The sequence below is a fragment of the Bemisia tabaci genome, chromosome 10 (assembly GCF_918797505.1).
Source record: "Bemisia tabaci chromosome 10, PGI_BMITA_v3".
Classification (NCBI taxonomy): Eukaryota; Metazoa; Arthropoda; class Insecta; order Hemiptera; family Aleyrodidae; genus Bemisia; species Bemisia tabaci.
Genome location: NC_092802.1, coordinates 9,256,868 through 9,328,956, shown reverse-complemented (window position 1 = coordinate 9,328,956; position 72,089 = coordinate 9,256,868). Strand labels below are relative to the sequence as shown.

The window sequence follows — 72,089 nt, the reverse complement described above, 5'->3', positions numbered from 1 at the left end:
CTCAATTCATTACTAGTCTGACTGGACCGGACGTCCGAGGTGACTGAAATAGGACCACGTGATCGGAAATGGTCAACAAAATTCGGGTCTTCCTCTTCCTTTTTCTTCCTTTTTCTTCGAAGTCTTGATTCTTCATTCTCCGATGTATGCTTCCTTTTAATAGTTTGTGCCCTTCTGAGGAGGTGCAGCTCTATTTAGGTATGAAGTCTGCAGAAGGTAAGAACAAATTCAATCAGTATTTATAAAATGTATCGAAATGACAAAAAAACTGATTCATTTAGTGAAACAAGTAAAATATCTATTTATACTTATGAATTTTTCACAAACAAAAAAACATTTCTAGCAGCGGATTTAAATCAAATATTTATATCTTGAAACTTATGCAGAAAACACCCTGGTTGTTCCTGATTATGAAAATGTCCTCCGTAATACTTGAAACGAACACATTATTCATTCGAAGTTATGTTGTTGGTTGTTACTCCCGCCAAGGCCCAATGTTATCCTCTCACTTTATCCTTTACTAGATAAAACAAAGGTCGCACTCTGAGGATGGCTATAATTTGTTTTAATTACGTGTAAAATATTCCATCAGATCCATTCTTGTCATTCAGTCACAGAATAATGATTCGGTTCCTTAAAAAAAATTGAAAGGTAAATTTCCTTGGGAAGCATTAGTAATTATGCTCTCATTGGTGGAGGAGAAGGAATTTTACAAGAGGTGGTGAAACTGGTTCATCACGCGGCACGCGGCTCTTATTGGCTAAAACAGGTACGTTTTGGCGGGTATTTTAAAAACACGCACTAAATGTTGAATAGCGCGATAATGTATCGGAGCGGAGCCGCCTCATCTGAAACTCAGTTTCATTTACAGGTTGTCCTAAAAATCCGTAACCCCCTCGGTATCTTTTGAACGGTTGAAGATAGAAAAACATGCAAACAGGTCAAAATCGGATTCCACGATGAAAATACCTTAAGTTTCTAGCATTTTGACGTAAAATTCCAAGAAGGGCAAGAGATAAAGCTAACGGAAGTTGAGGAGGAAGTCCATGACCGGGTAAACCTACGTTTCGTCCCAGTGTGCGGCGCGGCGTGCTGCCAGCTCGAAACGCGCACTGACGCCTACAAACCTAAGGGGATACTTCAAGCATTGCGCAATGCTTGAAGTATCCCCTTAGGTTTATAGGGTTCAGTGCGCGTACTGACGCCTACAAACCTAAGTGGCTACCTCACGCACTGCGCAATGTTTGGGCAAACCTTGAGATCCTACCCCATGAGGCCGTCATGCATAACAAGGAATAATTACCGCATGATTTCCAAATTACACGCCTCTGATGCATGTCACAATAGCTGTACGGACTTTAAGTTACTTTAATGTGGAGAAAATGGTTGTGAAAATTTTGCAAAGTTGCAATACTCTTAGCCCCTACATGTAAAATGTAATCCATATTCTTATCAATTGGATTTCAGAGGTAAAATAAGAGGGGTGGGAGCAATTTGCGAGAATTTCAGGTAGAATAACAGCTTGCGGAGCGAAGTTTATTAAAAATAATGGGGGGAAAAAGAAGAAAAAAAACATATAAAGCAGCAATACTTCTTGGATGCGGGAGAAGTTTACTTAGTACCCTTCTAATGTTACTGAGAAAAACTTAGGATTTACAACAAATCTAGGAGCGTATTATTCACCAAAAATCTAGGTATAGGTACATTGCTCCTTCAGTGGGAAGAATTATACTACGTACTTTTATAAATCATAAAGCAACGTAGCAAAAAAATTAGCATCCAATACAGACACAGCATTCAAAGGGTGAAAATAACATATCGACGGTGAAACTACCAAACCACGTATCTCGGTTTGCGACGTCGCAGACTTCCTGTCACACTTTATTTTTTAAATGAAAAACTACTTAACATCCAGTCTTGAAAATTTCTGTGATTTTTCCTCTTTGTGCGGAGAAAATTCCGTGAAAATTTCAGGAAATGATATTGATTTGATCTACTTCAAAAAATAAAATGTGAGCGTAGATTTTTAAACACCGCAAACGAGATACGTGGTTTGGTAGTTTCACCGTCGATATGTTTTCATGACTTAAAACAGAATATGAATTTGCCAACTCCAGTTCAAAGTAGTACAAATGCTCATTGAGAGATATTGTTCTGAAATTTCTGAGAAGGAAGTAAACAACTCCACCACTGCTTACAAAAATGTTTTTTATAAAACCAAATATTGGAAGACTGGTAACTTCATCTACATCTACGTATAGAGTCTCTCCTTCACAATAACGGGTGCCCTTAAATTCAACCCACGGTGTTCTGATTGTAGTCTTATCTTTCAAGATTCCAGGGATAGGTGTGGTAAAGATAAAATCTTCAATTTCAGCCAAAAATTGTTCATTATTATTAAACGCTTTGTCCGGCCCGGTACGTAATTTATTTTCTGTGAATTCTTTTAAAAGAAAATCATGGCCTAGTTTTAATTGACATTTACGACCCATAGTTAAACAGATATTTCTTCCGCTTGCGACAGCATTGCTGACACTTTTTATTATTTGATGTTTATGTTCAAACCTAATGCAAGAAAAATGCACCAGAGGTCCATGTTTTCGCATAATGCCTGGATAATGAGTGATACTATGGAATTTAAAAGGGAGACATTTCTTTGTTAAACATTTGTACAAATAATGATGTTCAGATATATAGGAGGTTAAGAGGTTGCAAACTGTAAGATCTACAGTTGGGCTCATGACAATATCAACAATTTTGCGGAGAGCTGTGTACAGTATCCAAACTGGGTCATTCTCAGGTATTGGCCGGCCCAGATTAGCGAAGAGGAGCCCAAAGTACTTAAGAAGGCAAGCACATTCAGAGGCAGACATCTTCAATGTTCGCCTTTTTTTCGAAGTTTCAGGCAAAGGGGGAGGTTTACTGCCAATATCTGCAGAACCATAGTTGAATTTGCTTATTCTGTCATTTGCCATTGAAAGGGTAAAACATTTTTCCGTACATATAAAATGTTTCAAAATGAAACATAGATCATATTGAACGGCTCCTTCAAAAAGATCATGAGCCACATCTACTGCACCATTTGTTACAATATGGTAATTATCAAGATCATGGAAAACACATTTTTCATGGATGCCGGTTTTTTGAAAATGTTTCTTGTTTACGTCTCTGTCGTAGCTTGGGACTGTGCGAAGGAGATCCTCTACTTCTTTAGTCAAAGTTTGTCGTTGTCTCTTGTTAGCTGAACAGATTCTACAACAATAATGACTGGCTGAAAAATTCTGCGTAAAACCTGCAATACTGTTTAGGTCTAAATTATCGCCAATCAATATACAAAGTTGGAAAAACACTTTGACAATCTGGCCGTCTAATGTCACAATGATTCCCTCCTTAGAGAGAAATTTTAATTCTTTAATTATTGGTTTGAAAATTTGACTGTTCCCAAAGCGTTTGAAGTTCGATGACTTAGTCAAAAGAGCCAAAAATATATGATTTAGGGAGGATCTCATCTCTGGTGGTAGACAAGGTAATGAGCAATAAGTGGCATTTATTTTATTGACGCCAGCGTGTCCTCCCAACACATTCCCTACTTCAATAGCATCGTTATCAAGGAAAAGTGGAAGAATAATGCCGTCTTTACCTTTTGTAGCATTTCCTAGCATTGACCCTGAATGACATTTTCAATGATGACGTGTTCGGTCTTAAGTTTTTCCATGTAATCCAGCGTAGTCCGCAAGACACCTTCTTGCTCCAAAAATAAACGGAAAACATGCCGAAGTGGAATAAAGAAACTTGTCTCTTTGGTGCGCACAACACCAAATTTTTTCTTAAATTTTCTTCTTTTAAATGAGTAACCTTAAGTTAAAGCTTTTGGGGGCACGTAGAACCCTTTCTCCTTTAAAATTTTTATCGTACGATAGTTTGTCTTATAAGAATTAAAAGTCTCCTCAACGAAAGTAAATAATTCTTCCACGTTTGGAATGATATATTCTAAATTTGCATTGACTGTATCAGTGGAATGGTGCAAAAACTTATGTTTATAGGCACTGTTGATGCTCTGAACCAGATCAATCACTGATTTTACAGTCATTTCAGCATGAGTCATTGGAATGCTTGGGGAACTGTACATAAGGCTGCAAAAATTAAAAACTTTAGACTCTATTGCCTCCTTGATAATTTTATTAGTTAGCTCATGGTTCACTTGACTAATGACAGAGTTCTCAAGAGGTGCAACATGTTCAACCAGTTCAGGAAAGGAGCTTGAAATATTTCAGATATTTCAGTGCCAGAAGCTCCAGAGGTTGAAACATTCTCTAAGGATTGGTTGTCAACAATTTCAAAATTTGAGGATCCAAGTTGATCTTCAATAGTGCTCAAAAGAGCAGGCTCCTGCGAGCCATTTAAAACAATGCTTTGACCTAATGAGCATTTTTTGCTTTTTGCAACTAGATATTTATGTACTTGCAAAAAATGTTTTTTGAAAGCTCTAAAATTCAGGGTTCGGTGGCACAATTTACATTCGACTGGATCTAATTGCGTCACTCCATGAAAACACAGTAGGTGACTGAAAAGAGCATCAACAGAGACAAAGCAGCGATTGCACCTGGATTTTACACAAGGGATCATTTTTTAATCTGAACTACAAAAATTATATACCAATTCGGAGGAAAGACGTATCATTACACTTAAATTAAGGATTTTATAGGATGAATTTATGAGAATTTTAAAGGAGAAATGATTTTACTTATTCCTCAACCTACAACAAGAGTTATCTTATCTAAATTTGCGAGCGGAAATGAAATTAGGAAAAGATTCAGCAAAGAGCTTGAAATTAATGATGCATGAGCTCATGTTTCAACGTAGTCAAACATGGATACTGGAGTGCATCTCAAGGTCTCGTCAAAGTGCGTCGTTGAAGAGTTGGATCGTATGAATTCTCTTGTTGTGCTACTTGCCTATTTTGAAATCTCTGTAAATGAAAACTAAAGGGGTTGATAAAAACATATACTTACTTTGTACACTTCGGTGTACGCGCCACTCCCAATATTCATGATAATTTGGTACTCATTTTCCATGACTATGGGGTGTGAGTTAATGACGCGCCTTATCAACACATTGTGTTGGAGTTCACTGCTTGTTTTTTGAGTGTGTGTATATTCTTATTCTTCATATGATTCCTGCGTTCTCCTTAATAACATGATATTTTGTCATTTACTTGACCGGACCTTCCGCGTCGAACAAGTTGGGTCTTTCAATCGTCGGGTTGTAATATACGTCGGCGCATCTCATGTTCCAACAACCTTGGGTAATGGACCTCTCGCTGGGCCTAACGTTATAGAAGATGTGGTTTTTTGAATGGAGGTCCCCTCGGATGAAGCACAGTCTACTATCTGTTGTTACTCGGAAGGTTCGCGCTTCCGTCCCGAGTGGTTGTCGTTAACAGGTTCCCATCGCAAAGCTTTCTCTATTTTTGCTTCAGTGAATGTTGTTCCAAGCATGTTGCACAGATTTCTCCTCTACAAACTTATTAACTTTAGTTCGTTGGAGTGTACCTACTAATCGAGCAAGACAACAAATGAGGCACGATATTTGGAAGAATTTGAATCTTTAGAACAATTATGGATATATATAAAGATGGGAAGGAGAAGGGGAGCACGACTGAAGGGGAATAAAAACCTTTAAACTTCTGATTCTCTGACTACAAATAAATTACCCTGCAACATGCAGGCGTCTTTTATGCTTAAGTTTGCTGTGTCCATGCTTACTTCAAACACACCCGGGTTGGGGTAGTCTGCGTAATTGTTGAACAGGTGGGTCAAATCCGGCGTCATTTGATTCAGATTCGCCATTTTTTCTTAAAAAAAAATAAGAAATATATGCGGAAGGGGGGGGGAGAGAAAAAACAGCATTTTTAATTTCACAGAATGAGTATAGACACCACTACCTCGGCATTGGACATTGTATGGTACCTTTGTTTGACATTTCATAGCTTTGGACTTCCATTTTTAAACTTTTTTGTATGCGGACAACTTAGTTCTTCGGACATCAGTTGGTTGGACGTGTCAACAATTGGACATAAGAAATGTCTGGACATAAAATTTTTGGACTTAAATGTTTTGGACATGTCATCTGGGAGCTTTGGTAGTCCTGCTCCACGATGGAGTCCTCCAAGCGATGAACTCCCAGATCCTCCTCGGCAGTTTGGATTGCTTGCGTTTCTGTCTCTGCTGCTTTTTTTGCTGCAGCTCTTTCCTGACGCTCCGTTCTCTTTTGCAGCATTGCTGCCTCCTCGTGGCTCGATCCGATGGGCATGGATCGGCATAGCCGAGGATCAACAATCTCAGGTGCCACATGGTTATGGAAGAATGGGTCCAGTTTTGCAACCATTGCTTCCCAGAATGTTGGCTCAGATGACCTCAATATGCACGTCTACCAATGTCCAGACGACAAAATAGCACTGTGCTGCTTCGGTAATTGCCAATTGCCCCTGAACCTGGTAAAAGAAGTCACAGGTACGTTTGTTTGAGGGCAACAGTCCCGGTAGCTGGATCTCGCTGCAAGCAAAAATCTCACTTCTTCTGCCGTGATCACTGAATCTTTGGGGTCCAACCATGGGGGATCTTCGGAAAGATTTGGTTTGCATCGTATGTACCTGTAAATCAACAGTTATCATTTTCCCCCTCAGAAATTCATCTGAAGACGATAAAAAGTAATTACAAACACGTGCTTACCCAATTTAACCTTTTCATATCGCGTAACCAACATCACTCAAAGACAAATTATAACTTCACTTATTACACATCACACCACGAGAGCTGATAGGAATTAGATTCAATCCCGCGGCCAAAGTTTGTTTACGTCATCCGAGCGCCCTAACTCGTGTGCAATCCGCAGTCGCGCGCCACTTCCGTCGTTTTGCAATCTGCACCCGGAATCTAATGCTGACAGCTCCCGTGTCCGGCACCGCGAATCGATTAACTTTTATCTGTTTCAATATCGGATCGTCTCTGATAGCTGAAATAAATGAATCGGAATTTTATTCGGCGGATTTGTTGCTCCATAAGCGGCAGGAGGATGCTCCTACAGAGGAGAGAGCGTGGATTCGAATTACGCGGGGTCGAGATGGTAGCCGCAGCGCCAATCGGCTCTGAACGCTGGACGACTGCCGCTGCAGGCAGCGAGCGAAGACGAGAAAGAGAATCCGAAGTGGATTCGGGTTTCGTGCGATACGAGCCGGGCGAGCTGTCAGACCGTTTGACCTTTCGAAAATTTTTCGAAATTAATTTCGGTCATGTCTATATGGTAGAATTTTTCTACAATACTATGAGCAAAGTCTCAGAGGAATTTACAAATTTTGATTAAAAATTACTCGTATTTTCTTGGTATCGTATTCCATGTGAGAAGTTTATCTTAATTGATTGTGATATATATGTATAAAGTTGCTTTATAACGCACTCTGGCGTTCTACGACACCCAAACGCCACATATACCTGTCTTCCCAGAGGTTATCGGGCAACTTACACCGCAACATCTCTTCGTCAACGCCCTGCCGCCAACCCTTTACGGGATGTCCCCGTCGCCTCTTCCCAGGTGGTACCCAATCCAAAACTTGTTTGGGCAACCTCTCCTCCGACATTCTTTGCACATGTCCATACCAGCATAACTGCCTGGACATGACGTCTTGCACGATATCTTTCTCAACCTTCATCACCTGGAGAATTCTCTCATTACGGACACGGTCCCGTCTCGAAATGCCGGCAGATCGCCGCCAAAAATCCATTCAGTTGCCCTCAACATGTCTTGCGTTCTTTTCGTCAAAGGCCACACTTCACTACCATAGAGCACGATACTTTTAACGATGGCGTCATATATCCGGTGCTTGTTTGCCTTTGAGATGCTCTGATCCCAGAGCACCCCGTTCAGCATCGCGATGGCTCTCCTGCCCTGGATGATCCTGTCCTTAATTGCTTCTGAGGCAACGCCCATCCGATGAGTCCCTGCAGGGAGGCCTGTATAGCGGAGCAGAGCACCAGGGGCTAAATAAAAACCAGTGGCATTTGCATACTCATACGGTTCAACCGGCCGAACTCCGGGTATCTGAGCGACATTGAGGCAATGCAATGTGCTTGCCCAATGCCCTAACGTATGAGCTGCAGTGGTTAGGGCTGTCATATCTGCGCCAGGAAATTTAAGAGTCAACACCTTTAGCACATAGCCGCTAGGAGCACCTTGTCCGGTATGGTGATTGGTCAACCACCAGTTCGCTTTTGTCGCTACAATAACTGTCAACGCTGTTCTCAGCGCCTCAACAGTGTATGTGTTCGCTGGGACAGGATCCCATCCTTCAGCCTCCTCAGGTGGCGTTGGGATTGGCATCCAGTCTCCATCTGGTTGACCGTTGACTTTTCGCAACAAACCAAACATCACACAGGTCATGGCGCCACTAGTCATCAAGTCTAGAGCAGCAGGCGGCAAATTTGCAAATTTTGATCTAGCCCATGCACCGGCTAGAGACACAGCCCTTTGCAGGTTGCTGCCAACCAGCAACGGGAGCTTGATGTCATCCGGGAGGTTCGGATCAACCCCCACGGCGATACCTGCCTCTAAGCTACAATTTAAACCAACGGCTGAGTTTCGGTTCCGGGACTGTGACCCGGTCCGTTCATAAACATAAATATCTCTCCTTACATAGGAAATAATTAGGCACATACAGAATTACACAAATGAGTTACGATACAAGATCGACAAGAAAAATTACATACACAATTGAACAAGTACGGTACATTTCAACACTTACAAGAAAAATAAAGAGTTTGGAGCAGTATAAACTGACTCGAAAGGCTTGTTGTCAATTGCTCTTTCAATGCAAAAATGGGCCTCCGGCCATTTTATCAGAGTAGTATTGCAATGATAGTATGCATATGATCTATTGCAATACGATATTATGCATATTGCAATGACAAGTACACACATTCCGGTCAATACTTACTGTTCAGTGGTCCTTTAGAGAACCGGTTGGATACTTCGAGCACAGTTTGGAAAGTTGAGGACCAAAAAAAAGGGGGGGGAAGACTTTAGGTTGTGAAACGCTGAGCCGCTTCCAGGAGGAGATGATGAAGGATGCGCAGACCCTCTCGATTCAAGTGAAGCGAGTCTACTCGGCGATTCTGATGACCTCTTTTAGGAAAATAAAACTTTTCGTAAAATCGGCGATCAGGTTCCCAAGAGTCTTGACGCATGAAGGAGAGAAGCTGTCAACCACAAGAACACGATCACGCAATGATTCTCTGGAGCAAAAGCTCGACAACCATTGATTGACCACATCAATCTTGCGATTGACATGCGCAGGAAAGAGAGGAATAGGAGGGATTCTGCCGACGACGATGACGCGAAAGTGTCTTTCGGCATAAAGAAGGAGGGCCTTCAAGCCCTTTTTAACGGATGGGACATCAACTTTCGCCTTGATGTCGTTAGTCCCTGCTAGAATGATAAGAATATCCCTGTCTTTGTCGAAGGATTCATTTCTTGAAAGGCGCTTAAGAATCTGGGTTTTTAGGATCGATCTGAGCCACAGATCATGGTTCGCCGGAGGAAGGCAACAAGCAGAAGCACCACTAACTGCCAAGGATACAGAATCTTCGACAGGAAAATTATTAAGCATACGAACCAATTGACTGGCTCCACGGAAAACGTACATGATGACAGATGAAGTAACTAGGTTAGGTGTGAAGAATAGAAAGTAAAGACAAATCAAGAGAAAAGATTAGCTCAGAAGAGGAACAAGAGTTCGGACCAGAGATAAGAGATCAGTTCGAGAGCGGATAAGATACGAACGTTACGCTACCTGATTAATTCTTCCAGAGAACCAGAAGTAATTGTCGTGTCTGCTGGACCAAAGCTTAAAATTTTATGCAATTTCAATACAAAAATTTACAATGTATCGCCAAGATCTAGTGATTGGAGGCAACAAATATCTGAGTATCATCAATAAACTACTTGATTAGTAAAATTAATAACTGAATTGCCACCTAGTGATGCTTCTCACCGGAATCTCTGAATGATCACAGAAATGAAATGTACAAGAATTCAGTTAATCTCTTACTTGTGCCACAACTCTGCTCAAATTTTGTACAAATTTACAAAAGCAAGACTAAAACAAGGAGGATACAAGGAATCATCGATTGCACAGCCTTATGCTCACGTACATTCTGTGATTTAGAGTGGAAGCAAACATGAGAATTTCTACTCACAGGTTACCTACAGAAAAGTAATGTACAAATAAGAATACTCTATATTCGAGCCAATGGAGGACTTGGTCTCGATAGCTGTTGCTGTCATCGCTCATCATCACTGTACAATCTGAAATCTCACTCGGCCACAAAGTAATCATTGCTGAGTACTAGCTTTCACTACTTAACATGCACCTGAAACATAATGAAAGTATAATCAAGTCATATTTTCTCAGCTCTTTTAAACTCATGGATTTTAATCATGAGATTTCATTTCTCTCAAATGGATTTAAGCATCTGTTACTATTAATTTCTTTTCCTTCTTGAATTACTTTCCTGCAAGTGCTCAGAATCGTATCTCGGAATGGATAAAATTGATTTACTGTGAATGGTGTCGCATCTGAATGTGTGTGGTAAGAAAGTTTCCTTTATTAATCATTTTCCCACACGTTCACACGCAGCCAGGCCTGGTTGATTTTTTACGATTAAAGTAAAGAAGCAAGGATACAAGAAAAGCAATTTTTCATTTCTTTATTTACTCTTTTAGCCTTCAAAGTTGTTTTGGGGTGCCCTCGAGAACTCATTTAAAGTCCTAGATTTTAACAATTAAAAGTCCCTTAAAGTCCTTAATTTTGCATTCAAAAATTTGTCATAAGCCATGAAATGGTACCTGAATGGAAAAAAGACTGTCTTAATGTAGAGACTTCTGTTAAGGAAAAAGCATGACCTACCTTTTTCGGTGAGATTTAATGATGACACACTTGTTACTGGATGGTATACATAATCAAGTGTGGTTCAATATCTTGGTCAAGAGATGGGTTAGTCTTGATGAAGGCTTTCGTGTCATCATGTAGTTCCCACTGACCATTTTGCCGTCTCGCATAGGCAACGAAATGCGATCTGATCGGCACATACTCGATCACACCACTCAAAACGTACCTGAAACATAATACAAGTATACTCAGTTTGCTTCAAAATCATTTATAGAACTGTTCCTTACTATCATTTCAATTGTCTCTCAACGTGCCACTTTTGACTTTGGAATGAAGCTTCATCTCAAACTTACCTTTCGCCGAAATAAACAGAAAATTTGAAAGCCTCATGGAATAATCGTAATATTTTCTCATTATCATCATAGATCATTAGCAGCAGATAGATACCTCTCTAATGGTTAGATTTTCTTTTTGCTTCTTCTCTAGGTTTAACATCAGTGGACTACGCCGTACAAATTCCTTAACTTGAATCATTTACAAGAATTTTGTTGAATAGACAAAACAGTTACACACACTTGTACAATGGACTACAATGGACATGACGTGGGGACAAACATGTTCTCACTTGAAATCAAGATGCAAATCAAGGGGGCAGATAAAAACACAATAGGCAGGAATGGAAAGGATGTATTGGAAATAATCCATGCATATCGGATCGTCTTTGATTGCTAAAATAAATGCATCGGAATTTTATGCGGCGGATTGCAGGGATTTTCTGTTTTTTTTTTTTTTTTTTTTATGAAAATAAGAAAATTCATTGTTGCTCCATAAGCGGCAGGAGGATGCTCCTACAGAGGAGAGAGCGTGGATTCGAATTACGCGGGGTCGAGATGGTAGCCGCAGCGCCAATCGGCTCTGAACGCTGGACGACTGCCGCTGCAGGCAGCGAGCGAAGACGAGAAAGAATCCGAAGTGGATTCGGGTTTCGTGCGATGCGAGCCGGGCGAGCTGTCAGACCGTTTGACCTTTCGAAAATTTTTCGAAATTAATTTCGGTCATGTCTATATGGTAGTATTTTTCTACAATACTATGAGCAAAGTCTCAGAGGAATTTACAAATTTTCGGTCAAAACTTGTATTTTTGTGGAATTGAATTCCACGTAAATAGTTTATCTAATTAATTATGATATACTTTTTAAATTTGTATGCATGTCTTTTCTTTTGCTGTGTGGACAATGAACTCTCAACAATCATAAAACCGTTGCAAGTTTTTGCGCACTTCAGGGAACATGGCTTTCCCAGTTGGCATGACTGGAAAAAATGCAACGAGACTAGTCCATTTGATTCAAATGAGACGTTCCTTCACATCAAGTACCCCATCCATTTGGATCAACGATATTTCGGTATTAATAAACGTAGAAAAGTTCCAAGTAGACACTTTCGTTATATTAACTGTCCTTTTTTCCTGGCTTCATCTTCCCTTTCTTGGCTCAATTCATTACTAGTCTGACTGGACTGGACGTTTGAGGTGACTGAAATAGGATACTTGATTTGAAATGGTAAACGAAGTTCGGGTCTTCCTCTTCCTTTTTCTTTCTTTTTCTTCGAAGTCTTGATTCTTCATTCTCCGATGTATGCTTCCTTTTAATAGTTTGTGCCCTTCTGAGGAGGTGCAGCTCTATTTAGGTATGAAGTCTGCAGAAGAGAAGAACAAATTCAATAAGTATTTATAAAATGTATCGAAATGACAAAAAAACTGATTCATATAGTGAAACAAGTAAAATATCTATTTATACTTATGAATTTGCACAAACAAAAAAACATTTCTAGCAGCGGATTTAAATCAAATATTTATCATCTTGAAACTTATGCAGAAAACACCTTGGTTGTTCCTGATTATGAAAATGTCCTCCGTAATACTTGAAACGAACACATTATTCATTCGAAGTTATGTTGTTGGTTGTTACTCCCGCCAAGGCCCAATGTTATCCTCTCCCTTTATCCTTTACTAGATAAAACAAAGGTCGCACTCTGAGGATGGCTATAATTTGTTTTAATTGTGTGTAAAATATTCCATCAGATCCATTCGTGTCATTCAGTCACAGAATAATGATTCGGTTCCTTAAAAAAAAAATTGAAAGGAAAATTTCCTTGGGAAGCATTAGTAATTATGCTCTCATTGGTGGAGGAGAAGGAATTTTACAACAGGTGGTGAAACTGGTTCATCACGCGGCACGCGGCTCTTATTGGCTAAACCAGGTACGTTTCGGCGGGTGTTTTAAAAACACGTATTAAATGTTGAATAGCGCGATAATGTATCGGAGCGGAGCCGCCTCATCTGAAACTCAGTTTCACATACAGGGTGACCCAAAAGTCTGTAGCCCCCTCGGTAACGTTTGAAAGGTTGAAGATAGAAAAACATGCAAGGTCAAAATCGGATTCTATGATGAAAATACCTTGAGTTTCTAGCATTTTGACGTAAAATTCCAAGAAGGGCAAGAGATAAAGCTAACGGAAGTTGCGGAGAAAGTCCATGACCGGGCAAACCTACGTTTCGTCCCAGTGTGCGGCGCGGCGTTCTGCCAGCTCGAAACGCGCGCACTGACGCCTTCAAACCTAAGGGGAAACTTCAAGCGTTGCGCAATGCGTGAAGTAGCCCCTTAGGTTTGTAGGAGTGAGTGCGCGTTTCGAGCTGGCAGCATGCTGCGGCGGGGCTCGCCCTGCGGTTAGATGGTGACCGATTTCTGTGGTGAGAGCTCCCTGGTCGTCCTCATTTAGGGCTACTTTAATTGATATTGGGATTATGAGCTTTTGGTATTTTTTACAATTATGTAATGAATTTTTTATCGTTCGTATTATTTTTGTTGACGATATGAGATATCCAAACGTATCCTTTGACGATCTGAGAATTTCTTGTCGTGGATCTAAGTCGGCGAAAAAAATTTGTTGTTTATGTGGAACGTCAAGAGTTCCAAAATTCTCGTTATATGGGTTCAACAAAATTGCCCCGTTCTTTCCGTGGTAATAAACGACTCAATAAAGAATCCTACCTCCATTGTTCATGACTAGAACTATCTATGTTCTGTACACAGTTAGTAAAATAAGTTGATTTCAGTTTGGGAGAAGTGAGATTCCACTGAAAACTGGCCTACAAGGGATTCAACAAGACCTGTCATGGCCATTAAGACATTGATCAATTCTTCCAGAATAAAGGTCTGGTGAATTATTTTGCTTTGATAAAATAAACATTTTTATGGTTTCAAAAAGCTATGACCTTTTTGCGACCAAAAAAAAAAAAAAAACAAAAAAAATTGAAGGTTTCTGCAACTCATTAGAAAGATAAGGAACAGAAAAACAGAGACCATGTCCAACTCTCTTGATAACTTCATGATACTTAGGTAGGTACCTATCTAACTTCCCAGGAAGTTACTAAAGGTGATGTATAGACCAATCCAAAATGTAATAAAAATACTTTAAGATAAACCTTACCATTCTTGCGCAATCTTTTACGTCTTGTTGTTTTGAAGATTTGTGGGGCCTCGAAATCTTCGGGAGAAAAATGCACCTGGCAAATCCTTCCATTCGAGACATTCGTGTTCTGTTTGCATGCCGACAGCCATACTTGGCAAAGAGAGTGGTCCTTGGGAAAACGGAAGAATGACAATGCACCACCAGTGTCATAATTTTTGCAATTTGCAAACGAGCATTGTTTCGGCATCTGCAAATAAAGTAGATGGAAAATGTGAGATGATTCGGAAGAGTAAGTACCTAAACCAATCGGAGGATTTGCAGAGGAGACAGCATGTGTTTACTTAAGGCTTATTAAACTGGTTGTTCAAACTGATCTCTGCACTCAGAGTACGCATGCTTAGATGGAAGGATCAATTTAATAATTGTGCTTAGAAATATTTAGAACAAACTGATATTCCTTTCAATAATTTTGGGTGAATATCTAGTATACATAAGATTTGCCGATCAAGTACCTGCAAGCAAAGTTTTGATAGCAAGAATTACAGATAAATAATCTTTTGGTGAAATAACTAGATTCCAGATGCTTTCATCGAAATATGCCATGCACGATTCTCTCTATTTCTTTGTGTGACTTTCTGATGCAATGCACACTTAAGTAGAGATGTACGATGTACCTACGATAACACTCAGGCAAGGAGTAATGCTCAAAAAATACACTGTGTTTATACTTCTAAACACATGATAAACTTTCAGTGGCAAATTTGGGCACGGATATGCATCAACAAGTATGCTCCAAAGATTTATGAATCCTGTTGTGAGTTATAATTGATGCAGGAGTATTTATGGTAAAAGTTGGCCGTCTGTAAGAGCAGTTATTGGTCGGCAAATCGAGAACTGTACCACAGGCAAATACTAATGATGAAAATGTTTGCGAGGGTGTCATTATGACACCAATATCCATATCTATTCGGCAAGTTTAGAGACTCTTCTTAGCATACTCTCGAATTAATGATATCCAATCTTTGGTAGTAATGCTGCATTTTTCAATTATTCCCGTTGAAGAAATACTTTGCAAATGACAACAAAGTGAAGACAATTCTTGTCCTTTAAGCACGTCAAAGCTGCGCAGCAGTAAATTCTCATAATCAATTGCAATAGTCTACACAACTTACCTTCTACAGCTTTTGTCCGATCAGCAAAAAACTCAAACCAAACTCGAACACACGGGAAATCATTCAGTCAAATCACATTTTCACAAGTTCACAAGGCACATTATTATTATTTCAATCTACAAGACGAGAAAAAAGAACAGAGAAATTTCCTTGGCAGAACTCTCAGAAGCCGGAATTGATTACACGCGGAAAGCGGAAACACGAGAATGACGCGGCCGCCATGTTTGTTTTCGGCCAGGATGCAAAAATGTTGACATTCAAATCGCGCGCCACAGCTCTGCCGGCGAGAGCCGAAACCCGAGTTTTGGCCGAAAGGGTCGGGACGAGCATACCTTCGTTTCACTTACCTTGGTAAGTTATGATTTCAGTAAAGTTGCAGTTTAGCTAGAGTTCGCCAAGTCTCTATTCATCCAAGGGTTGCATTATTAAAATATACCCAAAGAGGAACTTCTGGCTGTGATTTGACACAGAAACCGAAAGGTGCATCATGATTGGAATCGAGGGCCCCGTAGGTGGAGCGAGGCCAGCATTCTCCCCGGGCCGGAGGTGCGACGCTGCGGGTCTGGCCAAGCTTCGTTGTATGTTCCTTGCCTGGATCTATATTGTCTTAGAAGTTGTCCTCCCCGGTTGCGACGATGTAGTTTGTCATTGATGCCAGGGATTCCGCCACGGGAAGAAAGGTTTTCACCTTCCAAGATTTGTCTCCATTGGATAGATAGTAGAGTGCAGGGGCGTTGAGGAAATAACACTTCATGATGAAGAGCCCCAGTGGATTGAGATGGATCAAATCCACTCGACCATCATGATAGGATTGTTCGAAAAAAGTCAAATCAGGTGCTCGAGTATCTTTATCAAAAAATGCCTCATATGTATCGAACAGTAAGACATCCTTCGGTTTCTTGTTGAGGCGGAGAGCCAATGATTAAATTGCTGGATTTGCTCATTGGCTTGCACAGATAATAAAGGCACTGGTGGGACGTCAGCGTCAATAACCTTTCCAAAAGATCTTTTTTTTTTAATATTCATTCAATGTAAACTACTGAAACAGCATTGTATACAATTCCTTCAAGATTATTAAATTAAATACACAAAATACAACAGATCAGTATCTTATTTACATACTAATAATGATTAAATTGCTGGATTTGCTCATTGGCTTGCACAGATAATAAAGGTACCATGCGACAATAACCTTTCCAAAAGATCTCATGCACAATCTCAACAAGCGCCTGTATTCTCACTGCAAGTCAGGTAAAGCTACGCCTCGCAAAAAATCATTGGTACCTCCTAACAGGAAAAGAGTGTCGTTACCGTGGGAAACATTTGAGATCAGGCTCTCCAAGTATGAAGTCAATATTTGCTCAATACATGAGATTTACCTGAGACCTGAGATTTTAGTAACAGAGGCTCCACCTACGGCAAGGGAAGTGCTGCTCTCGAAAGGAAAGTTCTCGACCACTCGGCGAATCTGACTAGCTCCAAGAATGACAATCATGCTTGAAAACACAACGTACACACAAGGCATCTGTGAGACAGGACACAGCCCGAAGGCCTAATATACTTACTAAATTCTTTGAAAATCTTAATGTGTTACATTAAATTTCGGTTAGTTTCCCCAGTATTTCCCATAATAGAGTTTCTCATACACTATATACATTGTTCTTTGAAGTTCCTTAACTATATTACCCTGTTCTCCTCGGAATTACCTGTGGGGGGTTTGACTTCGAGGGAAAGCCTCTGTGTTGGGAAACATTTGAGGGCAGGCTCTCCAAGTATGAAGTCAATATTTGCTCAATGCATGGTTTACCTGAGATTTTAGTAACAGAGGCTCCACCTCACGGCAAGGGAAGTGCTGCTCTCGAAAGGAAAGTTCTCGACCATTCGGCGCATCCGACTAGCTCCAAGAATGACAATCATGCTTGAAAACAACAACGTACACACAAGGCAAAATACTACAAAGATAACTGGCACGATATACTCACTGCCGGCGATAAGAGATATCAAACTGATAAAAAGCCAAAGGGTTGAGACAGGTGTACGAGCAGAGGCCTCAGGTAGATGCGCGGGAAAGGGAATGAACGGGAGAGCTGAGATGCTTCAATCCGAAAAAGAAAAAAATCTTTTAAAAACTCAAATTAATAATTCTTTCAAAAAATGTTTAGTGTGTTACAGGACACTAATAAAAAAAATCTGATAATAAAATGTACCAAAATAATTATAGGTACCACTTACTAATTGTCATAATTATTTTAAGAGACAACCAGCTACTAGCGAAAGTTAAAAATACAATATGGTATTTCTAACTACATGTAGATGCGAAAAATATACAACCTACACAAAACAAAGCAGACGTTTCGTTCGTTTTTACGTTCCTAATTATAATTAAGAGAGAGGACATGGTAGTGACACTAGCTGATAACTGTAATGCTCTGTGCTCTTCAATGATCGGGATAAAAATGAACATGTCGTTATCAGCTGGTGCTCTGAAATTAAGCGAATCAGAAAGCGAAATCTGTGAATCAGCGGTCTTCCTGAAGTTAAAGGGACGAATAAGTAAAAATGCCATTGCGTAATGTGGGTCGGCAATCAATCAGAAGTTTCCCCTTCCCAGGAAACTTTACATCAAAATCAATTAAAATCTGAAAAATGAAGGCGAGAAAATTACTATGATTGACGTATACTGAAGAAATAAATAGGAAATGAAGAGCGAGAAAAGAATATCAATATTTTGTAAATTGAAGAATCCTGTAATTATCTTAATCCCTGAAGTTGGGAGATAACTTTTACCGGGCATTCATAATAAGAGTCATCAGATTCAACTTCTTTAATTGCTTCTGGTCGAAGTAAATTCTCTATACCCCTTTAAAATTGGCTTTCTTGCTGAAGCATTCGTCAATTCATAACGCGAATGTATCTGAGCTTCTCCACTTGTTTCTTAATTGAAATAGGTTTTTTCTCCGTGTGGTGTGTATATTCTTATTCTTCCTATGATTCCATAGAGATGAATATGTGGTAAACTGTTTGTCGTGTATATGCTGCACATGAAGTCCCATAGTGTGCTGCCCATTCAATTTGAAATGCATTCTGTTTACCTTTATAAAATTCTTTCTCTTTAAATAAATTGCCCATAACGTGCAATAACAAAATTTATTATCTATTCGTACAGAAAAAAAGTACATCCTTCTTGCAAGTCTCACTGTTTTAACATAACATCTAAACAAAACACAATAAATTAACAATAATGTACTTATAGTCCAGCAAGTAGGTATACCATAGCGTAGCCAAACTTTTAATAATTCAACAATGTCTCTATAAAGCAGAAACCATTCCCAAAGATCATTATTTGGTGCCACATTACTACCCGAAATTAGTGGAACATACTTCATTAAAGTTATCATTTCTGATGCTGATAGTTTTATGGTCTCCCTGTTGAAATTTTTAGTTATACTGAAAGGTTTATTTCGTGAGTCAATTGGCCCAAAGTTAAAGTCTGATATTCGTAGGCACAGCATTTCATATGAGATGCACCCAACGTCTATTGAGGAATTAAAGAAGATGAACAAATTTGAAGCAGCGCGCAAATGGAAAATTTCTCGCAGTATGTCTCCACTGACTTTATCTGAGATGAAAAAAATGAGGTACTCGGTTCCAAACACATTCCTCATGAATACCTGTTTCAGTTACATTGTTCAGAGCAACGTCCTCTGCACAATTAGTACGATTTCTAAGACTTTGAATATTTTCTTCAATCTGACCATTAATTTCATTGATATGAATTTTGCAAGTTCGGCAAGGATAGTGAGCCATAGAATAGTTCTGAAAAACCCACTTTCATTTAAACCGTGATTATCAGTACTCAGGTGGGCTAGGACAAAGCAAGTGGTTACAGTACGAGTTGGAGTGGTGATAACAACCATCCCCTCATCAGCCAGGTATTTTAACTCTTCAATTAGGAGTTGTGGACAGCCCTTCGCGACCAGCCACATAAACCTCTCCATCACCTTCCCTACCTTAATTTTCCTCCCTTCTAAATAATCCCTTATTAATTTATATATGTTCCCCGGGCACTCAAATTCCTTCAGGACACTTAGCACCAGAGGCGGCTACGCATTATCAAATGCTCCCTTTACATCCACAAATATCCCCGCAACGTGTGTTTTAACCGAACCCTTTACTATTTTCTTTAGTTTATGTAACGCGTCTGTAGTTCCCTTCCCTGGCATAAACCCGTACTGTTTCTCACTTACGGCGCCCTTTTCCCCCATCCATTTTCGTATCTTCCTTACAATTATTTTCTCAGCCAATTTGCCGAGGACGGAGAGGAGAGTGATCGGCCTGTATGAGCCGACCTCGTCCGGAGGCTTCCCCCCTTTCAGCAAAATTACCAGCTTTCCCACCTTCCATTCACTTGGATATTTACCCGTTTTTAGCATCTCCTTCACAATCCAGAGCAGCTCTTCTCCAACTATCTTCCAGGATTCCTTAACTACTTTCACTTCAATTTCATCCACCCCGGGAGCCTTTCCATTTTTCATTTCCATAAGTCCCTCGTATAGCTCCTCTTCTTCGACTCCGAAATTTCCTTCAATTTCATTGTCTATCTCAGCATTCTCCCTTATTACCCTCTGTTCTTCGCTCTCCCCTTCCTTTCGATCTTCCGGAAACACTTTGGAAGTTCATTTGTGGAGTATTTTTTTGTCAGAAGCTTTGAACATTAAACACAGGAAAATTGAATTTAATGACGATTGACATTTTGGAGGGAGACAGGGAACAGTGGCATATACATACATAAAGTCGCGATTATAGCGCCGCCTCGCGCTCTGCGACGCCCAATCGCCATTGCCCCCTATCCTCCCAGAGATCATCAGGCAATTGGCACCTTCTGATCTCCTCCTCCACCCCTTGTCGCCAACCTTTCACAGGACGTCCACGCCGTCGCCTTCCGGGAGGAACCCAATCGAAGACCTGCTTGGGCAACCGATCATCTGCCATCCTTCGCACATGTCCATACCAGACCAACTGCTTGGACCTGATATCGTGCACGATGTCCTTTTCCACACCCATTATCTCGCGTACCCTTTCATTGCGGATACGCTCTCTTCTCGATATCCCAGCAGACCTTCGCCAAAAGTCCATCTCGGTTGCCCTAAGCATGTCTTCAGTTCTTTTCTTAAGTTGCCAGACCTCACTCCCGTAAGTTACGATACTCTTCACGATGACGTTGTAAATTTTCCTTTTGGTCTCCTTGGAGATACTCTGGTCCCAGAGAACCCCATTTAGCATCGCGATAGCTTTCCTGCCTTGCACATTCCGATCTTTAATGGCCCGATCCAAATTTCCGTCCTTAGTTAACCAAACTCCGAGATATTTATACTCTTCACAGTCCAGGATCTTCCGGCCATCCTCCAGTTCAATGCTTTGCTGATCACCACCGATAACCAACTTCTCCGTCTTAACCACATTTACTTCCATTCCCCACTTTCGGTATACTTCCACTAGCTTCCGCGTCATGTAATTCGCATCTTCTTCGTCCTGAGCTATTACCACCTGATCATCAGCAAAGCACAGAGTATAAAGGGTGCCATCTTCACGTAGCGGGACGCCCATTCCCGAACAGCATCTTTTCCATTCCTTTAAAACTTCTTCCAGGTACACTTTAAATAAGGTTGGCGACAAACAACACCCTTGTTTCAGTCCTTTAGTAATTAAAAACCCCAACGATAACTCCCCATGCGATTTAACCCTAGAGAAAGCCCCACCATAAAATTCCTTAATAGCACTAATTAGTCCCCCACTAAAACCCCTTTTGTTCAAGGCTTCCCAAAGTTTCATCAATGGCACACTATCGTAAGCTTTCTGGAGATCCACAAACACTAGATGTAATTCCTGGCCAACTCCCTTCTTTTTCTCTATGACGTGGATGATGGTAAATAAGTGATCAATCGTTGACCGACCGGCTCTGAAACCTGCTTGCTCTTCCGCTTCATGTTCTTTCCACTCCTCTTCAATTTTTGCTTTCAAGATTTTGGCATATACTCCAGTTAATTTAGTTAAACCTGCATGGGAAGATAACGGATTTCCAGCACCAAAATCATCTTCATAAATTATTAGAGGGAGGCCTAATCTATCTGGATGTACGGCTTGTAAATTCACGGCATGTACGGCTTGGTGATAACAACTATCCCCTTATCAGCCAGGTATTTTAACTCTTCAATTAGGAGTTGAAATGGAAGTTCATTTGTGGATTATTTTTTTGTCAGAGGCTCTGAACATTACACATGGGAAAATTTAATTTATGGGGGGTGCTATGTGGTGGCCCTGAAAAGAGCCGTTTTCGAAGACGTGGAGCGAAACCCCTCCCGCTACCAACAGACCGATGTTCCACAAAATGAATCGAATTGAATGCCCCAGTGTGTACTCAAATTCCGGAACATTTTTACCAAGGTAACCCAATAAGGAATTTCTGTGTCCGCAAAGGAGTTTTGCTGAGCATTGAGTGCAGCGACCGGTATTCACTTATTGAATCAATGTTAATGACAGAATATTTTATGTTGTAACGCGACTCTAAAACTGTTAACGAAGTGTCTATTTTTATTTTGATTTTTTTATTTTGAAGGCAGCTTCAATGAACATCAAATCTAATTTACTTAGCGTTGCCGAAAGAAGTTTAATCCGAGGAGACGGAATATTGGATAAATAAGATACAAGCAATGGACGCCTACTCAGCGCCCGAGTGCAACTATTCGGGCTCAATGGATGTCCGTGTTGCATACGCAAGGAAAGGAAGGCGTTTTGAGTTTACGGGCACTGACTGCTTTGGCAGCATTCAAAGGGCGGCAGCAGCTGTTGTTTTATTGGCACATTACTGAATCCGTTACTTATTAAGTAAATGAAGAAATAAGCGGTCCATTCTTGAGAGAGGTTCTGGTTCTCATCTTGAGGAAATCTAAACAAGCTGCTGGTTCCAACACTACTGTGTTGGAGAGCTCGCCTTCGTGAAACTATTAACATGACAAATTTTTCACACCGCAATAAATAAACTGAATCATGATGTGTCATGTTGATTGTCAACCTGATTTGTAGAGCGCCTCTTCATTTTCTTACAATTATCACAATTTAACCAATTTTACCAAATTTCTATTTGCATGAATAGAAGGATTTTCCACTACACTATGTAACCGAGGAAACTGGGAGATTCTCCAATAAGATAACATAGAGTCAGCAGTCAGCTGATAATTTTATCGCAACGGAACAGCAAAAAAATAAGACTTCAGTTTTTGAAAATGTGAAAGGATTAGAAACTCAAAAATACAGATAAAACATAATACATATAATAATTAAGCATAAAGGTGAACACATACACAAACAAATTCGTGTTGGTGTGAGTCAAGTCTGCTCGGCCACCGGAAAGTGCAGCTCTCTAGTGTAGCAAACGAGGAACAATTGGATTGCATTTTGCAAAAAGGAACCACTAGCATTGCAATGTTGCTAAGATTGTGCAACTTCTTTTGTCTTGGAGGAAAAACCCGATTATCCATTAATAGTTTCTATTTTACTCGCTAAAAACTGTAAATTTAAGACAAAAATTACCATCTAAATTTCATAGTTTTTCACGATTTCCGCAATTTTATTGCAAAAGATGAAGTTGCACAATCTTAGCATCCCCTCTCTTTTTGTTGGCAACCCCCACCAGCACCCCAATCTCTATCCCTCTTCCCCCCCATCACTTTGGATTTCACGGTTTGCACGATTTGCTAGTGTTCCTTTTTGCAAAATGCAATCCAATTAATCCTCAGTTGAATGAGGGAACGGAAATGTTCGACGGAGGAAAACTGTAACCCGCGAAAATTCAACTTTTAGACGTTGAAATCAATGGGATTTTGGCCGTTCCTCCGACGGCAACGAGAACCATCCATTTGTCGCCACGGACACTACCAATGCTACAAGAAATCGATCGCAAAGAGCTCTCCCGAGTGGGCGAGCTCGAAAACTTGATGTTGAGGCCGGGGACTTTTCTGGCATTTCGAGTAATTGTGGAACAAGAGGACATTAATTCTGTTGTTAAATCCACGATGTTCTGACACATATTACGAGGCATTGATGGATGAGAATTTAATTTAGATACAAATAATGCGCACTGCTCAAGCAAAAAATGTTGAATATTAATATCTTGCACTATTTCAAAAGTTTCATTGAAATTTGGAGGAGAGTCTGGGTTTTGTAAAATTTCGTCATGTTCCTCATCAATATGATCATTTTCATGAGCAAAAACAGGAGGGACATTTTGATGCTCCATATGATGCTTCCCATAATGAGCCCTGAAAGCTTTAATATTTGTACACTTGCGTTGACAATTTTCTTCTCGGCACTCGACCCCACTTCCTGCTCCCGTGTTCGAGTCGCAGCCTGCCACGCTGCAGCCGCCCATTTTCGATCTTCAACTTAAAATATTCAACTTTAAAAATATTCGCTATTCCACTACACTCCAGGCACGGCGAAAACAAATCTCTCTCTCTCAGCAGCAAGTCTCAGCAGGTTATCAACGACTCATGCCGGGAATCGGAGTGGGCTCCTGCTGACGTCACGGCAAAACTCCGATGGGCGAGGGGCGGGGGGGCGGCTAGCTGTGCAGCCGCGCGGGCGGGGGGATTTTCGCAAGGACTAACATAGTCTCATCAGGCCATGGGAGAGAATGGTGATCAGAGCTAGAGCGCTGTAAAGCGCATTGACTTCGCGCGTCGACAAACTCCTCCTTCGACATTTCAGCTGAAAACAGTCAAAATCTATAATGAAATTTGCATCCTACAGAAGGCATCTCACCAATATTTTCATTCCCGAACCTTGACAGCAAAGTATATTAGAGGGTATGATATAAAGATGATCCTAACAAACTTACAAATCGTCACGTTCCAGGCAAAGTATCACAAGCGCCATGCGACGTTTAAAAATTTTCCGGCCGCCATTTTATTTTTTTACTGAGAAATTGTTGGTTGAATCTGTTTCGAAAATTTCACTAAATTTTAACGGCAGCACAAAGAAAATTCCGTGTAATTTTCGGACAGGTTCGTTGAACAATCTCTCTGTAAGAAAATATAATGGCGGCGGAAATTTTTAAACGTCGCATGGCGCTTGTGATACTTTGTCTGGAAGGTGACGAATATCGGTTGTGCTTTTTCATCCTCGGAGTGGGTGTTAGTTGGATTTTAACAGCGCAAGTCGGGGCTGTTGTTAAGGAAGAGGTGACCACTGAGAGACCCTCTTCCATAACCGAGAGAACAAGAGCCTCTGCTTCCTCGTCGACTTCGGGGTCGAAGTCACCCTCCACATCGCTGGCGGAGTGAAGAACGAGTGGCCCCTCTGTCGGACCCTCGTCGTGGTCGGTTTCAAAGGTAGGCGATGGCGGACGGTCTGTCTCGCGGCCATCAGCGTCGTTGGCATCGACGTCGTGCTCGGTTTTCAGGGGTAGGCGATCGGTGGTAGGCGATGACGAACAACAGCCTCTCCTTCTCGTCGACTTCGGGGTCGAAGGACCCTCGTCGTGGTCGGTTTCAAAGGTAGGCGATGGCGGACGGTCTGACTCACAGCCATCAACGGCGTTGTCATCAACGTCCTGCCTCCAGGCCTGCATCTCGATCAATGATTCGACACTGACTGATTCCGTCGACAGGTGGCAGCCAGCGGACTGATCATTGAAATTGATCGACAAAGCTATAGACACATGAGACAAATGAGGTATGGAGAGATCCTATTGGTGAAAATCGGGTAGTTGCAATGGACAAAGGAGGTAGGTAATAGACTAACTAACGGCAATTCACGAGAAACCCTACAGCTAGTCTATCATCTTCTTCCTTTGTCGATCGCTCCGCACTCACCAATGTCTTATAGCCTTGTCCATCAATTTCAATAATCAGTCCGCAGGCCTCCTTATCGGGGTCATAAGAAGGGGGCTGTTTCACGGGCTCTGACGTGGAGGGTGTTGGAGCGGGGGGGGGGGGGGTCATCGCCATCCCGTTTACGCTTCCTCAATTCCTTTGGGGGTGGTGGAACATCTGCCTTGAAGGTAGGGTGTGATTGGTGGGGGGCACGCACGCGGTCTGGCGATGACCCTCCTCTCCACCTCCCCCCTCAACTGCCCATAAACCATGAGATAAAATTTTCGACACATTAGGGAGTATGGAGCGATCCTATTGGTTGAAATGGGTGGTTCCGATAGACTAAGGGAGAAAATGATGGACTAACTATCGGCTCCCCGTGGGTTGCCGTTAGTTAGTCTATTACCTACCTCCTTTGTCCATTGCAACCACCCGCCTCCACCAATTAGGATCCTTCCATATCTCTTTTGTCTTCTTTGTCTATAGCTTTGTCTATCAATTTCAATAATCGGCCCGCAGGATTGAATTTCGGCACGGTCGCCGTCCCCCGATCGTCGAACGGAACGGATCCGGATCGTCGTCGGTTCCGTAAATTTCGAACACAACGGCAGCCGGAAATTCTGACGAGATTTGTACACCGAGATATCCATGATGCATTTTTCCACCTGGGAAAAATTCCTCCGTACTTGTACCCGGATCGGCACCGACTCTTCGAAATTCCAAACGAGCGAAAAGTTGCGTCACGCATTTCCTGATTGCCGGCACACTCACAAAATATACTTTCAACAAGGAAATGACGGGAAAAGAAATATTTTTAACCTCGTTGAGATAACGCAAGAGTCGGGGTGCAAAATATGAAGCTAAGCAAGAATTAAAAAAAGGCTTTAAGAATACAAGTTACGAGTACAAAAATTACAAAGACAAAAGGGTTTAAGGCCCCAGGCGCAGGTGCAGGCGGGCGGCGGTCTTTGCAGCGGCTGATGGAGATGACGTCGCTGAACCGCTTCCCTGTGCTGCTGGGCACGTCCCCTGGACCGCTGGACGTGGTGGGCCATGTTCCTCTGGGCCCAGTCGGGAGCAGGGACTAGCCACGGCTGCGGAGCGGCGTACGGTTGAGACGCCGGTGCTGCTGGAGCAGGGACGACTACTTCCGCTTGGACGCCGATTGAAGATGATCGACGAGGGCGACGTCTGAGTCGACGCATCTTGGGAGGTCCGCACTTCGATGCTAGAAGCATCCGAGGGTGTGGGGCTGAGAAGCCTCTCTTCCTCTGAGAGGGAGATGAACCAGGAGGAGTGACTGGGGGCCTGAGCAGGTGGAGGTAGTGGCGTGGGTTCCCTACGGCTGGTTATCAGTCCGCGGACGAGTGGGGATTCTTTGCACCGCAGCAGGGACAACAGCTTGCCAAAATTCCATGTCCTTCAATCCGTGTACAAGACGAAGACATTTGTCCCCGATGAATTCATTACAGCAATGCACCAACTCCAGAACCAAAGCAAAAGAGTCGACTTTGAATGAAATCTCCGTCGCGAACCATTCCTTTTTTTTTTTTTTTTTTTTTTATTCTACAAAAGAGTTTACAAAGAGTATACAAAATGAAAATTACATGCGAAAATGACAATAAATTGGCAGGGATATTAAGACAAATTTAAGATTCTACAGCAGAAAAACATGAGGACATTAAGACAGCAGATCAGGCCCAAAAGAGTGTGATAAAATAGAAGACTTTAAATGAAGACAGCCAATGATTAGAGAGCATGTAGGAAGACTGGAGGTAGTGTAGGTTAAGGCATTAAACAAAGCGTAGAGAGACATTTAGAGCCAGAAAGTAAAGTCTGAGAGAGCTAAGTAAGGACCTTAATTTGATGTAGAAGACTGCCCGGCTGCACCTTTCGGTATATCAACGGGTGGCGAACCATTCTACGTCAAAGTACGATTATACTGCTTTGACATCAGTCGTAATGCATTCGTAGTAGGAGTGGACCACGTTCCTCGGATACCGTTAACGATGCCCGTGAAAAACGTGTCCTCCCTCTCTACTACACGGGAAACTCGCTTCCTTGCACTAATTTCCACAGCGATGAACATGCATGCCCACCGACGACGCAGGGGGCGTCGACCTCCGTAATTCCGCTTCCACGATGGCCCATTTTTTCGTAAGAATGATTAAAGGTGGGCCGCGATAGCGTGGAGGATTTCCTCAAATCCCTTATGGCGAGGGGTTCGTCAGGTTCGACGATGGAGGGGCTGAACAAATGCGCCGAGGAGAGTCCCTGAAATAGTATAATTGAGTAAAGTTAATATGACGATCTTAAAAACATCTAATGAACGTGTCCCCTCCCCCCCCCCCCCAAAAAAAAAAAAAAAAAAATTCTGTAAAGGTCCGCCTCTGGTGGCTTGGCCCTCCAACCGTGACAGCAGAAGTTAGGTGCTTTTGAGGCGTCACATGCTAATCTGCGGGGGGGCTCATTTCAAAGGGCATACCTGCTTTCCGAAAAAAAATTTCTCCCCCCTTAATTTTTTAACATCGATAGAAATTTTGAGCCTCCGCTATAGCACGAAAACACGCTATTAGTATAAGGCTACATCAAAATGAAGATATAAGAAGAGAGCTGAGATGCCAACAGTGAAAGAAACTATTAAAGATACGACCATTAATATATGAAGAACGACTTCATTATCACTCTAAATAATGAAGGTCTGGGAATATTTAGATACCTCCAATCATAACAGGCTAGGCGACTGAAAAGAAGAAAGTGTTTTCGATCTACCAGCACGCTTTTAATAAAAACTGTTCACTGTGTCCTCATATGTGTCGCTTTGTTAGGACCGCTCGCCTTCGCCTACGAACTGACCTAGGAAGCAGAGTTCACTCGCACCTGGGACAGCTCGGGGGTTGGGTTGGGTGACGAGCCGGACAGGGGAAAGATACGAAAACCAATTAAAAAAAAGACACCAAATATCTCATTGTATATAACGTTTATTAATAAGATATTTAAAAGTTAACTCCAATTAAATCAACAATCATAACTCTACCCGATTTATAATCACACTCAAGATAAACTTAATTTTTTTCAAACACAATAATTATGTATTACATATCCACCAAATTTATAATAGAGTATATTTACTTATTATCTGTTCTAATCGTATTTATAAACCAATAAGCCAATGTTAGTTACTAGTCAATAGATACTAAGTTTAACATAGTAGTAGTGACATTAATGTATTGCCTTATGACAATAAAAATTTATAAAAAAAAAAAAAAAAAAAGTATAAGGCATTTTTGGACAGTTTCGGCCTCTAACGCTCAAAAATTCTGGAGCCGGTGTGGAGTGTAATAGTGAGTGCTCTAGGTGGCGGGTGATATGCTATGTATTATGCGCCCGGCATAGGACGTAGGGGTAGAGGAGGACAAATGCTCACGAAACAGAACTCAAACAGTCGACCCTCGGGATTTTCCTCGATATATTTACAATTTTGTACACATGTCTGGAGACCAGGACGAACCATAATTTCCTTTACACAAAATAAAACTGGAAAAAACCTTAATAAACATAAAATTACTAGAATATTCGAAAATATTGGTGTCGGCGGGCAGGTATCGCTCTGAGCGCGCCCAATCTGTACTCTATTCTCTCTCTCTTCTTGCAGGGTCAGGAAATTTTTGAAGCATGAGAATTTTTCCTCATTTTCTTCAAGAAAAACACAAGCATGAAAACATGAAAATAGCTAGGAACAAATATAAAACAATTTAACCAACGGTTGAGTTTCGGTCCGGGACTGTGACGGTCCGTTCATAAACATAATATCTTCCTTACATAGGAAATAATTAGGCACATACAGAATTACACAAATGAGTTTACAATACAAGATCGACAAGAAAAATTACATACACAATTGAACAAGCACGGTACATTTCAACACTCACAAGAAAAATAAAGAGTTTGGGAAAAAGAGAGGGGGGAGTATACCTTGCAACGGATAACTACACAAATTATAGACTTACAAGATCCATAGATTTAACTACTTGAATCTGTCCTGTGACTCGGGGGATGGCGACGGCGCAGGACCACCGGTGATGAGACCACCACCAAAAAAAATGTTTTTAAGGTCCGCCTCCGGTGGCTTGGCCTCCAACCGTGACGGCAGAAGTTAGGTCACATTATCACATCTCAAGCAGTGAATGAGTGAAAGTACGAGCGATGGAATTGTGTCACGTCATTTGCAGGAAGACTAATAGCGCTCATTTCATAGTCATGTTCTAAGTATTTTGTGCATTTGTTATGTCTTGAAGTTAATTGCAGTGTACTTCTACGTGACGAAGTCTCTCACACTTCTTTTTCCCAAGTCCACCAGCATGTCTGAGTCCGAGGTTATCAAAGTTGGCTCTCGCAAGAGCAAGCTAGCAATGATTCAGACAAACTTTGTGATAAACAGGCTGAAAGAACTGCATCCTCATTTGAATTTTGAAATAGAGTCCTGGACACCATTGGTGACAAAGAACTGCACATACCCCTTGCCGAAAATATGGTGAAAAAAGTCTCTTCACGCTGAATTAGAGATTGCACTGAAAGAGAAGAGGGTTTATTTTGCTGTTCATTCACTGAAAGATTTACCCACCCACTTTACCGGAAGGTTTAGTTTTAGGAGCTGTATGTAGGCGAGAAGATGCAAGAGATGTTGTTCTCTTAAATGGAAAGTATGAAGGCAAAAAAGCTGAAGGAACTTCCAGAAAGAAGTGTTTATTGGCACAAGTTCACTCAGGGAGGACTGCTCAACTTCGCCGCAACTAATCCTCAATTCACCGTAGAAAATATTTCGGGGCAATCTTGAGACAGATTTAGAAAATTGACCTCGGAAGAAAACAGCTATGCTGCTATTATTTTAGCATCTGCAGGTTGTTATAAAGAATGGGATGGCTGGATCGTATTGGACAGGTCTTAGATGGAGAGGAAATGCTTTTCGCTGTTGGGCAGGGAGCTCTTGGAGTTGAGTGTCGTGAAAATGACCCAAAAACCCTATCATTATTGGAATCACTGCATGATTTTTGAAACTGTCTGCTGTGTCATTGCTGAAAGAAGTTTTCTACGAAAACTAGAAGGAGGTTGTTCGGCTCCTGTCGGTTGTTTACTCAAAATTCGTAATAATACGATTCAATTTGTTGGTGCTGTTTGGACGTTTAAATGGGAAGAAAGAGCTGAAGCTTGAAGGAAAAATTGAATTTAAATGAAGCATGCCCTGACTGATGAAAACTGAGGAACCTAAATCGAAAACTTATGCATCTGGAGGAAAAAAAAATTTTGTTGGAATCGCTGCTGGATCATTTAGTCTATCAGAGGCTTGCAGCTGTCGACAATTTGGCGAAAGAAGTCGAAAATTTTGGCAGAAGAAGTCGCAAAACCAATTTAATCAAGCGAGGTGCCTCCAGAAAATGTATTGAGTGGAGCTAAAGACGAAATAAAGCGATCGATAGGCAGTTGGAAATTCTGGTGAAAAGGTTGTTGTTAAAATAATTTAATCAAACATGGTTGCCCCTCCATAAAATGTTATCACTGCCAAAGGGACGAAAACAAACTTGTCGGACACAACCAGTTTGTAATGTTCATTGATTTGATATGAGCTTATCTGAGTAAGTAATTTCATTGCCCATAAGCGTTAGACGAGAAATGGCTGGTGCCCCACGAAAATGTGATTGCTTGTAGCCACTTCATACCGTCAGTCGTTACGAGGATAGTGAATGGGTGCTTTGGTTTCCCCCACCAAAAACATTTACAAATCATGCTCATGGATCATGGCATGATTTGAAGTTGTGGAAAATGTTTAAAAATGTTTCTCGGTACATAGAGTTGTTAATCAGGTGCTTTCGAGCGTCACATGCTAATCGCGGGGGGGGGGCTCATTTCAAGGGCATACCTGCTTACCGAAAAAAATTTCTCCCCCCTTCATTTTTTAACATCGATCAGAAATTTTGAGCCTCCGCTATAGCACGAAACACGCTATTAGTATAAGGCAATTTTGGACAGTTCGGCCCTCTAACGCTCCAAAATTCTGGAGCCGGTGTGAGTGTAATAGTGAGTGCTCTAGGAGGGGGTGATATGATAAGTATTATGCGCCCGGCATAGGACGTAGTGGTAGAGAGGACAAAATGCTCACGAAAAGAACTCAAACAGTCGACCTTTTGGTATTTTCCTCGGTATATTTACCATTTTGTACACATGTCTGGGGACCAGACAAACCACAATGTCCTTTACACAAAATAAACTGGAAAAACCTTAATAAACATAAAATTACTAGAATATTCGAAAATATTGGTGTCGGCGGGCAGTGTATCGCTCCTGAGCAGCGCCTCAATCCTGTACTCTATTTCTCTCTCTCTTCTTGCAGGGTCAGTAAATTTTTTGAAGCATGAGAATTTTTCCTCATTTTCTTCAAGAAAAAACACAAGCATGAAAAATGAAAATTAGCCTCAGGACAAATATCAAAACAATTTAAACCAACGGTTGAGTTTCGGTTCCGGGACTGTGACCCGGTCCGTTCATAAACATAAATATCTCTCCTTACATAGGAAATAATTAGGCACATACAGAATTACACAAATGAGTTACAATACAAGATCGACAAGAAAAATTACATACACAATTGAACAAGTACGGTACATTTCAACACTTACAAGAAAAATGAAGAGTTTGGAGCAGTATAAACTGACTCGAAAGGTTTGTTATCAATTGCACTTTCAGTGCAAAAATTGGCCTCCGGCCAATTTATCAGAGTAGTATTGCAATGACAGTATGCACATGATATACTGCATATTGCAATGGTAGTATTGCAATGAAATGTGGATAGAATAAAGTACACACATTCCGGTCAATACTGTTCAGTGGTCCTTTAGAGAACCGGTTGGATACTTCGAGCACAGTTTGGAGTGTTGAGGACAAAAAAAAGGGAAGACATTAGGTTGTGAAACGCTGAGCCGCTTCCAGGAGGAGATGATGAAGGATGCGCAGACCCTCTCGATTCAAGTTAAGCAAGTCTACTCGGCGATTCTGATGACCTCTTTTAGGAAAATAAAACTTTTCGTAAAATCGGCGATCAGGTTCCCAAGAGTCTTTACGCATGAAGGGAGAGAAGCTGTCAACCACAAGAACACGATCACGCAATGATTCTCTGGAGCAAAAGTTCGACAACCATTGATTGACCACATCAATCTTGCGATTGACATGCGCAGGAAAGAGAGGAATAGGAGGGATTCTGCCGACGACGATGAAGCGGAAGTGTCTTTCGGCATAAAGAAGGAGGGCTTTCAAGGCCTTTTTAAGGGATGGGACATCAACTTTCGCCTTGATGTCGTCAGTCCCTGCTAAAATGATAAGAATATCCCTGTTTTTGTCGAAGGCTTCATTTCTTGAAAGGCGCTTAAGAATCTGGGTTTTTAGGATCGATCTGAGCCACAGATCATGGTTCGTCGGAGGAAGGCAACAAGCAGAAGCCCACTAACTGCCAAGGATACAGAATCTTCGACAGGAAAATTATTAAGCATACGAACCAATTGACTGGCTCCACGGAAAACGTACATGATGACAGATGAAGTAACTAGGTTAGGTGTGAAGAATACAAAGTAAAGACAAATCAAGAGAAAAGATTAGCTCAGAAGAGGAACAAGAGTTCGGACCAGAGATAAGAGATCAGTTCGAGAGCGGATAAGATACGAACGTTACGCTACCTGATGAATTCTTCCAGAGAACCAGAAGTAACTGTCGTGTCTGCTGGACCAAAGCTTAAAATTTTATGCAATTTCAATACAAAAATTTACGATGTATCGCCATGATCTAGTGATTGGAGGCAACAAATATCTGAGTATCATCAATAAACTACTTGATTAGTAAAATTAATAACTGAATCGCCACCTAGTGATGCTTCTCACCGGAATCTCTGAATGATCACAGAAATGAAATGTACAAGAATTCAGTTAATCACTTACTTGTGCCACAACTCTGCTCAAATTTTGTACAAATTTACAAAAGCAAGAATAAGGATAAAAGGAAACATCGATTGCGCAGCCTTATGCTTACGTACATTCTGTGATTTAGAGTGGAAGCAAACATGAGAATTTCTACTTACAGGTTACCTACAGAAAAATAATGTACAAATAAGAATACTCTACATTCGAGCCAATGGAGGTCTTGGTCTCGATGAAGAACTTGATGTTGCTGTCATCGCTCATCATCACTGTACAATCTGAAATCTTACTCGGGCCACAAAGTAATCATTGCTGAGTACTAGCTTTCACTACTTAACATGCACCTGAAACATAATGAAAGTATAATCAAGTCATATTTTCTCAGCTCTTTTAAACTCATGGATTTTAATCATGAGATTTCATTTCTCTCAAATGGATTTAAGCATCTGTTACTATTAATTTCTTTTCCTTCTTGAATTCCTTTCCTGCAAGTGCTCAGGAGCATATCTCCGAATGGATAAAATTGATTTACTGTGAATGGTGTTGTATCTGAATGTGTGTGGTAAGAAAGTTTCCTTAATTAATTATTTTCCCACACATTCACACACACATTTACTTGTACAGGCATATTTGTGGAACCACACTCCAGAAACTGATTAGTGGAATCCACCCGAGATTTTGCGTAAAATGTGTTGCTTTACTTGCAAAATAAAGGCACACTAGATTAGAGTTCCGAAACACTCTTTAACAAGTGAGATATATGAAAACACACTTCTCATTTTATTGAACCCGGGTTCCACAACGGGCGGGTTCCACAAAATGATGACACACACGCAACACACAGCTTCCGTGTTGCCAAGCTTTTTTAAAAAGAGGCACCCGTGTGTGTGGTTCCATAAATATTGATGTTTCCCACGATTGTCCCAGATAAGGTTAAAATGTTTTTATTTGTCAAAAGAAGGATTCAATAATACAGAAAGCAACTAAAATGGAATACATACCGTATAATGATTTTTTTTTTTTTTTTTTTAAGTTTCAGATTTCAGGGATGAAGGGGCGAGGCCCAAAGTTTAAATTCACAGGGAAGGCAAAATATCCCTGAGTGGCTTATTATCGAGTGGTTGCATTTAAGGTTCGAAAATTCTTGATAGGATCCTCTTTTGAGAAAAACTAATATACAGAGGAGGGGGAGGGGGGCAAACTTCTGCAAGATTCCTTCCCTAGGGAAGTTCCATCCATTCTTAAGTTTTCGTCTTTTAATGACCAGGGATGCCTTGAAATAAATTTCTTGGTATTTATAAAGAGTTTATTCCATCTAAATTTTCAGGATCGCATTCATAGGCATGTTACTTTGCCTTTAAGGTCTTCTTAAGCCTCAGATATACATTGAACAGGGAAACCTTTAAGTTTCGGGGATGTCTTTAAAAATGACCCTCAGAAAAAGTCTTTCAATTCTCCTCATTTCCTAAGATTATTTCAGAAAGAGGAAAAGTACGCTTTGAAAAAATCAACATTTCGCGTCCAGTAGGTAGCTTGCAATTTTTTAGTAACTTTTTCCTAAACCAAAGCAAGCATTTAAAAATTTCAGATGATTTAGAAAAAAATTATGGAGGAACAAGAAAAACCTGATAAAATATATCGAAAAATTCAGAGTTTGATAAGCTAGAAAATTCAGAATCTTTACGAAAAAATTAGGAGGAAATTTAATTTGCAAGGTAGGTGGGGGACCTTTTTAAAATGAAAGGGGTTTAAGCTCAAGGTAAGTGAAACGGAGGTAATCTCTTCCTCTATTCAAGTTACTAAAATTTACAGAACCAACGCTTAGTCGCGTTGATTTCGTTTCAGTTTTAGAATGAAGTTCCGGTTCAGGGTTCCGATTCTGTAATTTTCTATTCTCATTGGTCCTTTTCTCCCTCTGAGCAAATTTCCCGCCAAGACTGAACAGAGACCAATGCAACCAAGCGAGCATTGGAAGAGCATGCCTTCCTTTCCTTCATCTTGGTTTGAGCCAAGTACCTAGATGAGATTGATCCAAGCTGGCATTCCTGGCAGGTGATGGCGTCTTAAACGATTACATGCACATAGAATCTTAGTCTGAAAGACAGCTGAAGAACCTGGTTCAAAACTCTAAGACCGTACCGGGGTATTCAATAACTAAAACATCAATGAAATAATATAATGGATGTGTTCGAATGATACATGCTACAAACGCTTGAGCAAAAAAATGAAATCAAAACTGAATTTTTGCTGAATAAAATAAGGTACTATATTTAAAAACAAGTTCAAAATAAAACTGATAGTACAAGGTCAACTTATGATGAAAAAAAATAAAATAATCGGTCTCCGTAAATATATTTCAGTCTTATAATCCTCATAATTCAGTCTCACACTTTAAGTTTTATAATCGGTCAATAATAAATCTACAATTATTGTTTTAATCAGTGATAATGGGTATTAAAAGCTATTACATGTAAAGTGCTCTTCATGAACTTAGATAACTATAATGCAAATAAGATCTTTACTCTTTTACTTATCTTTGCCCATCATTTTTTTTAGTTTTTTCAGGTAGTTAAAATACCAATGTTTAACATTTAGGACGGTCCGTCTCGACAGAGCAGCTTGATTAGCATTAATGCATTCCTCTGCGTCTTTAAGTCCAATGGTTTTGAAATTTCGAATTTGATTTTTAAAGAACGTTGTGATAGCCATCTGTTCATCAGTGGACCAAGGCGTATGAACTTGCTTGCCCTTTGTGACTAATTTTTTCTGCACATTCGGCCCTGAAACAGAATTAAGAGATTGTTACGAATGATAATCTTAACTTTTTCTCTCATTTTGTATCCTTGCTTCCTCGTGCCTGTGATTTCTATTTTATACAGTTTCTACATTTCTCGTGAATGATAAGCACAGAGAAGGTTCAAATCGGTAATCTGAACTCAATTTTAAATTTTAGGAGCAATCTGGTCTATTAAGCTCAATTTTAAGGGACTACTTGAAGATTTTTAGGAGCTTAATTAAAGTTACGACGCATTCTCACGCATACTTGCTATAACGACGCATTTTGCAAAAAATTTATTCAAGCTGTACGGTTACAGAACTTTCAACTGTAGTATGGGCAAGGCAACTCTGAGAATGCTATTCTAATCAAAACGAAAAGCTCTAAATCCTCATAAAAGTTCAGAGGTTTTTCATAACTCATTGCTTCTTCCATTTGAGACAGTTTTTGTAAATGTAGACTTTTACATGGATAAAAGACTGAAGTAAGGAAAGAAAAATATCATTATAGTCAGTCACGATCGCATGCACTGAAACAGTACATTGGTGGCCACAGTGCGAAACCACGTATCTCCGTTTACGACGTTGCAGACTTTCCGTCATATTATTTTTCTGTGGCAACTTAATTTCTTGAAAACTTCCTTGATTTTCCTTATCTCTTAGCAGAATATTCTGCATACATCTCAAGCTCTCGTTGCCTTGTTTCTCTTCAGAAAAAATAAAATTGGAGCAGAAAGAAACGCCGTAATAGAGATATGTGGTTTTGCTTTTTCCCCATCGAGATGTAGAGGACCGAAGAAAATTTGAAAATTTGCCTCTAAAAAAGGGATAGGAAGGGGCCTGTTGAAAACTATGAAAGATTCTTTTGGGACCCAAATGAGAAACATTTACAAATTCACTGCCTGAAAGATGTTTTACTGTGGAGTATGACTTACTTCTTTTCTTCGCAATTTCTTCGTACTCCTTCTCAGAATCTCCATCAGAACTTGGCTCATAACTGTCGGAGTCATCTTCTATTTTCTGGTTTCTAGTCCGAAGCGGAGGCTTCCGTTTGGGTTTTTTCGGATTCTCCTTCTCTGAATGCGGTAACTCTTTTGAAATATCTTTTTTTCTCTTGGACACACGCTTCACGGTTTCTGGAAAGAGTAAGAGCAATGTTTAAAAAGGGAATCTTTTTTCCAACAATAACACATCTGTGATCGTTTATGGGAATATGGACCTTTTTTCTGTAAAACGCAAAATAGAATGGTACCCTTGCACTCAAGAGCATTGCAGCACAAAAAGTGTTGATTGGAACTCGAGCTATGACCTTTGAGTTGCATTTACAAAATTGTAGTTTCGACAAAAAGCTGCTTAAGCTGCAAATTTTTAATCTGCTGTGTTCAGGGCTTAAAAGTGTTGGGTTGAATCAAAACTTCATGCTCTGTTTTGATTGAAAAAAAAAAATAATAAAATAAACCATACCTACTGTCTGCAATTTGTTATTTGCAAGACTGATACAGCATGTCCTCCCTCAAAACTTCAATAGGTAGCGGACGAAAGGTCTAAGGGCTTTAGACACTCTGTGATATGACAGTGAAGTCATGCCAACTGTTAATAGCCGCCCTCTTTTATAACAAAGAAAAATTACTTATTCATAATAAACTGCCAGAAAGAGCTTTGGTAGTTTGCTATTTTAAAATTTGTTACCATTCGGAAAAAATTCAAGCATTTTGACTGGAAATTTAAATATTCGTACCGCAATCTGGAGGCGGAACATTTTCATATGGTCCATTCTCATTAACGTTTCCCAATTCTTCATTTTGTTGAGTATTTGCCAGGAGTGTATTGCGAGTCTCTTAAATCAGAAAACAACATGGATTACGGATACATAGATGGCAGCCTGTTAATAGTTACTGTAATTTTCTGCTTATCCAAATATAATAATGAATGTAATAATGGCGGCGCAGGAAAAATTCTTTACTGAGCGTCTCAAGTTCAAAAATGAATAAAAAGAGTGATGAAGTTTAAAATATGACCCATATAGGATATTTTATCTTGTGTTAATGTTTCCTGAGATCAAACAATTAGTCCAGGCAAATAAGGAAAAGAGCCTGCAAAAATCCCGGGTAGGAATGTTTTCATTGATTCCTATGTACTTTTTGACGCTGAATCCGAATTTTATCTTTGCACCAGAAATTCAGACCGTAAGTTGCCAAATTTGGCAAAAATGGCCTTAAATCGGCCTCTAGTTCTGATTATGGCCTGTAACTTGCCAAAAAATGATCTGACGACAAATTAGTTTCAAAAATAAAGCTCGTTAAATTTCCTATAAAAGTGTTCCAATACACTTTTTTGCTCAAGGCAAAATTAAGCATGATGGAGGGCGCCGAACTTTAAAAAATGAGCGAAAATTGCGGTTATTGCCGTATGTCTCCTTTTTTACCCGGGTGACGAGTAATTTCTGGACGAATTAATTGAAGATGATACAATTTACACTAAGTTACATGAATTGATGTAAAAAATAAAAAACCCAACACATTCCAAAGTTGCCACACAGTTAAGAATCCAGCGCAATCTGCAGGAGTGATAACACAACAGACGGCTGAAACGCGCCGCCAGGTACACAGATAAAAGATGCAAACAAGCAGCGCTATCAGTATCGGTACATGCATGAGCGCTGAATCTGGCTTTCCAAAGCGAGCTTGCGCCATTCTAACGGGGCAATACTAATGGTCCAAAACAGCCAAAAAACAATTTTAGGTAATTTTGGCAACACTGGAATGTGTTGGGGTCCTTATTTTTTACATCACTTCATGTAACTTGGTGAAAATTTTATCATCTTCACTTAATTCGTCCAGAAATTACTCGTCGGACGTGTAGAAAAGGAGACATAGGGGAAAAAGCGCAATTTTCGCTCATTTTTCAAAGCTCGGCGCCCGCCATTGCGCTTAATTTTGCCTTGAGTAAATAGGTGAATAGAAACACTTTTATAGGAACTTTAACGAGCTTTATTTTTGAAAATAACTACTTTTGTCGTCAGATAAATTTTTGGCAAATTCGGATTTAGCGTCAAAAATTACATAGGAATCAATGAAAAATTACTACCCGGGATTTTTGCAAACTATGAACCCTTTTTCGGCTTATTTTCCTGGAATAAGTATCGGAGAGGGTCAGTTTCATTTTCAGAGAACTGAATTGGCCTATTCAATCATCAAGAAGTGAATGGACATAAGAATGAAACAAAGTACAGTACCTATGTATGACATTGTTTCGAAATTTTTCTCACCTGGTTCACTGGCAACGGGTTCATTCTCGCATACCTCATTATCATCATTTAAGAAGACATCTACGGACACTGCAGGTTGTTCGCTGTCCAAGTCTGGCAAATCTGAAATCATGATACTTGGCATCATAATTTATTCATCCGTAAAAATAATTCGATGAACACATATAGAAGTTGTGAGAGAGAAGATATAACTGGACGGAAACACAAGTGATCAGTGTTTCCGTCTGAATATTAAATTCATTTAAAGTGAGCAGGACCGGCAAGTTATGTTAATAAAGTTTTCCCCCTTTTTCCAGTGCTTCCCCCAGTCACAGTGATGAGGGTCCTCTACTTTTCAAAATTCCAGTTTCTTTAAAGATTTTATAGCATCAAAATTTTCCGATTTATTTAAGCCAGGGGGCTAAAAAAAGGCATTTAAAAATTCAAGCAACGAAATTACTTGACCACCTTGCCCGGATATAAGCGGCTTCGTAATATAGGTAGGTAATCCCTGTAAACGCACCAATCCCTCATTCTATTTTAATTTTTTATTTCCTTTTTAAAAAAAGAAGGGGGGGGGGGGAGTCCTGAGCAACTGTGCAACATCTTAATGTAAAAAAATGTCTTGCTGCATTTTCCATCATTTTCATAATAGAAAACTGACAAGTCATAGTCTGCGATTAAAGAGTTACTCACAGGCATATCAAGCAATGTAAAATGGAAAATTAAAAATTCTTACCATTTAAATTTATTTCATTTAGTTTCTTCCCTGCAAACTTGTTCACCTGACCAGAATCAACTGCCAATAAGATTCGGCTTACTTTGGTGGCTTCGATTGCTGAGTCATGAAGTCTGTAGAAGTCACGATGCACCGCAATATCATGACCCAAATGGCGAGCGAGCCAGTCTGTCTCATTTGTTGATAGGTTGAGGATTTGTGTAACGGTGGCAATATATTTCCTTAATTTTGTGCCTTGGATCAATCTAGGTTTTACCAGGGGTAATTTACCGCAGATTTTACGTACGCAATCATGACCACGTAAATGGGCTTCATCAAATCCTGCAATAGCAAAAATATAAGGATTGTTTTTGTTGATTCCGATCTGAGTCCGATGTTTTAAAAGGAATTCAATTCCTTCCTGCATTTCTTTCGTCAATACAACAGGGACAGACCTATCATGTTTTCCTCGTATGTCCAAAACAGCCATATTTTCGCCAAGCTTTCTTTCCAAGGGTGACATGGCTGCTTTCAACTCATCGGCTGAATTTTCATGCCAGTTGGGCCGCTTCTCATAGTGCGCTGGTTTCATTTTTGCTGCCTCACCTGTTCGCTTTTTATTAAACAAAATAACACTGACCAGTAGAAGTTCGCTGAAATACCTGCTTTGTGGGATAGTGATACTCTCCTTCAGTTCCTTAAGTACACGATTCAATTCAGCATCAACAAAAGCTCGTAACTTCATAAGATCTTCAGTAAGTGGGAGCAACTCACCGCAATTGTACTTCCGCTCTTTTAGATTAGACAAGGCAGTCGATGAAAGTCGAGTTTTCCACTCCAGTTCCATTAACTCGATGAAATTTTTCGCATTATTGTTACCTTGCTTTGCTTCTTCTCTTACCTTCGGGTCCTCGCTGTTCAGTTGCCTGAGACACATACCTCTGTGAAGGGTGCTCGTTTTTTTTAATAATGGCCCCAGCTTCAATAATAGTGCAGCCTTTTGAAAATTAACTCGCTCTAAGTTCCGCTTTTCAGCAATACATAAATGTTGCACAGCTTGCAGAATATGATCAAAATTTCCAGGGTCGAAACACATAGGCAAGGAAGTAATTTTTTCGTCGATGCTTTGAATTTCAAGTAAAAATCTGGCAAGCATACGCATTGATTGTCTAATATATTCTTTTTGCGTTACGTTGAACTTAGCGTATAGGAATGCACCTAGATGTAAAATCAAAGTATCATTTTTTACGATGCCAGTTATTTCGTCGTCTTTCATACGGGTCATAATATTTTGGTAAAACTCTTGATCTATTGATATGGCAGAGCAATTTCCCAAAAGAGCCTCACTTTTGGAGATAATATCTTCTATATGCCCTTCCGCTTTCCTTTTTTGCATTTCTGCTGACACCCCTACACAGTTCCAAGTATGTTGGCTCAGGTTTTTCTTCAATATGAATCCTAGACAATACGGACATGGCGTGTAATCCGCATAAGTATACAGCCTGGAATCCATCTCAGTGGGACGCCTTACCAGCAATAAGTTTCCTTGTTTCGTGCTCAATACAGAACAATTATGATAAAAGTCACCTTCGCGGAGAAGCAACGTAAATTTATGGTCTCGATCATTTCTACTTTCACCTCTCCGACTTCGCCTTGGTAAGAGAAGTAAATCCCTTACTTCAGGCTCTGACTTTATGACACCGCTCATAATGCCGGACAATGTGATAATGAAAAGTTTGACAAAATAGACAACAATGTCTCTTATCGAAAACTCTTTTATTCTTAGTTTGCTCCTTCGAAATCGTTGGCAATATGATATCTGATGATACTTTTTTGGTGCGCTTCTTCGTTATTTTCTTCTTTTTCGACACAACTGATGTGGAAGGAACGATAGTTTCAACTGCTGGTGGGTCATTTATACTTGAAGCATCTACGTTTCCTGAGTTTTTTGAATATTTCTCCTTTCGTTGAGAGTTTTCTTTCTTTCTTTTAGTTTCATTGGGGACTGGAGAATGGATTTCATCACAGGAATTGTCATCAGAGGTACTGTCAGATGGTTCATAGTCAGCGTCTGATGTTGCAGACTGATCCTCATTATTTGATGCAACACTGTGGTCATTTTCATCCTCATGATTTGATGAGGCAGGTTGGTTGTTTTCATCCTCAAGGTTTGATGCACCAGGTTGCTCGTTTTCATCTTCATGATTCAATGTGCTAGGTTGAGGTTGGTCATTAGCATCCGCATGATTGTATGCGACAGAATCATCGTTTTCATCCTCAGAGCTTTTTTCCTCTTGTGAGCCTATTGGTCTCTTCATAGGACTGACATAAGCTATCGGTTTTGAGGAGGCTTCACTAATGGCATCTTCCTCTATAAAAAAATTCAGAGCTGAAAAACGATTAGCTGTAGAAGAACTTGCTAAACTTTCTGTGTCAAAATCACCCTTGTAAGTTCCGCGTGGACAAGCAGATGTTTCTGCTTCTGAATTAATATCATCGTGGCTTTTTGTGAGATCAGGAATAGTCTTATCAGATTGTACTTCCCGGTTGGTTTCGTTTTCATTCGTGACAATACCTGAAAAATTAAGAAGCCTAATCAGAATTTCATTGATAAAATTACTATTTTAAGCAGGTAAAGGGCTGTCCCCTTATGGTGGCCCTTATTATTTTTTATTCAGTTTTTGACGTTTAATGGGCAGCACCCCGTATATTGGTTCCATTTGATGTGAAAACACTGTAAAACAATTTTAGGCCTTTACGTAAAATTTAAATGGTGCCGAAAACAGGGGGAAATAGCAGCGCGTAAAACTGAAAAGGCGCATTTTTACGCTTTCCGCCGATTTGAGTAGCGTTTTTGAAGGAGGATGCTCAACACCCATTATTATTTATGGTTTTCCTAACATAACTTTGTGTGTAGACTAAGGACATTTTAACATATATTTGCTCTCAGGTAAGTACCTTCCCCCCTTACGATTGGCTAAAGTGGCCCCAAAACGCTATTTAAACTCCCGAAATCGCATTTTTCTGAAGTTCGACGCTTTGTCACCGGCAAATTATTAGACTTCAGGAACCATAATGTTCTTGCAGGTGGCACAACTTTTTGCGTAGATGAAGGCTACTTCAACGAAATTGGTCTCCGATGATTACCTACCACCCTTACGGTAGGCTAAAATGACCCTTAAACGTGCCGGAGTGCCGCGCAAGGCATCATGCGCTAAGGTGATCCACTCTGGGCAACTTCGGAAAATGGACCGCGATGCTCCCTATATTTGCTTCATCCGATCCAAAAACGATATATGCCACGTATTTGTAGTTTCTGATAACGTTAAGACCTGCCACCGTGTGACTGTTTTTTCGGAAAATGGAGAATTTGCAAGGGTCTGAAATATGACGAATTTCCTGTTTAAGTGGAATCTACTGAGTGAACTACCCTTGATTCATAAATTGAGCAATTATTACAGAAGATATGACAAAATAACCCCGATTCTGCTAAAATACATGTGTTTAAATGGGAAATGCCGCCAGATGACGTCACAAGGCGGCACATTTTCTCACTTTTAAATCAATTTCCTCCCATTTCCCATGTCCGAAAAAAAATTTTGAAAAATATTGTGAACTCAGCTCATTAGGCACTTTCAGATGAAGCAATAAAAAACTTGCGTGCAAATTCTTTATTGAAAGAAACAGCAAAAATAGTGAAATAGACGAATATTATGAAACTTCACAACGTCGGTAAAAAAGCAGCGTTGTGCCTCACTTGTGTTCAACCAGGCTTCTAAAATACGAATTTCAAGTTTCAGTACTTGTAAAAAGGTTCAGACACATATCATTCAGGCAGATTTAATTTTATTGAGAGAAATCAAAAAATGTCCGGAAATGCAGAAAGCTCCAAGCTCCAAACTGATGAGAGACGTAAGCACCACGCAGGCACGCACCCGCATATTCAAGCTCCCTGCTCCCTGTTACGCATTACCGTGCCTCCTCAAATAGAATAACGTTGTTTCAAGAGTTTGAAAAGTACATTAACTGTTCCGCTGATAAGCAGATTGCAACAATGGTTCACTGGTAAAACTGCCGAGCTTTGCAGAAAATCCCATGTTTTCTGGGATACGGGTGAACTTGGCAGGCAGTCTGTCCGCTTATCGATCGTCAATGATTTCTTTTTCTGGTGATATGTCTGTGAAACTATGACACTTTCAAAGCCATCTTTTTGGATGGATCGAAACGTTTATCTGCTCGGCAGTTACTCCCCCGTAATTGAAGGAGGTAGACTTCTTCTGAAAAAACAAGTTCTACGCGTTTTATTCTATAGGTAATGTACGAGAAGTTCAATTGACTCCACGCGATAGTGCTCACCTTGTGGCTCAGAATATTATCATTTGATATTTTCATTAAATACCCTGTTACTTATCAGCGGTCTAGAACATGTTTCAGCTATTCCACCTTTATTGCAGATTTCGCTATTTTCGAACATTTGTTGATTTCTCTCAAGAAAATTAAATCCGTCTGAATGCTATGTGTCTGAACACCTTTTACAAGCGCTGAAACTTGAAATCCATATTTTAGAAGCCCAGTTGAACACAAGTGAGGCACAACGCTGCTTTTTTGCCAACATTGCGAAGTTATAAAATATTCGTCTTTTTTACTATTTCCTTCAATTTTCCCAAAAAACAGTCACACGGTGGCAGGTCTTAACATTATCAGAAAGTACAAATACGTGGCATACATCGTTTTTGGATCGGATTAAACAAATGGAGCATCGCGGGCGATTTTCCGAAGTTGCCCAAAGTGGATCACCTTAGCGCATGATGCCTTGCGCGGCGCTCCGGCACCAATAAATCGGCTCCATCGTGACCCTCTCCCCCCCTCCCCATGGGACAAATATGTGATTTTCTCATTCACAATAGGCCTCAAGGTATCTCCTTCAGTAAAAGTCAAGTTTTTTTTTCATTTCGGTCCTCGACGAAAAACGAATTACCGCCTGTTTTCGCCCCATTTAAATCAATGTAATTTTTTTTTTTTGAGATTTTCAACCTCACGGCGGCACGTGTTAATGTTGTCGGAGAGCGAATATATTTGGCAGGTATCATATTTGGATGGTAAGGAACAAAGAGGTGTGTGAAAAAACGGCCAAAAATGCCTCAAGGCATTTTCGAATTTTGATCACTTGGGGTGATACAGTAGCTTCCCAGACGCCCAAAACCGGTCGCCGTTTTGCTTAGAAGCGCCGGGTTGCGACGTTGCCATTTTTTAAAGTGGAAACCTTTAAAAATTCATATCTCCGCCGCATCTCAACCGATTTCAATGAACTTTTTTTTAAAATGTTCCTCTTAGATAGAGCTTTCTAGTGGTATATAGTTTATTGGGGTTTACTTGGCTTTAAGTGGCACTTACGCGGTTTTAGCAGTTCTTGATAGACACAAAAATTTAGTTTTTATTTTACCACGATCGTGGAATCGACGGAATCTAAACAAAAACCAGTCTAAATGAAAGTTCAGATTCTCACCTTTCTAACGAGCACAAGATCATCCCGGAGAAACGTTTAGTTTCCGAGATATGACCGCTCAAAGTTGGTCACATGCGCTTTTGCACAATGTGAATGCGCCTTATCACTAAGTCATTCGCGAACTGGGGGTCCCTTATGTTCAATTTACGTTGAAATAATTACACAGAGCAGTAAGGTGTACAACACGAGCCGTATTTTCACCTTCGGCTGCTGATGTGCGACGTTGCCATTTCTTTAAGTGAAAACTCTTAAAAATGCATAACTCCGCTGCATTTCAACCGATTTCAATGAACTTTTTTTTAAAATGTTCCTCTTGAATACAGCTTTCTAATGGTATTTAGGTCTCTGGCTTTTATTGACTTTAGGGCGGCACTTTGGTCGTTTATATGGTTCTTTGCAGAGATTTTTCGTATAAAAAATAGTGTTGCTATTTTTTTTCTTTTTTTTTCGGAAGGGGGTCTGTATTTCCCCCGATTTTTTTTTAACATTCAAACTAGATCGGAAGATCGACCATCGCTTAAAGTATAATTCAAAAATCTTGGTAAATTAGCAACACCAACTTCTCTTGTACAATAAGAGCGTCGCTTTCAATATTTGTATACGTAAGAATAGTGATTAAAAGAATCCCTTTTTTCAAAGTTCTTTCTTTTAAATTTTGCCATTTTAAACCCTCCCACAACCCGCGGAAAAAAAAAAAAATAAATAAAAAATAAAAATAAAAAGCCTCTGGCTTTTATTGACTTTAGGGCGGCACTTAGGTCGTTTATACGGTTCTTTGCAGAGATTTTTCATGTAATAAATAGTGTTGCTATTTTTTATTTTTTATTTTTTTTTCCGCGGGTTGTGGGAGGGTTTAAAATGGCAAAATTTAAAAGAAAGAACTTTGAAAAAAGGGATTCTTTTAATCACTATTCTTACGTATACAAATATTGAAAGCGACGCTCTTATTGTACAAGAGAAGTTGGTGTTGCTAATTTACCAAGATTTTTGAATTATACTTTAAGCGATGGTGATCTTCCGATCTAGTTTGAATGTTAAAAAAAAATCGGGGGAAATACAGACCCCCTTCCGAAAAAAAAAGAAAAAAAATAGCAACACTATTTTTTATACGAAAAATCTCTGCAAAGAACCATATAAACGACCAAAGTGCCGCCCTAAAGTCAATAAAAGCCAGAGACCTAAATACCATTAGAAAGCTGTATTCAAGAGGAACATTTTAAAAAAAAGTTCATTGAAATCGGTTGAAATGCAGCGGAGTTATGCATTTTTAAGAGTTTTCACTTAAAGAAATGGCAACGTCGCACATCAGCAGCCGAAGGTGAAAATACGGCTCGTGTTGTACACCTTACTGCTCTGTGTAATTATTTCAACGTAAATTGAACATAAGGGACCCCCAGTTCGCGAATGACTTAGTGATAAGGCGCATTCACATTGTGCAAAAGCGCATGTGACCAACTTTGAGCGGTCATATCTCGGAAACTAAACGTTTCTCCGGGATGATCTTGTGCTCGTTAGAAAGGTGAGAATCTGAACTTTCATTTAGACTGGTTTTTGTTTAGATTCCGTCGATTCCACGATCGTGGTAAAATAAAAACTAAATTTTTGTGTCTATCAAGAACTGCTAAAACCGCGTAAGTGCCACTTAAAGCCAAGTAAACCCCAATAAACTATATACCACTAGAAAGCTCTATCTAAGAGGAACATTTTAAAAAAAAGTTCATTGAAATCGGTTGAGATGCGGCGGAGATATGAATTTTTAAAGGTTTCCACTTTAAAAAATGGCAACGTCGCAACCCGGCGCTTCTAAGCAAAACGGCGACCGGTTTTGGGCGTCTGGGAAGCTACTGTATCACCCCAAGTGATCAAAATTCGAAAATGCCTTGAGGCATTTTTGGCCGTTTTTTCACACACCTCTTTAGGGGGCACCTCGGTTTATTGGGCGAAAAAAATAATTTCCAATGTTAGCTTGGACCACCCTATCGAAGTGCCGCCCACTGATGTTTGGTCCGCGTAGCGGCCATTGGACATACCTCCACAAAAATTGGTATGACATATCGATATATTGACTCGTCAAAGTCAAATATCGATTCTACGTGAAAAATACGTTGGAACCTGCGTGCTCCGATAATGTCCGGTTCATTTCTTTGATCTCGGATACATTTCTCAGACCTAGGACCGAGAGGAAGCGATTTCATGCCCGATTAAAATCATCGATTTGCCATAAAAATTGCAAGAAATCAATATGACCGATCGATATATCGACTCGTTGACCTCGAAAATTGATTTTACGAGAATAATAGCGAAGGGCTCGATGTGCTCCAGTCATGTCTGGTAGATTTCTTCAATTTCAATCCCGAAAAATCATCGATTTTCCTTGGAAAATCGTTAAAAATCGATTGAACCAATTGATAAATTGTATTGTCAACGTTAAAAATCGATTTTACTTGTAAAACACGTAGGAATCGGTGTGCTCCGATGATATCGGGTTCATTTGTTTGATCTCGGATGGAGACTAACCAGGTTCAATAGCAAAATATCATCGATTTTCCTTAAAAATCGCAAAAATTCGATATACGCGATCGAAATATCGACTCATCAACGATAAAAATCAATTCTACGAGAAAAAATACGGAGGAGTCGGTGTGCTACAGTCATATTAGGTGCATTTAGTCATCCATGAATCAAAAATAAACAATTTCAATCTAAAAAAACCATCGATTTTCCGTAAAGAATCGCTAAAAATCGATATAACCAATTGATATATCGGCTCGTCAACGTTAAAAATCGATTTTGCGTGTACAAATACGTAGAAACCGGCGTGTTTAACATGTTTAAACAACGATAACAACCCCGTAGACACATCAATTCAACGAGAAAATAGCGAAAAATAAGGCCGGATTTTGACCCCTTTGCCCCCCCGTAACTCGAAAACGGTTCCTATACTCATATTTAAATTTTTATCTGAGTTTTCTGTTATTATAAGCTTCCATTTAAACATTGGTCCGATGGTCGAATCGAATGCCGAAAAGGGAGCGAAATTTTGGGAGGCTCTTTCATGGTACAAAAATGTTAATTTCATTGCAAGAAAATCTCAATATTATTTCAATATTTTCATTGCTCAGCAGTGGCGTGGCGTGCTTTGCGATATATCGATTGATCGGCCATTTAAACCTATGGAAAAGGATCGATTATTAGGGTGTTCGCAGCGAACACCCTAATAATCGATTCTTTACCACAGCTCAAATGGGGAAATATCGAAAATCGATCATTCACGCCTCGCCTCTGTTGCTCAGTGCTACTTGGGATTTAGGGTTTAACCTGAACAGCACTCAGATAGGTAATTATATAATTTAATGAGAAAGATATCCGCGGAAAAGTGAACACTTCCACTACCTACTTTTATAATGAGAAACATCAAATAAACACTTACATAAGAAAAAAATTTGAAAATACAAAGCTCAAACTTACCATCATTGATTAGCCTAGACAGGCATAAAATCCGTTTGGTTCTGTCACTTCCACTCATCCTTTTATAATCCTTTTATAATTGAAAACACAATATTATTACCTATACTAAACTAACAAACAACCGAAGGGAGCCGTACCGCACATCTCCGTAACTTGACACAACAACATCTGAACTCGAACCGGAGCGGGGGCGAGACAACGGCACATTGACGAACACGTGTTGGTGTTTTGGAAATTCCGAGAGCGGAAAAAGGCAATAAAACCCCCAGCCCCCAGATTGACAAAAGACAGCGCGAAGGAATCTCGAAATCGAGCCGGCAGACGGCGAAGCGCCTCCACTTGCCCCGGCTCGCACTTGTCGCGGCGCGTCAGCGGCAACGCTGCTTGCCAGTTGCGACTCCTCCGCCAGGGTACGCTCAGGAGCGCTCAGCCGGGTTCCACAATATGAACCCCGATTTTACACACACTCGCTGCGATCTTACAACTATATTTCTGGAACTCAGCGTCGATCTTTTCTTTTTTCTTCCTTGAGGTCCAAAACGCCCTCCTACCTTGGTTTTGGTCGATTTTGAGCCCTTTCATTTGTGGAACCCGGGTGTGTGGTTCCACAACTGCTGGAGAATCTTGTGAAGTGGTTCCACAAATATCTTTGTACAAACCCAGCCGAGCCTGGTTGATTTTTTACGTTTAAAGTAAAGAAGCAAGGATACAAGAAAAGCCATTTTTCATTTCTATACGCACTCTTTTAGCCTTCAAAGTTTTTTTGGGGTGCCCTCGAGAACTCATTGAAAGTCCTAGATTTTAACAATTAAAAGTCCCTTAAAGTCCTTAATTTTGCATTCAAAAAGTTGTCATAAGCCATGAAATGGTACCTGAATAGAAAAAAGACTGTCTTAATGTAGAGACTTCTGTTAAGGAAAAAGCATGACATACCTTTTTCGGTGAGATTTAATGATGACACACAGGTTACTGGATGGTATACATAATCAAATGTGGTTCAATATCTTGGTCAAGAGATGAGTTAGCCTTGATGAAGGACTTTGTGTCATCATGTAGTTCCCACTGACCATTTCGCCTTCTCGCTTAGGCCACGAAATGAGATCTGGTCGGCACATACTCAATCACACCACTCAAAACGTACCTGAAACATAATACAAGTATACTCAGTTTGCTTCAAAATCATTTATAGAACTGTTCCTTACTATCATTTCAATTGTCTCTCAACGTGCCACTTTTGACTTTGGAATGAAGCTTCATCTCAAACTTACCTTTCGCCGAAATAAACAGAAAATTTGAAAGCCTCATGGAATAATCGTAATATTTTCTCATTATCATCATAGATCATTAGCAGCAGATAGATACCTCTCTAATGGTTAGATTTTCTTTTTGCTTCTTCTCTAGGTTTAACATCAGTGGACTACGTCGTACAAATTCCTTAACTTGAATCATTTACAAGAATTTTGTTGAATAGACAAAACAGTTACACACACTTGTACAATGGACTACAATGGACATGACGTGGGGACAAACATGTTCTCACTTGAAATCAAGATGCAAATCAAGGGGCAGATAAAAACACAATACGCAGGAATGGAAAGGATGTATTGGAAATAATCCATGCATATCGGATCGTCTTTGATTGCTAAAATAAATGAATCGGAATTTTATGCGGCGGATTGCAGGGATTTTCTATTTTTTTTTTATGAAAAGAAGAAAATTCATTGTTACCCACGTAAGCGGCAGGAGGATGCTCCTACATGGGAGAGAGCGTGGATTCGAATTACGCGGGGTCGAGATGGTAGCCGCAGCGCCAATTGGCTCTGAACGCTGGACGACTGCCGCTGCAGGCAGCGAGCGAAGACGAGAAAGAGAATCCGAAGTGGATTCGGGTTTCGTGCGATGCGAGCCGGGCGAGCTGTCAGACCGTTTGACCTTTCGAAAATTTTTCGAAATTAATTTCGGTCATGTCTATATGGTAGTATTTTTCTACAATACTATGAGCAAAGTCTCAGAGGAATTTACAAATTTTCGGTCAAAACTTGAATTTTTGTGGAATTGAATTCCATGTGAGTAGTTTTCTGTAACTAAATTTGATATACTTTTCAAATTCGTATGCATGTCTTTTCTTTTGCTGCGTGGACAATGAACTCTCAACTCACGTAAAACCGTTGCAAGTTTCTGTGCGCTTCAAGGGACATGGAATTCTAGTTACGGGAACATGGCTTTCCCAGTTGGCATGACTGGAAAAAATGCAACGAGACTAGTCCATTTGATTCAAATGAGACGTTCCTTCACATCAAGTACCGCATCCATTTGGATCAACGATATTTCGGTATTGATTAACGTAGAAAAGTTCCAAGTAGACACTTTCGTTTAATTAATTGTCCTTTTTTCCTGGCTTCATCTTCCCTTTCTTGGCTCAATTCATTACTAGTCTGACTGGACTGGACGTTTGAGGTGACTGAAATAGGATACTTGATTTGAAATGGTAAACGAAGTTCGGGTCTTCCTCTTCCTTTTTCTTTCTTTTTCTTCGAAGTCTTGATTCTTCATTCTCCGATGTATGCTTCCTTTTAATAGTTTGTGCCCTTCTGAGGAGGTGCAGCTCTATTTAGGTATGAAGTCTGCAGAAGAGAAGAACAAATTCAATAAGAATTTATAAAATGTATCGAAATGAAAAAAAAAAACTGATTCATATAGTGAAACAAGTAAAATATCTATTTATACTTATGAATTTGCACAAACAAAAAAAACATTTCTAGCAGCGGATTTAAATCATATATTTATCACTTGAAACTTATGCAGAAACAACCTTGGTTGTTCCTGATTATGAAAATGTCCTCCGTAATACTTGAAACGAACACATTATTCATTCGAAGTTATGTTGTTGGTTGTTACTCCCGCCAAGGCCCAATGTTATCCTCTCCCTTTATCCTTTACTAGATAAAACAAAGGTCGCACTCTGAGGATGGCTATAATTTGTTTTAATTGTGTGTAAAATATTCCATCAGATCCATTCGTGTCATTCAGTCACAGAATAATGATTCGGTTCCTTAAAAAAAAATTGAAAGGAAAATTTCCTTGGGAAGCATTAGTAATTATGCTCTCATTGGTGGAGGAGAAGGAATTTGACAAGAGGTGGTGAAACTGGTTCATCACGCGGCACGCGGCTCTTATTGGCTGAACTAGGTACGTTTTGGCGGGTATTTTAAAAACACGCACTAAATGTTGAATAGCGCGATAATGTATCGGAGCGGAGCCGCCTCATCTGAAACTCAGTTTCATTTACAGGGTGTCCTAAAAATCCGTACCCCCCTCGGTATCTTTTGAACGGTTGAAGATAGAAAAACATGCAAGGTCAAAATCGGATTCCACGATGAAAATACCTTAAGTTTCTAGCATTTTGACGTAAAATTCCAAGAAGGGCAAGAGATGAAGCAAACGGAATTTGTGGAGGAAGTCCATGACCGGGCAAACCTACGTTTCGTCCCAGTGTGCGGCGCGGCGTTCTGCCAGCTCGAAACGCGCGCACTGACGCCTTCAAACCTAAGGGGAAACTTCAAGCGTTGCGCAATGCGTGAAGTAGCCCCTTAGGTTTGTAGGAGTCAGTGCGCGTACTGACGCCTACAAACCTAAGTGGCTACCTCACGCACTGCGCAATGTTTGCGCAAACCTTGAGATCCTACCCCATGAGGCCGTCATGCATAACAATAAATAATCACCGCATGATTCCCAAATTACACGCCTCTGATGCATGTCACAATAGCTGTACGGACTTTAAGTTACTTTAATGTGGAGAAAATGGTTGTGAAAATTTTGCAAAGTTGCAATACTCTTAGCCCCTACATGTAAAATGTAATCCATATTCTTATCAATTGGATTTCAGAGGTAAAATAAGAGGAGTGGGAGCAATTTGCGAGAATTTCAGGTAGAATAACAGCTTGCGGAGCGAAGTTTATTAAAAATAATGGGGGAAAAAAAGAAGAAAAAAAATATATAAAGCAGCAATACTTCTTGGATGCGGGAGAAGTTTACTTAGTACCGTTCTAATGTTACTGAGAAAAACTTAGGATTTACAACAAATCTAGGAGCGTATTATTCACCAAAAATCTAGGTAGAGGTACATTGCTCCTTCAGTGGGAAGAATTATACTATGTACTTTTATAAATCATAAAGCAACGTAACAAAAAAATTAGCATCCAATACAGACACAGCATTCAGAGGGTGAAAATAACATATGTTTTCATGACTTAAAACAGAATATGAATTTGCCAACTCCAGTTCAAAGCAGTACAAATGCTCATTGAAAGATATTGTTCTGAAATTTCTGAGAAGAAAGTAAACAACTCCACCACTGCTTACAAAAATGTTTTTTATAAAACCAAATATTGGAAGACTGGTAACTTCATCTACATCTACGTATAGAGTTTCTCCTTCACAATAACGGGTGCCCTTAAATTCAACCCACGGTGTTCTGATTGTAGTCTTATCTTTCAAGATTCCAGGGGTAGGTGTGGTAAAGATAAAATCTGCAATTTCAGCCAAAAATTGTTCATTATTATTAAACGCTTTGTCCGGCCCGGTACGTAATTTATTTTCTGTGAATTCTTTTAAAAGAAAATCATGGCCTAGTTTTAATTGACATTTACGACCCATAGTTAAACAGATATTTCTTCCGCTTGCGACAGCATTGCTGACACTTTTTATTATTTGATGTTTATGTTCAAACCTAATGCAAGAAAAATGCACCAGAGGTCCATGTTTTCGCATAATGCCTGGATAATGAGTGATACTATGGAATTTAAAAGGGAGACATTTCTTTGTTAAACATTTGTACAAATAATGATGTTCAGATATATAGGAGGTTAAGAGGTTGCAAACTGTAAGATCTACAGTTGGGCTCATGACAATATCAACAATTTTGCAGAGAGCTATGTTATTGAACGACTCCTTCAAAAAGATCATGAGCCACATCTACTGCACCATTTGTTACAATATGGTAATTATCAAGATCATGGAAAACACATTTTTCATGGATGCCGGTTTCTTGAAAATTTTTCTTGTTTACGTCTCTTTCGTAGCTTGGGACTGTGCGAAGGAGATCCTCTACTTCTTTAGTCTAAGTTTGTCGTTGTCTCTTGTTAGCTGAACAAATTCTACAACAATAATGACTGGTTGAAAAATTCTGCGTAAAACCTGCAATACTGTTTAGGCCTAAATTATCGCCAATCAATATACTAAGTTGGAAAAACACTTTGACAATCTGGCCGTCTAATGTCACAATGATTCCCTCCTTAGAGAGAAATCTTAATTCTTTAATTATTGGTTTGAAAATTTGACTGTTCCCAAAGCGTTTGAAGTTCGATGACTTAGTCAAAAGAGCCAAAAATATATGATTTAGGGAGGATCTCATGTCTGGTGGTAGACAAGGTAATGAGCAACAAGTGGCATTTATTTTATTGACGCCAGCGTGTCCTCCCAACACATTCCCTACTTCAATATCATCGTTATCAAGGAAAAGTGGAAGAATAATGCCGTCTTTACCTTTTGTAGCATTTTTCCAGCATTGACCCTGAATGACATTTTCAATGATGACGTGTTCGGTCTTAAGTTTTTCCATGTAATCCAGCGTAGTCCGCAAGACACCTTCTTGCTCCAAAAATAAACGGAAAACATGCCGAAGTGGAATAAAGAAACTTGTCTCTTTGGTGCGCACAACACCAAATTTTTTCTTAAATTTTCTTCTTTTAAATGAGTAACCTTAAGTTAAAGGTTTTGGGGGCACGTAGAACCCTTTCTCCTTTAAAATTTTTATCGTACGATAGTTTGTCTTATAAGAATTAAAAGTCTCCTCAACGAAAGTAAATAATTCTTCCACGTTTGGAATGATATATTCTAAATTTGCATTGACTGTATCAGTGGAATGGTGCAAAAACTTATGTTTATAGGCACTGTTGATGCTCTGAACCAGATCAATCACTGATTTTACAGTCATTTCAGCATGAGTCATTGGAATGCTTGGGGAACTGTACATAAGGCTGCAAAAATTAAAAACTTTAGACTCTATTGCCTCCTTGATAGTTTTATTAGTTAGCTCATGGTTCACTTGACTAATGACAGAGTTCTCAAGAGGTGCAACATGTTCAACCAGTTCAGGAAAGGAGCTTGAAATATTTTCAGATATTTCAGTGCCAGAAGCTCCAGAGGTTGAAAACATTCTCTAAGGATTGGTTGTCAACAATTTCAAAATTTGAGGATCCAAGTTGATCTTCAATAGTGCTCAAAAAAGCAGACTCCTGCGAGCCATTTAAAACAATGCTTTGACCTAATGAGCTTTTTTGCTTTTTGCAGCTGGACATTTATGTACTTGCAAAAAATGTTTTTTGAAAGCTTTAAAATTCAGGGTTCGGTGGCACAATTTACATTCGACTGGATCCAATTGCGTCACTCCATGAAAACACTGTAGGTGACTGAAAAGAGCATCAACAGAGACAAAGCAGCGATTGCACCTGGATTTTACACAAGGGATCATTTTTTAATCTGAACTACAAAAATTATACCAATTCGGAGGAAAGACGTATCATTACACTTAAATTAAGGAATTTATAGGATGAATTTATGAGAATTTTAAAGGAGAAATGATTTTACTTATTCCTCAACCTACAACAAAAGTTATCTTATCTAAAAATTTGCGAGCGGAAATGAAATTAGGAAAAGATTCAGCAAAGAGCTTGAAATTAATGATGCATGAGCTCATGTTTCAACGTAGTCAAACATGGATACTGGAGTGCATCTTCAGGTTCAACCTCATACATAAAACTTTTTATAAACTTACGCTCGGCTCCTACCCGGTCTTACGGTCTTGGAAGCCGCGCGGGCTCCAGGGGACATCGGCCGCTGTGTCCGGTACTAGCTGGCTAACGGCGCGTTAACACCGGGATCACCAGTGTCCAGAGCAACCGGGTCACAGGGCCGTAGTTTTTTGGCGCGTATACGTAGTATACCGCCTTTGCGATCGTTTCGACCCCCCACTCGATACAATAACCGAGTCCCTTAGTTCCTTACCGAAAAGTGACTACCGCGAACTTCTGAGATTTTCCAAAGCGTGTAAAAAGTTTATTTATCCGTCAATAATTATGATTTAAAGTTGTTTCTCATTCTGGGGCTCTCTAGTTTATGTGTAATAAATATCAAGAGTCTACGTTACTTGGTTTTTCTTAAAAAAAACCTTAGAATGCGACGCGCTGATTTAAAATATGCATATATAAGCAGAAGCAAGCGAACTGATTCGAGGATGGCTGATCAGGTCGGCACTCGTTGAATGAGAAATTCACTTCTTCGTTTTGTTTAAAACGTTGCTTTGACAGATCTCCATACCCTGTTATCCTTTTCAAAATTTGGTACTCCCTGCTCTGATAGCCAGGGCCAGCAGGATAGTGGTAAGTGCAATCTGTGATGAGCCTCGAGACTCATTAGCCATGTGCTAACCGTGGCCCATACAGAAATTCACTCCCCTCTCAAGCCAAAACAGTGCACAGGCAGGCACAAACCCAGGTAGTGTCCCGGTCCTGGCTCGGTTCGCCGCGTCGCTTCCCAGCTGAAGAACAAAAGGCGACCCTCGCGGCCCTCGCCACAGTCAGACCTAATTACTTTCACTCGATTACCCATTTCACCGTCACGCTGGGATCCATCAAATTTTCGAAAAAAATTGTTTCGCGAGTACTTAGCAATTTTTTCCTTACTCTCCGTTCAAAGACGAATTGAAAGAGGTCTCATTCATAAAAATCGGCCGAATAGAAGAGAAGTTGCAGTATTCGAAATTCGAAGAAATCAACGAAATTTCTCCAAACAAAAAATAAAATGAAGGGGACAAAAGAAATGTATAAATTACAATTAAATATAATTGACCTCAGAATTTGGCAAGCAATTCAACTATATAACGGAGAAAAAATTGGGAGAAATTACAAAAAATTCGCCTCTTGCAAGGGGCTTCCTTGTAAGAATTTTAATCTGAAGGCAAGGATTGAATACCAGCGCAATACACCATACAATACATGGTGTGCCTGAACGAACATTTTTTTTGTGTTAAAATCGAAAATTCTTTATATTTTTTAACTACAGTGTCTCTTGAGTCGTTTAAGCCAAAAAAAAAAATTCCGTCAAGGTTCTGGAAAGTAAAAGCGCTTTAAAAGTATTCTGGGGCTATGTATACTAACTGTGTCCACACATGGTTTCTGTTTAGCATATCCATGTGTAAGTATTTTTACACGTAGAATCTAATTTTCACGTCAGGGAGTCGACACATCTCGATTTTTTCCATTTTATACGGAAAATTTATGGTTTTTCGGGATTGAAATTATTATTTTCTCATGAAAAATAAATGCACCCAAAATGACTATAGCATAATGATTTTTATATATTTGCACCCACGAAATTGGTTGGTAAATTCAACGAGTGAGTGCATCGACCTGGTATATCAAGTTTCTGCAATTTTTTACGGCAAATCGGTAGATTTTCGGGATGTAGATTGCTTACTTTCAATTCATGAATGAATAAAGCATGGACATGGTTGAACTTCTATGCATGGAAATACGTTTAAAATAACAAAATCAAGACATATTTAATGCAATTGCATTTGTATCGAGTCAATTTCTTTTCAATAATATATCGGGATTTATAATAGGTACCGGTGATTTGGATATTTTAGCCCCAAAAAGACCTTTAAATCGACTGTATCTTTCAGGAGTTCGACAGAATTTTTCCTTTCTTCGCTTAAATTATTCCGTAGCACTTTTCTTTAAGAATCTGATAAGATATTGCTGGGGGCAGATCAAAAAACTTAAACTCGTTTGAATGGCTTTCTACACTCACAATACAAGGTCTCGTCAAAGTGCGTCGTTGAAGAGTTGGATCGTATGAATTCTCTTGTTGTGCTACTTGCCTATTTTGAAATCTCTGTAAATGAAAACTAAAGGGGTTGATAAAAACATACTTACTTTGTACACTTCGGTGTACGCGCCACTCCCAATATGCATGATAATTTGGTACTCTTCATTTTCCATGACTATGGGGTGTGAGTTAATGACGCGCCTTATCAACACATTGTGTTGGAGTTCACTGCTTGTTTTTTGAGTGTGTGTATATTCTTATTCTTCATATGATTCCTGCGTTCTCCTTAATAACATGATATTTTGTCATTTACTTGACCGGACCTTCCGCGTCGAACAAGTTGGGTCTTTCAATCGTCGGGTTGTAATATACGTCGGCGCATCTCATGTTCCAACATCCTTGGGTAATGGTCCTCTCGCTGGGCCTAACGTCATAGATGATGTGGTTTTTTGAATGGAGGTCCCCTCGGATGAAGCTCAGTCTACTATCTGTTGTTACTCGGAAGGTTCGCGCTTCCGTCCCGAGTGGTTGTCGTTAACAGGTTCCCATCGCAAAGCTTTCTCTATTTTTGCTTCAGTGAATGTTGTTCCAAGCATGTTGCACAGATTTCTCTTCTACAAACTTATTAACTTTAGTTCGTTGGAGTGTACCTACTAATCGAGCAAGACAACAAATGAGGCACGATATTTGGAAGTATTTGAATCTTTAGAACAATTATGGATATATATAAAGATGGGAAGGAGAAGGGGAGCACGACTGAAAGGGAATAAAAACCTTTAAACTTCTGATTCTCTGACTACAAATAAATTACCCTGCAACGTGCAGGCGTCTTTTATGCTTAAGTTTGCAGTGTCCATGCTTACTTCAAACACACCCGGGTTGGGGTAGTCTGCGTAATTGTTGAACAGGTGGGTCAAATCCGGCGTCATTTGATTCAGATTCGCCATTTTGTCTAAAAAAAAAATAAGAAATATATCGATTCCTACGTTCTCCTTAATAACATGATTCTTGTCATTTACGTACAAGTGTTTCAAAAGGGTTCTTCGAAGCTTGACGCCATGTCCGGACCTTCCGCGTCGAACAAGTTGGGTCAACATATAGGGTGATGAAGATGGTGGACTGTTTTGTAAGGCCGCACATTTTATTAAATAAAATAAACTTTTTTAAAATGTTCGATTTGTTCCTCATCATTGACTTGGTACGCATTTGCCAGTAAAACTGTCACTTCTGCAATCAATTCAGACGGTCCATGGTCTGAAAAAGACAAGATATAAATTGTCTAGATTAACAGAAATGATAAAACGGGCTTACACCGTCATGAAAATAAAGAGAGGCATGAGTTTGATTTTAATAACCCTGAACAGTTGTGCTACTTTGAGCTTAACTGGCTCAAAACACAGACATAACCTGTTTGTCGTGTATATGCTGCACATGAAGTCCCATAGTGTGCTGCTTATTCAATTTGAAATGCATTCTGCTTACCTTTTATAAAATTCTTTCTCTTTAAATAAATTGCCCATAACGTACAATAATAAAATGTATTATCTACTCGTACAGAAAATAGTACATCCTTCTTGCAAGCCTCACTGTTTTCACATCACATCTAAACAAAACACAATAAATTAACCATAATGTACTAATAGTTCAGCAAGTAGGTATAGCATAACATAGCCAAACTTTTAATAATTCACTACTTCCTTTTTGTAATGCCTGGGGCCATTGAAGTATCAACAATGTCTCCAAAAAGCAGAAACCATTCCCAAATATCATTATTTGGCGTCACATTACTACCCAAAATTAGTGGAACACACTTCATTAAAGTTATCATTTCTGATGCTGATAATTTTATGGTCTGCCTGTTGAAATTTTTAGTTATACTGAAAGGTTTATTTCGTGAGTCAATTGGCCAAAGTTAATTCTGATATTCGTAGGCACAGCATTTCACATGAGATGCACCCAACATCTATTAAGTAATTAAAGAAGATGACCTAATTTGAAGTAACACACAAATGGAAAATTTCAAGCAGTATGTCTCCACTGACTTTATCTAAGATGAAAAAATGAGGTATACTCGGTTCCATACACATTCCTCATGAATACCTGTTTCATTTGCATTGTTCAGAGCAACGTCCTCTGCACAATTAGTACGATTTCTAAGACTTTGAATATTTTCTTCAATCTGACCATTAATTTCATTGATATGAATTTTGCAAGTTCGGCAAGGATAGTGAGTCATAGAAAAGTTCTGATAAACTCACTTTCATTCAAACCGAGATTATCAGTACTTAGGTGGGCTAGGACAAAGCAAGTGGTTACAGCACGAGTTGGAGTGGTGATAACAACCATCCCTTCATCAGCCAGGTATTTTAACTCTTCAATTAGGGGTCTAAATAAAAGTTCATTTGCGGAGTTTTTTTTTGTCTGCAGCTTGAAACATTTAACATAGGAAAATTGAATTTAATGACAATTAATATTTTGGAGGTAGACAAGGAACAGTGGCATATACTCCAGTTAATTTAGTTTAACCTGCATGGGAAGATAACGGATTTCCAGCTCCAAAATCATCATCATAAATTATTAGAGGGAGGTATAATCTATCTGGATGTACGGCTTGTAAATTCACGGCATGTACGGCTTGGTGATAACAACTATCCCCTCATCAGCCAGGTATTCAAACTCTTCAATTAGGAGTTGAATGAAAGTTCATTTGTGGAGACTTTTGTCAGCAGCTTCGAACATTAAACATGGGAAAATTGAATTTATGGGGGGTGCTATGTGGTGGCCCTGAAAAGGGCCGTTTTCAAAGACGTGGAGCGAAACCCCTCCCGCTACCAACAGACCGATGTTCCACCAAATGAGTCGAATGTAATACCCCAGTGTGTACCCTAATTCCGGAACATTTTACCAAGGTAACCCTATAAGGAATTTCTGTGTCCGCAAAGGAGTTTAGCTGAGCTTAGGGTGCAGCTCTTCTTTGACGATGTGAGTGAAGCGACCGGTATTCACTTATTGAAGCAATGTTAACGACAGAATATTCTATGGTGTATAACGCGGCTCTAAAACTAGTAACTGGAAATTATCCTTGTTTTATGTTGATAGAATCCTTGTAGTAACTGGAATTATCCTCGGAATACCTGGAAAATTTCCGTGTAATGACGGGAAAAATTATTTGGTTTCACTGAAAAAATTCCGGAGACTCCGTCCCTATTTTCTGGCCTTTGAAGGCATGTATATATGTACTAATTTAAAAAAAATATCATCAGAGAGAAATTTAGAGAACAGGAATGCAAAAAAAATTCTTCAGTCTCTATCATTAACTGCTTTGGCAGAAAAATTAGTAACTACATAGCCTCTTTGTTTCCACCTCTGCTGGAACATCAAGTAACAAGAAAAACACAAGCATGAAAAATGAAAATTAGCCTCAGGACAAATATCAAAACAATTTATAAACCAACGGTTGAGTTTCGGTTCTGGGACTGTGACCCGGTCCGTTCGTAAACATAAATATCTCTCCTCACATAGGAAATAACTAGGCACATACAGAATTACACAAGTGAGTTACAATACAAGATCGACAAGAAAAATTACATACACAATTGAACAAGTACGGTACATTTCAACACTTACAAAAAAAATAAAGAGTTTGGAGCAATGTAAACTGACTCAAAAGGTTTTTTATCAATTGCACTTTCAATGCAAAAATGGGCCTCCGGCCAATTTATCAGAGTAGTATTGCAATGATAGTATGCATATGATGTATTGCAATACGATGCGACGATGGTCCTTTAGAGAACCGGTTGGATACTTCGAGCACAGTTTGGAGAGTTGAGGACAAAAAAAAGGGGAAGACTTTAGGTTGTGAAACACTGAGCCGCTTCCAGGAGGAGACGATGGAGGATGCGCAGACCCTCTCGATTCAAGTGAAGCAAGTCTATTATCGGCGATTCTGATGACCTCTTTTAGGAAATTAAAACTTCTCGTAAAATCGGCGATCAGGTTCCTAAGAGTCTTGACGCATGAAGGGAGAGAAGCTGTCAACCACAAGAACACGATCACGCATTGATTCTCTGGAGCAAAAGCTCGACAACCATTGATTGACCACGCATCAATTTTGCGATTGACATGCGCAGGAAAGAGAGGAATAGGAGGGATTCTGCCGACGACGATGAAGCGAAAGTGTCTTTCGGCATAAGGAAGGAGGGCTTTCAAGGCCTTTTTAAGGGATGGGACATCAACTTTCGCCTTGATGTCGTTAGTCCCTTCTAAAATGATAAGAATATCCCTGTCTTTGTCGAAGGCTTCATTTCTTGAAAGGCGCTTAAGAATCTGGGTTTTTAGGATCGATCGGAGCCACAGATCATTGTTTGCCGGAGGAAGGCTGGAGGAACAGAGAAAAAACTACAGGATATTAATACACATTCAGCCAAGCTGCACCGACTCCACGACCAGAGTTAGAGCACCATATTGGTCGAATCTCTCGACTGCCTCAAAACCCTGGTCGTACAGCCAGTACAGCTTGTCTGCTAATCTAGATTTGCCGGTCTCATTCACGTGGATGCCGTCGTTACCAAAATTTTCTCTCCCCAAGTGTTTGCTTCTCAGGATAGCAACGTTTCTTCCCGCGGTTCTCCTTCTAATAAATTTTTTCCCCATTCTTTTACTCACTTCCCTGACTTTCCTATTAAAATCCACCCCCTGGTCGAACCGCGGGAATAATTCCACCCAGATTACAAACCCATTTCTTCTTGTGGTTTCGGCTTTGATTTCTTCAATTTTCATGGAGTCAACGATCTCCTTTGCACTACGCTCCATATTCACGTCATTCCCCCCTGCTATAATGACGGTTACCACACGCCTCCTGGGCCTACTTTGTCTAACTGCTTCGTTGAATTTTGCCCCCGGATTGCAAAATACTTTCAAATCTGTTCCCGCCTTCCCTCCTATACATGAATTCCCCCAGCCACCTTCCATGGGACGACGCGTGTATTTCCATTTAATAACATTTTGCCCCACAGAACAGAGGAACACTAAAGAAAATAACGATAATTTGCACCTTTACGATTTACTATATTACACCCACAATTATATCCCTATACAACCCTACTTAGTACCCTAATTCAATTGAAAACCTTGCAGAGAAAAGAAAAGAGCCAAAGGATAAACGAACAAAGCACACGAATACCGAACTAAAGGCTAGATCAAGTGATAAACGCTTCCCTTTACCCCTTTCAACCTTACGATCTGAGAACGGTGACGGAGCGAGGCAGCGCGCGTCCTTCTTCCACCGGAGTCCGCTGAACACTGGTGACGGTACCAACAGAGTGGAACTTGTTGGTCCGTGCGACCAGCATAGGCCACGAAATGAGATCTGATCGGCACATACTCAATTACACCTCTCAAAACATACCTGAAACATAACACAAGTTTACTCAGTTTGCTTCAAAATCATTTATAGAACTGTTCCTTACCATCATTTCAATTGTCTCTCAACGTGCCACTTTTGACTTTGGAATGAAACTTCATCTCAAACTTAACTTTCGCCAAAATGAAAAGAAAATTTAAAAGCCTCCTGGAATAATTGTAATATTTTCTCTTAAAATGTATCGAAGTTTCAAAAAAACCGATTCTTTTAGCGAAATAAGTTTTTACTTATGAATATGACATAAAAAAAAAAAAAAAAAAAAAAAAAAAAAAAAAAAAAGAAAAAAAAAAAAAAAAAAATAGCAGCGGATTTAAATCAAATATTTATCACTTAAAACTTATGCTGAAAACACCTTGGTTGTTCCTGATTATGAAAATGTTCTCTGTAATACTTGGAAGGAACACATTATTCCGTTGAGGTTATGTTGTTGGTTGTTACTCCCGCCAAGGCCCAATGTTATCCTCTCCTAGATAAAACAAAGGTCGCACTCCAAGGATAGGGCTATAACTTGTTTTAATTGTGTGTGAAGTATCCTATTAGAGCCATTTGTGTCATTCTGTCACAGAATAATAATTCGGTTCCTAAAAAAAAGAATTGTAAAGGAAACTTTCCTTGGGAAGCAATAGAAATTATGCTCTCATCGGTGGAGGAGGAGGAATTTTACAACAGGCGGTGAAACTGGTTCATCACGCCGGAGGCGGCTCTTATTGGCTAAACCAGGTACGTTTCGGCGGTTATTTTAATAACACGCACTAAATGTTGAATAGCGCGATAATGTATCGGAGCGGAGCCGCCTCATCTGAAACTCAGTTTCATTTACAGGGTGTCCCACATTTCCGTACCACCCTTGGTAACGTTTGAACGGTTGAAGATAGAAAAACATGCAAGGTCAAAATCGGATTCTACGATGAAAATACCATAAGTTTCTAGCATTCTTACGTGGAATTCCAAGAAGGGCAAGAGATAAAGCTAACGGAAGTTGCGGAGGAAGTCCATGACCGGGCAAACCTACGTTTCGTCCCAGTGTGCGGCGCGGCGTTCTGCCAGCTCGAAATGCGCGCACTGACGCCTTCAAACCTAAGGGGATACTTCAAGCATTGCGCAATGCGTGAAGTAGCCCCTTAGGTTTGTAGGAGTCGGTGCGCGTTTCGAGCTGGCAGCACGCTGCGGCGCGGCTCGCCCTGCGGGTGGGTGGTGACCGGTTTCTCGCGGTGAGAGCTCCCTGGTGGAGAAACTCGTGTAGCGTGTATTTTTTTTTTTTCTTTTTAAATTTTTGAATTTTCAAACTACACACAGGTCGTGTGAAGTTATATTAGGAAACTCTCAACGCCAGATGAAGTGTAATAATGCAAGGCGGGTTGTGTGCGCTGCGGACGGCACAGGGCGGCTCATGAAATTCTCCCTTGTGCTCTTTCGCCTCCAACATACGATTACGTTTTCGCCCTTACGCCTTAATCGTTTAGAAACCCAAATTACTACTTTATAGAGGTATAAACTTTTGCTTGTAAAAATGCTTGGAAGAACCTGACTAGCTCTAGTACATGGTAACCAACAATGTAAGCGCTTTCAAGAATCATGCCCTGAACCGTACAATATTTGTCTCTTTCGGAAAGGCTCTTGCCGCACGGCAGTGTGGTGCAGATGCTTGATAGGAGTGGCAGAAATCACTTTCTTTGAGCCTCAGCATCATGCTACTGAATGACAAAAGTCTTGCATTAGAGGACCAATATTGTGAGATAAAGGCTAAGGTTCTTGCACAGATTTACTTGTATGCTACTGTGAATCACCTCACAGCCTAACTTTTTTTCTTTTTTATGTACATGAAGTACTAGCAAAAATATGAAAGATTATGAAGATTTTCAAACCTCAGGATCAATTTGAATATCCACAGTTCATTGACGTCCGAAACATTTTGATTGCTGGGTGTATTCTTGTGTAATCTTTCAAAGCCTTGCTTGAATCTGATTTTATCTCCAATAGGCATTAAGAGTATTAAATCCGAAAAATCAGAATACGAAGTTTCTTTCATTAGATTCAGATCAATCTTGTAATCTGGAATGAGATATTTATAGGAATGAAACAATTTAAAGACAGGGGTTTAGGTTTAAATCAGTTTATGGGATAACTTTGGTAGAACCTTCTGTCTGTGTTAAGTAGATGATTTTCTAGCACCTCGAAAATTAAAAAAAAAAAATGACGTGAAATCCTAACTCGAGGTTGGAAGGCACTGCTTTCAACAGTATGTTAGGCATGTGGGTGTGGCAAACAAGATAAGGTTGTTTCCGGTCAAGGTTTTTAAATGAGTGGGTACTTGAATGCATTTGAAAAAAAAAGAAAAAGGAAACTCCTTGAAAATGAAAGGGCATTCTAAACTTCTAGGTATGAAAATGTCACTTAAAATAGGTGCTGAGTGATTCCATAGAGCAATGGCAGTCATCCAGTAATTAGCTTGAAGTCAGCAAGTTTTCAAGAACAACCCTCTGACTCTCAACGTGTCAATCGGGTAATCAGAAAGAGACCGATACCTACGTCTAGAGAACGCACCTCTTGTTGTAGAATGTTACACAAGAGAAGTACCCCTTCAAGATTCCTGAATATTTTCAATAATGAGTGCGGTGAAGAACTTAAAATTCTAGACTAAACTGACTAGAATTTGATGCAGATAGTTAAAACTATTGAGTAGGTGAGTGAAAGCTGTGCATGAGTAGGTAATGCTACAGTTACATGTGCTGAAAGCTTTGATAAGTGATGTGTGAATTCTGGGTGGGCAAAAATTTCAAAATGCTAGAGAACTTCTTTGATTTTAAAGCTCAAGCTGTGGATGGTACTAGCGCATATGCCTGGAACTAGTGATGGCACTTCCACAAAGTTATGGGATCAAAGAGGTTTCATGAAGCGTTTTTACATTTCTGTCAAAGAACCCTGGAGCATTGAGCCACACATTAGAAGGTAGTTAGGTTAGGCGACTTGTACTGAGCAACGGACAAGCATGCATGAGATCTCTGTGTTGCTTTGTTCACTGAGCAACATAATACAGGGTGGGCCAGAAGTTCCAGGACGGTCGGCTAACTTTTGAACGGTTCGAGATAGAAAAATGAAACTTTGGGAATGTTCCTATCTCAAAGGGGACCATCTTATGGGGGAGTCAAAATTTTGGTCCCCCTAAGGGAGGGGGCGGGGGGCCCCCAACTTTTTTTTTTCAAATGGCAACCCCTATCTTGTGATACCTCATTCGAAAGACCATAAAAAACTAAGAATTTTGGCGCAAACCGCAGATCAATATCTTAATTTTTGACCGAGTTATGATAGGATCAAAGGTCAAATTTGACCTATTTTCAAAAAATCACAACTCCGGTTCAAATTATCGTAAAGAAAAAAATAAAACGGGAAAATTTACTAATTGTGTTCGCTTTTTTGTAAAAATTGCAGAAATCACTTCGAACTAATTTTAAGGGGGGGATTCGGACCCCCAAATACGTCAATTCAAAGGTCATTCAATTTTCCCGTGAAATAAGCCAATTTCCCCTAGATTTGCCTCCACATTATCTCAGTAAGGTCAAAATCAGTTCAACATTACGTTGGGCAAGTCCCTTCAGGAAAAGTAAAAAAAAAACGCAATTTAAGGTAATTAAATTTGACCGTTTAAATTGGTTTTTTTTTTTTAACTTTTCCTGAAATTTGGGGACTTGCCCAACGTAATGTTGAACTGATTTTGACCTTACTGAGATAATGTGGAGGCAAATCTAGGGGAAATTGGCTTATTTCGTGGGAAAATTGAATGACCTTTGAATTGACGTATTTGGGGGTCCGAATCCCCCCTTAAAATTATTTCGAAGTGATTTCTGCAATTTTTACAAAAAAGCGAACACAATTAGTAAATTTTCCCGTTTTATTTTTTTCTTTACGATAATTTGAACCGGAGTTGTGATTGTTTGAAAATAGGTCAAATTTGACCTTTGATCCTATCATAACTCGGTCAAAAATTAAGATATTGATCTGCGGTTTGCGCCAAAATTCTTAGTTTTTTATGGTTTTTGCGTTTGGCCCAGATATTCCAGACCAAATTTTCATCAAAAACCAAAGTCTGTCATCGGTGTCAAACTCGCTCCTAATGTAAACAAACGAAAGGCGACATAGTCGGACGGTCAGCTAGGGGTATGTCCGGACATAAACAAAGCGAAAGCGTACCCAGAGCGGACTTCCTCGAGATGTTCCAGACTCAATTTCTCAGCGTTAGCGTTTCTTCACCTCGACAAAAGAACTTTCGTCCGCGTCTAACATTTATCCCTTTCGTAAAATCAAATATCAGTTACCTCGTTGATCTGTTCATGGTGATTTCAAGTGAAATTGCGGCGAGATACTCCAGACTCCTAATGTAAACAAAGCGGCCTGTACCTGGTCGAGATGTTCCGGACTCATTTCTTCATTTACGTTTCTTCATCTCGACCAAAGAAGTTTCTCGCGCATTCAAAGTAACATTTTCCGGTTCCATTGTTAGAGAAGAAACAAGTCATTTTGTTGTAAGTTAGGATAATATTTGTGTTGATTAAGTGGCTTGAGCATTGGACTACCTGGCTGCGCCTTGCATAGCTGCCTCTATATCAAGATGATTGGGAGAAAAGCTTACTGGTTGATGTGCGAATCTGAATCCTAAATCCCTAGGAACGGTAGTTGTGAAAACCAGATGGATGTACAATGCTAGGTACCTTGCTCCTCACTCACTTTCTCATGGATGTTCACTGGTCTCTCCAAGGTTCTGGTTTTGCGATGCGTTGAAGCCAATGCTTTAAGTTTAGCTATAACAACCAGGCTTCGGAGATACTAATTAACAATCCTAGCAGTCACCAAATTCTCCAGCAAACCCGCATAGTTGTCTATTAACAGCTGAAGAAGCAATGGAAACCGTATTTACCTATGACAACAAGATTTTTTCCGTTGGAACTCTGATAGTATAAGTATGAGGGGAACTATCACCTTTAAGGCACGTTTCTCCATGAATTTTCTTGTTTTTTGGCATCAAACTAAGTAGAACTCAAGGAAAATGAGGCAAAACTTTACAAGTTACCATGTAAGGTTCATCTGCTGAAAAAATAGAATAAAGTCTAAAATTCCTAATGAACATCACCAAGATGGTTCTGCCACCAGCAGTTAATTTTTTAAGGCACGGATCAAATACGGTTATCTATTATTCTCACGGTGCCCATCAAATTATAGGTAAGAAACCTAGTCCTGTAATAATAATGGCATGGAATGACGGGCTCTAATTGGTGACTTGACCATCCCCAATAAGTTATCGAAAGAATTTACTTCTTAAAAGATCCTTTGCGAATAAAGCCAAGTAAATATGCAGATAAAAGTCCCGTGTAGAGTCCCTTTATACCCAGAGTTAAGACAACTCGATTGTCAGCTGACTGGCAGCCGGCCTTGGCTGGCCATGGAGGCCGAAACGAGTGCACCCAAACGAACGATATTGAGGGATAAGGATCAGGAATCCTGCGATGTCTGTCACACAAAAACAACAACATCAACAAACTGATCAATTAAAAAGAAAATGAGATTGGTTCGTGAATAATTTCTTAATCTATTTTCATTTTGGACCGATGGCAATAACAATTTACTCTTGATAAACCGCAATTAGGTAATATTTTCATTATCCTTGTTCACATTCGAGGTACCGCCATCTTGGTGCACTCGTTTCGGCCTCCATGAGCGAGAACCAATCAGAATTGGATTTTTTTTTAGGCCACTTTCAGCCCAACCAAAAAGTAAGTTGTCTAACTCTGGGTATAAAGGGACTCTAGTCCCGTGTGATAGTGAAGTGTACTATCAAAGTAATTTCAAAGGGAAGGGATGAAATGTTCAAAAGGTAACGTCCAATGCAAAGTTGTAGAGACGCTAGGCACAAATTGGACAAGGTGCCGCTAAGTAATGATTAAATGAATTTTTTATTGTTATTAATTACGGAAAAGAGGAAAAGAGAATCAGGCCGAATGCCAAAATCCAAAATTCGAAAAGTGTAGGGTGGTGTAGGAGCCGAACCTTCCTCGAGATTACGGGCGGCGAGCGGCAACCTGATTGGCTACGAAGATTGCCGAGCATGGCCGAAGGCCTACTCGCCGCTTGGTAGGTGTTGACGGCGGTTTGACAAACAGCAGTTTTTGGTGAAATGTGGTCCGGAATATCTGGGCCAATCTGTTCACTCGTTTTTTATGGTCTTTCGAATGAGGTATCACAAGATAGGGGTTGCCATTTGAAAAAAAAAAGTTGGGGGCCCCCCGCCCCCTCCCTTAAGGGGGACCAAAATTTTGACTCCCCCATAAGATGGTCCCCTCTGAGATGGGAACATTCCCAAAGTTTCATTTTTCTATCTCGAACCGTTCAAACGTTAGCCGACCGTCCTGGAACTTCTGGCCCACCCTGTATACAATACCTAAAGAAGCTGGTCAATATCAATAAAAATCAGAGAACATATGCCTAGAAATGATAAGGTTTACCTTCGACGAGTTGAGCAGAACTCGGGTCATTCCTTACTCTCCGACTAGGATCCGTACAAAGTCCGTGTACGACATTCTTCTTAGTTCTTCCTTGAGTACTTATCACCAAAACAAACTTCTTTCACTCTTTTCACTACATATTAACTTTTACACGCGAACACACAAGACAAATGACAACAAAGGAACACTGAAACCAAGGTAAATACGACGGACTAGTCAGAAGCACAACAGGTATGAACATGAAAGAGGCCGGTTCCATCACTTACCAGCTCCATCAGAAACCGGGTCTCCGCTGGGAGCACTTCTCACATAAGGCGCGCGGGATTTAAATTTCAGGTTCCTAAAACTTTGGGATTAGGATTAAATGGGATTCAACTGCCTGAAGATCACCGTCGGACTCGGGTGCCATTACTTATTCCGTTACTAAACTCTGTCTCTTTAACATTTTTGGTCCGCTGATACGAATACCTCCGACGCCAAAACGGAAAACTTCGGGTCTGAGAGCCTAAATTCTTCAGATCAACAGACCAAGGCCAATTTGGGACCTCCGTAGGTTGAACCCAACACGCCCGCATACGCCACCGATTGCTCAGGTCCCCTCGCCGAAGTCGGGCCTACCAAACCGATCGGTGCATAACCCTGAACTCTTTTTCTCCGTGTAGGTATAGCATAGCATAACATAGCCAAACTTTTAATAATTCACTACTTCCATTTTACAATGCTGGGGCCATTGAAATATCAACGATGTCTCTAAAAAGCAGAAATCATTCCCAAATATCATTATTTGGTGCCACATTACCTACTACCCAAAGTTAGTGGAACACGCTTCATTAAAGTTATCATTTCTGATGCTGATAATTTTATGGTCTCCCTGTTGAAATTTTTAGTTATACTGAAAGGTTTATTTCGTGAGTCAACTTGCCAAAGTTAATTCTGATATTCGTAGGCACAGCATTTTACATGAGATGTACCCAACATCTCTTATAGGTAATTGAAGAAGATGACCTTTGAAGCAGCGCATGCACAAATGGAGAATTTCACGCAGTATGTCTCCACTGACTTTATCTAGGATGAAAAAATGAGGTACTCGGTTCCATACACGTTCCTCATGAATACCTGTTTCAGTTACACTGTTCAGGGCAACGTCCTCTGCACAATTAGTACGATTTCTAAGACTTTGAATATTTTCTTCAATCGACCATTACTTTCATTGATATGAATTTTGCAAGTTCGGCAAGGATAGTGAGTCATAGAAAAGTTCTGATAAACCCACTTTCATTCAAACCGAGATTATCAGTACTTAGGTGGGCTAGGACAAAGCAAGTGGTTACAGCACGAGTTGGAGTGGTGATAACAACCATCCTTCATCGGCCAGGTACTTTTTATTCCTTAAATTAGGGGTCTAAATAAAAGTTCATTTGCGGAGTTTTTTTTTTTGTCTGAAGCTTAAAACATTTAACATAGAAAAATTGAATTTAATGACAATTAATATTTTGGAGGGAGACAAGGAACAGTGGCATATACTCCAGTTAATTTAGTTTAACCTGCATGGGAAGATAACGAATTTCCAGCTCCAAAATCATCATCATAAATTATTAGAGGGAGGTATAATCTATCTGGATGTACGGCTTGTAAATTCACGGCATGTACGGCTTGGTGATAATAACTATCCCCTCATCAGCCAGGTATTCAAACTCTTCAATTAGGAGTTGAATGAAAGTTCATTTGTGGAGACTTTTGTCAGCAGCTTCGAACATTAAACATGGGAAAATTGAATTTATGGGGGGTGCTATGTGGTGGCCCTGAAAAGGGCCGTTTTCAAAGACGTGGAGCGAAACCCCTCCCGCTACCAACAGACCGATGTTCCACCAAATGAGTCGAATGTAATACCCCAGTGTGTACCCTAATTCCGGAACATTTTACCAAGGTAACCCTATAAGGAATTTCTGTGTCCGCAAAGGAGTTTAGCTGAGCTTAGGGTGCAGCTCTTCTTTGACGATGTGAGTGAAGCGACCGGTATTCACTTATTGAAGCAATGTTAACGACAGAATATTCTATGGTGTATAACGCGGCTCTAAAACTAGTAACTGGAAATTATCCTTGTTTTATGTTGATAGAATCCTTGTAGTAACTGGAATTATCCTCGGAATACC

At 40.0% G+C, this 72,089-nt stretch overlaps 2 protein-coding genes across 3 annotated transcripts; both read right to left on the bottom strand.

Moving 5' to 3' along the window:
- Positions 1–33,993: 33,993 nt before the first annotated feature.
- Positions 33,994–41,670, bottom strand: LOC140225619 (uncharacterized). Of its 2 annotated transcripts, XM_072305148.1 has the most exons (5): positions 40,179–41,670; positions 39,461–39,562; positions 37,931–38,029; positions 37,128–37,328; positions 33,994–36,197 (listed from the first exon to the last, which is right to left on the bottom strand). In XM_072305148.1, exons 1-5 carry the CDS (start codon positions 41,668–41,670, stop codon positions 35,944–35,946), a joined length of 2,148 nt encoding a protein of 715 aa, XP_072161249.1. In that variant the 3' UTR covers positions 33,994–35,943. The 2 variants fall into 2 exon arrangements, with proteins under 2 accessions (XP_072161249.1, XP_072161248.1); XM_072305147.1 differs by lacking the exon at positions 33,994–36,197 and having other exon boundaries at positions 36,210–37,328.
- A 153-nt stretch (positions 41,671–41,823) lies between these two features.
- Positions 41,824–51,738, bottom strand: LOC140225620 (uncharacterized). The gene is made up of 2 exons (XM_072305149.1): positions 49,132–51,738; positions 41,824–42,732 (listed from the first exon to the last, which is right to left on the bottom strand). The coding sequence occupies exons 1-2, from the start codon at positions 49,187–49,189 to the stop codon at positions 41,837–41,839; spliced, it is 954 nt and encodes a 317-aa protein (XP_072161250.1). The 5' UTR covers positions 49,190–51,738; the 3' UTR covers positions 41,824–41,836.
- Between the last annotated feature and the right edge of the window lie 20,351 nt (positions 51,739–72,089).

Bases quoted from the DNA above. Each gene is read 5' to 3' on its own strand.
- LOC140225620 (XM_072305149.1), bottom strand. From the start codon at position 49,189: ATGAGTGGAAGTGACAGAACCAAACGGATTTTATGCCTGTCTAGGCTA. The intron at 42,733-49,131 runs GTAAGTTTGAGC...TTAATTTTTCAG, and splicing joins GTCTAGGCTAATCAATGATG to GTATTGTCACGAATGAAAAC.
- LOC140225619 (XM_072305147.1), bottom strand. From the start codon at position 41,670: ATGGATTCCAGGCTGTATACTTATGCGGATTACACGCCATGTCCGTAT. The intron at 39,563-40,178 runs GTAAGAATTTTT...TCATGATTTCAG, and splicing joins AAATGAAATAAATTTAAATG to ATTTGCCAGACTTGGACAGC. The intron at 37,329-37,930 runs GTACGAATATTT...TACTCTTTCCAG, and splicing joins TGTTCCGCCTCCAGATTGCG to AAACCGTGAAGCGTGTGTCC.